The 55,814-nt window shown below is 35.4% G+C and overlaps 5 protein-coding genes across 5 annotated transcripts; 2 read left to right on the top strand and 3 right to left on the bottom strand.

The window, feature by feature from the left end:
• Window positions 1-10,151: 10,151 nt before the first annotated feature.
• LOC137723529 (transcription factor bHLH96-like) lies at window positions 10,152-11,753 on the bottom strand. Its single transcript, XM_068462732.1, has 3 exons — window positions 11,211-11,753; window positions 10,575-10,967; window positions 10,152-10,465 (listed from the first exon to the last, which is right to left on the bottom strand). The coding sequence occupies exons 1-3, from the start codon at window positions 11,676-11,678 to the stop codon at window positions 10,364-10,366; spliced, it is 963 nt and encodes a 320-aa protein (XP_068318833.1). The 5' UTR covers window positions 11,679-11,753; the 3' UTR covers window positions 10,152-10,363.
• A 20,446-nt stretch (window positions 11,754-32,199) lies between these two features.
• LOC137722361 (E3 ubiquitin-protein ligase ATL6-like) lies at window positions 32,200-34,244 on the top strand. Its single transcript, XM_068461346.1, has one exon. The coding sequence runs from the start codon at window positions 32,550-32,552 to the stop codon at window positions 33,666-33,668; it is 1,119 nt and encodes a 372-aa protein (XP_068317447.1). The 5' UTR covers window positions 32,200-32,549; the 3' UTR covers window positions 33,669-34,244.
• Window positions 34,245-35,907: 1,663 nt separating this feature from the next.
• LOC137722360 (DNA excision repair protein ERCC-1) lies at window positions 35,908-39,816 on the top strand. The gene is made up of 9 exons (XM_068461345.1): window positions 35,908-36,200; window positions 36,800-36,908; window positions 37,579-37,682; window positions 38,035-38,134; window positions 38,298-38,374; window positions 38,637-38,736; window positions 38,897-38,968; window positions 39,060-39,128; window positions 39,220-39,816. The coding sequence occupies exons 1-9, from the start codon at window positions 35,944-35,946 to the stop codon at window positions 39,523-39,525; spliced, it is 1,194 nt and encodes a 397-aa protein (XP_068317446.1). The 5' UTR covers window positions 35,908-35,943; the 3' UTR covers window positions 39,526-39,816.
• Window positions 39,817-40,387: 571 nt separating this feature from the next.
• Window positions 40,388-44,402, bottom strand: LOC137722358 (probable serine/threonine-protein kinase PBL7). The gene is made up of 6 exons (XM_068461342.1): window positions 43,815-44,402; window positions 43,157-43,404; window positions 41,660-42,042; window positions 41,072-41,204; window positions 40,889-40,978; window positions 40,388-40,776 (listed from the first exon to the last, which is right to left on the bottom strand). Exons 1-6 carry the CDS (start codon window positions 44,296-44,298, stop codon window positions 40,645-40,647), a joined length of 1,470 nt encoding a protein of 489 aa, XP_068317443.1. The 5' UTR covers window positions 44,299-44,402; the 3' UTR covers window positions 40,388-40,644.
• Window positions 44,403-45,416: 1,014 nt separating this feature from the next.
• Window positions 45,417-47,548, bottom strand: LOC137722359 (uncharacterized). The gene is made up of 4 exons (XM_068461343.1): window positions 47,411-47,548; window positions 46,786-46,998; window positions 46,287-46,386; window positions 45,417-45,836 (listed from the first exon to the last, which is right to left on the bottom strand). The coding sequence occupies exons 2-4, from the start codon at window positions 46,954-46,956 to the stop codon at window positions 45,580-45,582; spliced, it is 528 nt and encodes a 175-aa protein (XP_068317444.1). The 5' UTR covers window positions 46,957-46,998; window positions 47,411-47,548; the 3' UTR covers window positions 45,417-45,579.
• Window positions 47,549-55,814: the final 8,266 nt, after the last annotated feature.

Here is a 55,814-nt window from a genome sequence, read left to right as displayed (position 1 = left end):
TACCCTACCAAAAAAAAACGTTTACCAGACACACCAAGATCCCTCAATCAACCTAAAGAAGAAGATGGAGGGAGTATTAGTTGATGAAATTGAGAGAAAATGGAAGTGATGGATGCCGGATTGAAGAAAAATGAAGGGGGATAAGGTGCAGAGGTGGATTCTACAATTTTACTGCAGTTTCTGTCTCTGCAGCTAAAACCATATCATAAAGATGACATTTACACGAATCATTTTGCGCGACGAATATGGTGTTCATTGCACAAAGTATATTTGCGCAACTAAGGTATTTATTCGTCATGCAAGTCTAAATATTTTTTTATTTTTTTTCGCTTTCTTTATAATTAATTAATGTAAACAAGTTGCACGACGAATACTCTGTTGGTCACGCAATATGCATATTAAAAAAAAAAAAAATCATTTATTTTCCGTTTTCTTTTTAACTAATATAAAGTTTTATTTTAATTTAAATAAAAAACTCAAACCTAATTAAACATTACCAAAATATTTAATAAAATTAATTTATTAACCCAAATACATATTATAACTAATGTAAATATTAATAGTCATCCATATAACATAAATTTATTAATTAAAGTCATATACAATGTCCAAATAAATCTTATTTCATAAAAAAACAAAACAAATAAACTTCAATCCTCCTCCTCCAGGGCATTAGCATGGGCATCGGGAACTCCCCCACGCTCCGCATCCCGCTGCACATCGAACTTCCACTGCCGAAAATGCATCTTGAAAAGGTCATCCAGATACTTCCGCTGCTTCTCATTTGTTTCATCAAGATCCTAATGAGCCTATATTAATGCCTATAAAAATAAATTAGTAATTTAAAAAATCCTACTTCTTAACAAAAATAATTATACATTCTTAAATACAAACTTATCGATAACTCCCCTACTATGTACTTCTTCAACTTCTCAAACACCATTTTCCAAGACTTAAACTCGGTAGAACATTGGTTCCGCACCAAACCCCCAATATCAAGCCTAAGTTTGGCATACGCATCAGCCCTACTTTTGTCTTCAAAGTAGGGCACTCGCTTACGACAATACCTCTTTATTCACAACACACCTTTCCTCATTTATTTTTCCACCACAAAATTTTAAAAAGTAATAGACTATTATAAAAAATAATTTCAACCATATCAAATATAAGATAACTAATTCAACAATAAATTTCTTTTTAACCTTTCCCTTCCCGAGAGCCTTCTCCCTCGCAACTTTTCATTGAATTAGGAACCGAATAGGCCATTGCCCTTGAAGCAAAACCTTTAAAAACTAGGGTTCTAAAATTGTGTTTATATAGAACCCGTAACACTTTGCGCGACGAACCACTTGGTCACTTAGGTGACAAAATTTGTTTCGTCACGCAAACTGTTTTTTCTACTAGTGTTATGCCTTGCTCAATCTATTTAATCCTACAAACATTATTAATTTAAACATTTGAAGCGGGAGCTTCCTTTTGCTTACCTACTCTTGTACGTACTCTTGTTCTCGATATTGGATACATGGAACGCTTCAGAGCTTGCATCTCTCTACTATATATGTTCCTCAGGTTAGGTTGCGACTAACGCAGAATCTCGGTATATATTACTTAAACTTAATTTAGACAGTTAACAAAACTACATTAACTAAAATTCTGTTCTCCCTTTTGGTTAGAAAACAAGTTTGCAGAAACAAATTGAACTCTGATCTTACATTTGAGCTCTTATGATGTATCCAAATATGGTTACATTCGTTCATTTTGTGTAAGAGATGCTAAGTTGTTCGAAGCTTTCTTTTCGCTTATTGCTTTATAAATTGGATGGTGAATTTTATTAGTCTATATGACTTACTGACAAGGGATAGTAGCTGATGACGAACAATAATTCATCGTTTTTGTTTTCGCGTTTATTTTTCTTTTAGCTGGACAACTCTTTTTCTTTTTCTTTTTCACACGAGGAACATGTTTTTCTCCTTGACTGGTGTTTTCATTGCCTATTCTACTTTCTTCCTTGGTCGAATATTTTGTTTGGTGAAATTTCAATGAATTATTAGTGGGACCGGAAAAAGTATATGCTTAGGGTGTCTTGCTTATGCATTCTTCCCTTACCTTTATGTTACAAGTAGAATGTACATTAGGAAAACCTAACTTTCAAAGTTACATGTGTAATTCATAAGTAATTAGTATAACGACATAGGATTGTTAAAGTAACCGCGGAACCTAGTGCTTTTATAATTTAATTTTAAAAAAAAAATCATTTTCTTTTTATGTACTTTCTTTTGCCGATTTATTTAACCGATTTATTTAGTGTTTTTATTATTTTAAATTCTGAAATCAACATTTTTTTTTAAACTTTGTTTTAAGTAATTAATTAAGATTTGGTATTTACACAAATTATTCATTCAATTTCTATGAAGAACGACCTTACTTGAGCTGTTTATATAACAATTACCGTATTCTCTTACAATTATTTTTAAATATTTTTATCCATACTTTTGCAGCTTGTAAAAATCTTATTAAGAAATTGTCAATGGTTGACGATATAACAATCGAACATCAACACTATCAACAATTAAATTATTGACGGAATATTGAAAATTGAGCATTTTCATTAATGATCGAAAGTTTGAAACCTACAAAAGATGATGTTAATGCTGGATATTTTTAGACTCACAAAATGATGCAACTTAATTGAACATTGCTAAAAACTGAGCTAATTAATAATAGCATCTCACCTCTTTCAGTTGCTGAACACAAATCTACTTTAGATCCACTAGAATGTGGATCGCTAGACTAGGTCACATCTAACTCTGTCCGCAAACTGGAATATGAAAAAAGATCCACAATGCCATTATTGTATGGCCAATAGTAGGCTTCTATGGAAGCTTCAACCATATATGAAGTGGTTGTCGCTTTGGCTCTTTATTTACGGATCTCTTTGTTTAATCCAAAGATACATATTTATTTGCGAACACTATTTCATATTTATATTAGTAAATACGACATTGAATATGATACAACTTTAGTAGCAACCTTGGTATGCGTTTGGCCCAAATTTAGAATTTAACACGGTATGTTTAATTAGTTTATTTAGATTTTTTTTTTTTTTTGAACAAATGATTACAACAGTTTATAGCAACCCTGATATGTGTGTTTAATTATTTTTTTAGAATAATTTTTTTTTAACAAACAATATTATCTACACTAAAGAGGAAGGAGTTGGCTTAGCCTTATAATGGACTAGTAATAATGTGGTTCAAACTCGTATTTGGTAAGAATCGAATCTAAGACCTCTCACTTACAAGTAAAAAAGAATATCACTAAACCGTAGTACAAAATAGCAGTTTATTTAGAATTAGTATCACTATTATTTCGTTAAGGGATGTCTCCAATAAGTTTATTTGAAGGACACCTTTCGTGCTCATTTCGTAACTATTTTAACCATCCTAAGTTTATTATCTAATTTTATTATTCATTTTTATAATGCTATATCGTTTACTCCTTTATAATAATTATTATTTTTTTAGTAATTAATGGTTAGTAATGGTTGTGTCCATGAGATGGGTAATGTTAAGAAAATTAAATGTGTAGATAAAATTTGTAAATTAAATTATATGAACGTTGATTATTGGATTATTACTTAAATGTTGATTATTGTACTTATTATTTATTGGCAATACATAATTTGATAACAGGGGTAAAGGTTGGTCAGTGAGACGATGGGGGATAAGCTTCATCGTCGAGAGGGAAACAGCCCGGATCACCAGCTAAGGCCCCTGCTAAATGACCGCTCTGTGATAAAGGAGGTAGGGGTGCAGAGACAGCGAGGAGGTTTGCCTAACAAATTTAGTCTACATGGCAATATGAAACATTTGTGCCACCCCTACTGTAAAAGTGATGAGAGAAATTGGCCTTGCACATTGGTGAGTCCCAAGGTCCGGTCCATCTCGTTTGTGGTTGTTTTATGTAGACAAGGTGAGCTAGCCTCTTATTCTTTTTTAAAACCCTAAAGTCCTTCTCTTTGTACAAAAAGAAGAACAATACTTGGCTACTCAAAGAATGCATTGTAATTCGTACTCAAAATCGTTTGTTATTGATTCATAAAACTTCGTGTTTATGATCGGAACGTTCATATTATAACTCACTCTACAAAGAGCGCTTTTGCAAAATATCAATTAAAACGAATGTCGTTTAGTCATTCTAATTGTATAAAAACAAATATAAGAAACTTGTAAAAGCATTACGGACCGTCTATGTACTTGCTACACTAAACAACCTTACTTTTAGTTCATTTTTTTAGATAGATGATCTTTACAAGGTGGATTGTAATATGAATTGTTCTGATTATAAACACAAAGTTTTGTGATTCGAACGCAAAAAGTTTTGAGTAGGAGTTTCGTACTCATCGTTGAATAGCCAAATATTATTCTAAAAAGCAGGTCTCTTTCCAGACCCAACAAGGAATAGGTTTGTTTCTTAATTATATCTATCGATTTTGTTCAGTTTGGGTTCTCTTTGTTTTAGGTTACATTTGAGTTTTGATGTTTGCTTGTTGCTCCTCTTTGTGTTGTCCACTTTTGGATCAAGTCGTGATTGTGTTGGCTTTTCTTGTAGTTAGGGTGTTTTGCTTATGCTTGTTCAATCTACTTAATCCTACAAACATTATTAATTCAAACATTTGAAGCGGGAGCTTCCCTTTTGCTTACCGAGTCTTGTACGTACTCTTGTTCTCGACACGTTGGATACATGGAACTCTTCAGAGTTTGCATCTCTCTACTATGTTTCACAGGTTAGGTTGCGACTAAAGCAGAATCTAGGTATGGAATACTTAAACTTAATTTAGACAGCTAACAAAACTACGTTAACTAAAGCTCTGTTCTCCCTTTAGGTTAGAAAACAAGTTTGCAGTAACAAATTGATGTATCCGAATATGGCTACTTTTGTTCATTTTGTGTAAGAGATGCTAAGTTGTTCGACGCTTTCTTTTCGCTTATTGCTTTATAAATTGGATGGTGAATTTTATTCGTCTATATGACTTAGTGACAATGTTTTTTGTTTTTGATTTCCAGTGCTAGTCTTTACAAGGGATAGTAGCATGATGACGAACAATAATATTCATCGTTTTTGTTTTCAAGTCTATTTTTCTTTTAGCTGGTAAACTCTTTTGTATTTTTTTCCATGGGGAACATGTTTTTCTCCTTGACCGGTGTTTTCATTGTTTATTCTACTTTCTTCCTTGGTGGAATATTTTGTTTGGTGAAATTTCAATGAATTATTAGTTGGACCCGAAAAAGCATATGCTTAGGGAGTCCTGTTTATGCATTCTTCCGATATCTTTAGGGTTGGATTTTATTATATTACCACACCAAAATACAGAGGCAATTATGAATAGGCTTTCCATGATTTTTGGGTTGTTTATGCATCCATGTATTCCTCGTATGAGTTGAGTGAGTGATGAGTCTTGCTCTCTTATGGTCCTCATTTTGAGGGACTTGTCTATGAGGACAAATGCATATTAACAACAAGATTATAATCTATATCTAAATTTTCAGATTTTAAGATTCGGTTAACTTTGTGCACTTCTATACTATCTACGAATCGTGCACTTGCAGATAAATGTGATTAGAATTAATATTTTTTAGGTTGCCTTAATTTACACATCAATCATAAAAGTGCGTAGAAGGTGTTGAACGAGCTCGGATTTGGGTATGAAAAAACTTCCTCACATGTAGATAATTGTATATTGTTCTATAAGGAAAACAAAGAGTTGGATAAATGTTTTGTGTGCAGTGAGCCGAAATATAAAATAAAATCTCATAATAGACCGATGAAATTTCCACAAAAGTGACAAAGAACGAGACTTCCACAAAAACTGATGTGTTATCTTCTATTAAAGTGTAGATTGCAGTGATTTTACAAGTCCACACATACTGCAAGCCACATGAGATGGTATAAGAAATGACGGGTTAATGATGATATTATCGTTATGAGGCATCTTGTAAAAGGGGAGGCGTTGAAAAAATTCGATCGGATGTACTCCAGTTTTTGTAGTTGACCCACGCAACATCAAATTAAGGCTTGCTATCGACAGATTTACTCTGTTCGGGGTTCTAAACCAAACTGACAACACTTGATTGATCGTCATAGTTCCTTATAATTTGCTGCTTTGAAGGTGAATGAGAAAAGATTATATGATGATGACTCCACTAATTACCGAAGATTGAGGAAGGTTCATTTTGATGTTTATTTGCGCTATTTGTTAATGAATTAACGGATTTATGGAAAAATAGTGTCCATACATATGATAAGTTTCCAGGAAGATGTTCACCCTTTGGTTAGAAAACAAGTTTGCAGAAACAAGTTGAACTCGGATCTTATATTTGAACGCTTATGATGTATCCGAATATGGCTACTTGCATTCATTTTGTGTAAGAGATGCTAAGTTGTTCGAAGCTTTCTTTTCGCTTATTTCTTTATAAATTGGATGGTGAATTTTATTAATCTATATGACTTACTGACATATGGTTTTTGTTTTTGATTTCCAATCGTAGTCTTGACAAGGGAAATTAGCTTATGACAGACAATAATCTTCGTTTTTGTTTTCATGTCTATTTTTCTTTTAGCTGGACAAATCTTTTGTATCTTTTTACATGGGGAACGTGTTTTTCTCCTTGACTGGTGTTTTCATTGTCTATTTTACTTTCTTCCTTGGTGGAATATTTTGTTTCGTGAAATTTCAATGAATTATGAGGTCGACCCGAAAAAGTATATGCTTAGGGTGTATTGTTTATGCATTCTTCCCTTATCTTTATGCCACAAGTAGAACGTTGATTAGGAAAACCACCAAACCGCCGGAAAAAATGTCCAGGAACATCTTCAAATTCGTTGAGGGGTTTTTAGGTACTGGAACAACGCACTTATGCGTGACAGTGCCCTTTGTCTCTTTCTCGTCCGTCTGGGTTGTAGCCAGCCAAGTCCGATTCAAACCGAACTATGATTCCATCAAACACATCACCATGTGAAGAAAGTTGAGATTGTATCATAAAATCAATTGGTAATATGGAGAGTAGCTCAACCTCTTAGAAGGTCATGCAAGGCCCCGTCTCCCATCAATGTATGACTCATTCTCAGCACGTCTCTCACGTGTGGCGGATTTTGAAGCCTAACACGTGGACAACACAACAGGGTAATGTGTGGCCATTTGGCTTCACACTTGGGACAACCTGCTCTAACATTATAAAGAAAGTTGAGGTTCTACCATAAAACCAATTGACAATATGGGAAGTAGTTCAACCTCTTATAAGCTCATACAAGATCCCTCCTCCCATTAATGTGGTACTCATTCTCAACACCATGATTCCATCAAACACCATGAAGAAATAAAGCACCAGAGTTTGATGGCGGCCGCTTTTGGATTCACCCGGATTCGAAAGATTATGGAGAAGTTGATTTTTTTTTTTTTTTTTTTTTTTTTGAGTAATTTGTGGTTGTCAATTTTAAATGAAGGAAGCTGGAGAAAGAAGCTCATGGTTCAGAAGGGAATCGTGAAGAATGAAAAAGAAGTGCCTCTTCCCAACAACTAAAACTTTAATGTCGATCTTTCCATCTCAATATGATATTTGAATTTTAATGTGGATGTTTCTTAATTATGTCAGTAGTTGATGTCTGCAATGGCATGAATGATTTACTTCCTGCTAGATACTTGAGGATTTGGTTATTTGTCAAGTGTACAATGACAGAAAAAAGGATCAACATCCTTCTCTGAAATTTATGAACATGTTATTAATTATGTTAGAAATCTGCTGAGGAATTATTGCAAATTAATTGGACTTGGTAACTTTCTTGATCATAACTGATTACCTCATCCTTCCTCGTCACCTAAGCTAACCCAAGGCTTTAACTATCTTGTGTACTTGTTTAGGACTCACTTAGTTTATTTGAGTGACGTATATGCAAGAGTCATAGTTAGCTCATGTTACCACAAGATAATAATTTTTTAAAAACATTATATAAACTGCTCGCCTTAGTAACGGAAACCTAGCAATATTGCAAGACAAGTAATTTACCAAGCTTAACTAGCAAACATCAAACTCTCTCTCTCTCTCTCTCTCTCTCATGAAAACTACTAATACTAAACAATTCTAAAGCTTCCACCTCATGCTTGATTGTAAAAATGTCCATACCAACTCTAAACAACGCTCTCCAAGTGAGCCTGTGAACCACACGGTTTGCAAATTGCCTATACTTTTCTTTTTCGATCACATTAAATTAAACCATGCACCTATTCTAATCCTAATTCATAATTTCATTCTTCCTGATCACTTGAGCTAACCCAAACCTTAACTATTTTGTGTACTCTTTGGGACTCGTCACAATTCAATAGATGCAAGATTAATAGTTCTGAAACTGCATAAATGGTTTTATTTGTAAAGTACGAAAATATGGTTCTATCGGAGTCATCATTCGAATATGGCTCCTTTTCTTCATTTTTGCTTCCTGGGCTTGGTTAACAAAACCATTTGAACGATTATTTTTCGAGGGACATCAATTTTTTGGAAGGAGGGATTCTCTTGCAATTAAGATATAGATTTAGTGGTGTCATCAGTCCAATAGATACTTATCACGTCCTAAAAAATAAATCATTCATTTAATAGATATTTGTCATGTAGTGAATTAGCAAAAAGAAAGCATGTATCTTTTTGTCGTTTACTTCACTTTTCCCTCTACTCAAACAATATGAAGCAAATTGACCAAAAAAAGAAAGGTAACTACACATTTTTACTTCTCATATACCCTTCTCAATTTTTAACCATTGAATCGGATGATTGAACATCAATGGCCAAAAATTGACAAGGCTGTGTAAGAGATAAAAATAAGTGTGTGAATAGCACTATCCAAAAAGAAAACAATTGGTACACAAATTTTTTATAGGAAAAACTATGAAATCTTATTGAAATACAAAGAGACATATAGGACAATAACCCCACTAATAGGAGGTGTGGATGCAAATTTCGTCCAAGGTTGAGTGGACGAAACTCCACCTACAAAATAATAAATATCAATAGCCTAATTGACGAATTAGAGAAAAAGAGGAGGATATCTAACAAAGGGCTTATGATGCCTACGACAAAGAGATAGTTTGAGAGAAACTAATACAAAGAGAACTTTGAGTTAATAAGAGCATATCCAATGGGAATCCCTATTTAGAGACCCCCCCCCCCCCCACCACCATTTAGAGACTCAAAAGGAATATACTTATCCCCAAACGATTATTAATTCCAATAGGAGTGTCCTTATAGTATAGTCCTTAAATTTACAGAATAAAACATTAAAAACTCATTATTACTTTCGCAGCTGTCGATCTAAACAGTATAAAAAAAAAAACCAAAAAGTTATCGAGATCGTTGATTTTTTTTTTCTTCATAAACAAAAGAAAAATCAATGGGACCATGCATGTAGCTGCACAATAGCACAACAGCGAGGAATCTGCACGTGGGTGGGCCAAGTTTTCCACTCAAAATACCCCATTAGCACCGGCACTTTGCTCCCGATATTGTCCTTATATGTGGGGACTTGAATCATCTATATGGTATGTCTCTATACTTTAAGGACTCAACTTCTTTATTCCTCATTTATAGGGTTAATACAATGGTAAGGACAACTTTGAGGACTAACATTGGAGATGCCTTAAGTGGTGATTACCTATTTTCCTGTTGAACTTGACTATTTATATACCTGAACACTTGCAGGCAACTGGGAATGGAGGCCACAAACATACTATATTTTACTAGTGTGCTAAAGATCAGTCTCCACAAATAGCTCGCGAGTAGTCTAAAAACTCCCTGGTTGATAACTGCACAATAGGGCCGAAGACCCAAAAAATCAGCTTCCTAGCTTCTACGTGTCATTTTTCAATTAGATGTGATTAATTCATCCATCCACATAAGTTCCACAAATAAATAGCTAAATCAAACAATCTCACTGATTTGGAGAACAATGGGTTAAGTACGCAAGTTCGACACGAATCACCATTTTTCCAAGTTCTGTACACAATTTATTTTTAATTGTCAACATTCTTTAACAATTTATGACCTAAAAAGTTGCGAGGATTGATGTTCTAAAAATTTAAAAAGAAAAACAGACAAAAGAGAAAAGATGAAATGAGAGAGAAGGCTCACTCTTAGTCTATTATATCTAAAGAAAAGAGTTTTTAAACTGAAATTAAGTAAAACATTAACCGAATGACTTGGTAGCAGTCTACAACCAGAGAAGAAACACCCAAGTATGAGTCTGTCACATCATAGGGTATAATTAAATTTGGAAAGAAAAAAAAGGCAATTGATAATTAAAAGCGAGGTTTTGATGATCAGTTCAAATCCAGCATTGCTTCTTCTTGAATCCTAGCTAGCATCTCATGGACAGCTGTTGCAATTTCATCCACTGAAGTCAGCATGCACTCATCTTCAACCTGCTTAATTTTTAAAGATTCATCATAAAAACATATACAAATTCCTTCATCTTAATCTTCTATTTTTTTTTTTTTGCTAAATTAAATTTTGAATTGATTTTCCAATTACCTTGAGGCTCAGGGAATAGAGCACAATATCATCAGCGGTGACAACATTGAGATGGAGAACGGTGAGGTGCATATCATGCAACCCAGAAACAATTTTCAAGAGCTGCTTTGGGAGCCTTTTGGATCTTACTTTGAGGCTTGCATGGCTCTCCACCATTGTCACTTCTATGTCAGCTGCGATATTGCTCGACCTGCACTCGAGTAGCGGCAGCTCCGCCATGGTGGCCACCGTAGACTCATGATCACTAGTAGACCTTGTTGAGTACTGTGGGAAGGTAAAGAATTCGGAAAAAGGCGCACGATTATTTGGCTTTTGAACGCCAAGGAATTGCACTTCTTGCTCTAGCTCCTTCACAAAGTTAATCGCACCCCCAATAATTGATGCTTGATCACCCTAATAATACAACCAAAATGTCACATATTTTTGTCTGTCCAATATATTAAGTGGCGTGTAATAACTTTTTCAGTTTTTAGCTGAAAATAATTATCAAATAAATTTTCATTTTCAGAAATAATGAAGAAGAAAAAACAAAAAAAAAAAACGAAATTGTTATCAAACGATTTCTAACTTTATCCAAAAAAAACACAGTGAAATTAATTAACAAAGTAGTAGTAGGAATGTATATGTAATTAGTACCCTTTGGACGTACGACTCGGGCATTATAGATCGAAGAACGGAGAGATACTCATTCATCTGTTTTCTTCTGTTGCGCTCAACCGCAATGTGAGTCATTCTCTGGTTCTCAATCTCCTCCTCGTTCTTTTTACTCTTCGCACGACGTCGTTTCGCACGAGTACTGCTAGATACGTTGATTGTGTCCTCCAATGGTAGTTGAAATTCGGGTTGATCACCAGCAGGGTTTATAGTGCTGCCAACTGGATTTGGATTGGAGAGGTGCAATTCACTGAAGTGCGATACCATTGAAGGCGGTGAGGAATAAGTATCATAGTTAGGGTAATTCTGGTCTGTTTGGTAGCCGAGAAAATCAAGAGAGGCTTGCTGCTGATCATCGACATAGCTCAAATTTCCTCCTAACAAGTTGTAGAGGTCTTTGTTAGTGCAACTAAATGGATCTTGAGGGAAAACGACCGCTTCCAGAGCCATTTGCTCTGTGCCAGCTCTCTCTCTCTCTCTCTCTCTCTCTCTCTCTCTCTCTCTCTCTCTCTCTCTCTCTCTCTCTCTCTCTCTCTGTCTCTTGGTAGTTAGTACTTTGGCTTTTAAATGCAACTCGTGAGTTATTTAAGGTTGGGGAAACTGAGCTTTTAAAGGGCTTCATGATGAACCAAATCCACAAGAAATTTTTATGTGTGATGGGAATATAGTCACGTGATATTATTATTTTACATGTTATAATAGTGATGAAAAATATAATTAATATATCCTATTTTTAGAATACACTAACTAACAAAAAATACATGTGTTATAATTTACCTAAAATAACATCACATAACGATATTCTGAATACATCAAAAAAGTTACTCCAAATCCACAGCACACTACACGTGATATAAAGTTGAACTAATTATTGCAGGAGAGGGAACTTAACTTAGCATGCTAGCTGCACATCAAGTGATCTTGGTTAGAAGATACTTTATCCGTGTGTATATGCATTTAACAAAGACACATACAGTTCAGACATATATACACATGTCACGTAATGAATGGATTAAAAATGATATTTAATGTCAACAGTTGCTGATATGGAAGCATAAATATTACCATTAAAATCAACAGAATGATACACTCGTGAAAAATTGCAAATGATGACAAACATTATGGAATATGGATAATTTAATTATGAAATCAGAAAAATGATACTAAACGTCATCAATTCATAGCAGCTTGTGTTTAGCCAAATTGAATAAAATAGTGTACATGCTTTCTTTTATACATGTAAGTTCGAATATTCTTTGTTGTTATTTAAATTAATTTAGAATAAACCATCGTCTATTAATTTCATAATACTTTGTTACTAGTTCTTCTTTTGTTTTTAAATATGGAATTGAGTTCTGACATGTTGAAGATATAGGATAAGTGTACAAAGACAAAATGATTCTCCCACCACATACTACTACACATGCACTGTTTTACATTGTCTGTAATTCATGTATGTAACTAAGTAAACTTTGTTATTTTTGTGAAGATTCATATAAGTAACGTTATTTTCGTGACTAATTTTGAGATGAGAACTATAAGCATATAATCATACAAAACTAGGGACGGGGTAAATTAACATTCTCCTCCATTACCCGTGGAAGAAACAAACTACCGAACTAATTATGATGTTTTGCATTAGGTAATAAAGTGTGGGTTGCACGTGCTACTCTGCCAGCTAGCTTTATGGAAGCTTGAAGAACCTGTGAGCCTGTGACTGTGAGAGACCGAAAGGCATTGTCATTTGGCAATAATATGGTCGGATCGATGTAGTACAATCCAGTGAGAGAGAAGACGAAGCAAAAGGCTTATGATTAATACAGAGATTCTTACAAAGCTGAGACCACAAAAGCCTACGAACTTTGAGAGAGCCCTGCACATATGGCAGCAGCTGTCATGCATCCATAGACTTGTACAAAAGAATCAACGTGATCCAATACAAACAACCAATTGCTACATCACCACTCTACAATGTGACACAATCACTGTAATATGTGGAGCTCTCTCATTGTTTGTGGAATTATATGAAGTATGGGGTGCTGGGAAGCTTTTTGCTCACACATTTTAGCACTACTTTTTAGTTTTTCTGTTCATTTCGTAGTGTTGTAAGATAATCCAGACCGTTTAATCTTTAGTTCACCAATTATAGATAAACTCTTCAATCAACAGAATTAAAAATCGTATGATCGTTCAATTAATTTGTCAAAATTGTAATGTATAAACGAAAGAAAATAATAGTACGCACTTTTTTTCTCCTTATTGCACACTCTGTGTTATTAATTATGTCTCTACATTCTTTTTTTTATTTCTTTAGTCTATAAAACAAATAGGAACAAGAGTGTGCAGAGAGAGAAAAATAATTGTGTAGATATTACTTTTCTAATTAAAAAACCTGGTTCATTTATTTATTGGATAACTATTAGGTGATAACGATTTCAATTTTTTTTCACATGTATAATCTCTAAAAAGTGACCTAAAGAATAAACGTTTGTGATCGTACATCACAAAGCATTGCAAAATGAGAAGAATAACTAGGAAGCTAGAATAAGAAGTTTGCTAGCATTTTCCATGCATTCCCTGTCCCCCAAAGACCAGTGTATACTGGACAAGGATTGTCTGCCCTCCCATGTCTTTCCATGTCCTCTTGTTTGTGTGGTCATGATTAAATCACGTCAATATTTTATATTACTATTCATTTTTGTCTTATTATCTCTATAAAAAAAAATAATATAAAATATTGATGTGGCTTAACCGTGACCACACAAAATAGAAAGGCACGGGAGAGCATCAGAAATGAAAAGGCAGACAATCTTTGTCCGTGTATACTTGTAGGGCTTTCAAATTATGGGAGGAGATTCACTGCATAGCCCCTCGATTAAGATTTCTATCTTTTGATCATACACAGGAATCTACCAAATTTTAGGTTACTGTGTTCTAGCTATCTAGGTTCAACTTTATTGAAACTTTGATGAGAAATATTTTCTATCAAATATATTTCGGTCTCCTTTAATTTTTTTTTTTTTTTTTCAAACTTAAAGGCAAAAGGACATCCATCATGTGGTAACGTATCACGATCGAGTATTTGTGGTACCAGGACCAAGAAATGTTGGTGGAGCGCATAAAAGCTTTAGAACAAACAAAGTAAACATTTTGAGTTGATATTTTAGTAAGCTGTAATCCTAAAAGTATATATTTTATCACAATATAGGATTAGAATTTCCCATCATCCTAACTGACACCACTAAAACACCAAAATACACTTTTGAAATACAATTTATTATTAGACTATAAGTAGTTAAAATTGGTTGATTGTACATGGGTGTTTAACGGTTAATTAACTGGGTTTCTGGTGGCACTTGGCAACACAAATCTTCTTTATGGGTTATGTTACATCCCACATCACCTAATGGAGTGGATCCTGTAAGCCTTATATGTATATTCTCATCTGTACCTAGCACAAGGCCTTTTGGGAGCTCACTGACTTTGGGTTCTGTAGAAACTTCGAAGTTAAGCAAGTTCGCGCGAGAGCATTCCCAGGATAGGTGACCCACTGGAAAGTTCTCATGTGAGTTCCCAGAAATAAAACCGTGAGGGTGTGGTTGGGGCCCAAAGTGAACAATATCGTGCTACAGTGGAGTCGAGCCCAGGATGTGGTGGGGGCCCGGGCCGGGATGTGACAATTTGGTGTCAAAGCCAATCCCTGGCCGGATGTGTGCCGGCGAGTTTACGCGAGAGCAATCCCAGGATGGGTGACCCACTGGGAAGTTCTTGTGTGAATTCCCAGAAATAAAACAGTGAGGGCGTGGTCAAGGCCGAAAGTGGACAATATGTTGTTACAGTGAAGTCAAGCCTGGGATGTGACAATTTGGTATTAGAGCCAATCCCTGGCCGGATGTGTGCCGACGAGGATGTCGGGCCCCTAAGGGGGTTGGATTGTTACATCCCACATATCCTAGGGGAGTGGATCCTGTAAGCCTTATATGTATATTCTCATCTCTACCTAGTACGAGGCCTTTTGGGAGCTCACTGGCTTCGGGTTCCATAGGAACTCCGAAGTTAAGCGCGCGCAAGAGCAATCCCAAGATGAGTGACCCACTAGGAAGTTCTCGTGCGAGCTCCCAGAAAAAAAAATCGTGAGGGCGTGGTCGGGGCCCAAAGCGGATAATATCGTGCTACGGTGGAGTCGGGCCCAGGATGTGGTGGGGGCCTAGACCGGGATGTGACAAGTTAAGTACTATGAGGCACCCAATATGTTGTAGATTCCTAAAACCCACATAACATTAGTCTTGATCAAAATTAAGGGTGAGAACTTATGCTCTAGAAGACGAGTAATGTTTAAGTGTACTTGGCTTAAATTATAATTTTTCTTTACTTGACTTAAATTATAATACGTTAATTTTTTTATATATCACGGAAGTGAAACATATCTACAATATCATCTATCTATATTAAAAAAAAATGATAAAATAATAACATCACACGATAATATTCCAAACACACACAAAAATTTCTCGAAGAAAAAATACCTATTTTTTAACAAAAGGACATAAGCAGAATTAACTCACCATTTGATCATGTTTTTGGGTTAAAAATTGACTCCTACTTTCACCAACTGATCTAAACCATTAAATAAAGCCTTAGGTTAGACCCAACTGGCTCTCGCTTGGATGCATCTAATACAAAACAATTTTGGATTAACAACTCGTTTAGTAGGATTTGTCTTTGACCTTTTTATATATGATCTAGACTGCTAGCGTCTTTTTTGCAAATATTATTAACCAGTACACTCCATGGTTGAGTACTTAATCTATGGTGGGAAAAGCATACAAACAAGCATTACGTGGCCATATTACAGTAGAGATCCTTAGTTAAATAGACTGTTCGGTCATATCCAAACTATGCTGAAAGCATAGACTTGGTAATTGTTGTTTCATTTTTTTCTTTTTTTATACACAATGATATTTCACATTAACGGGGGGATATAATCTAAGTTAAATAATAAATTCATCAAACTGAACTCATTATTTATGGTAGTCAAACTTAAAACCCCTTATACATACGTGAACAGAAATATCACTAAATTATAGTACCACCGAAAACATTGTATATTAATTCCTTAATTAGGACAACAATTGGTATTATAACTTAACTCCTAATATAAGAAAACAAATACTATACTATGTGTAACACTATTTTTTAATTAATTAACATCTACGGCATCTAAATTAGTTCCACATTTTGTATATGCTATATTTGTCCTTATATATATACACATACACAAATAAAGACAAACAAATTTATGCTATTTCCCATTGCATGTATTGTCTCATTTGGTGCAGAAAACTCTATAATTTGTACGATCGTTCTGTACATATTACGAAATAGGTGAACAGACACAATTTGCTAGCCCCCACATTTTTTTTTTTTTTTTTTGATAAAAGGAATCAGCTAGTGGTTTCATCGCGACCCCACTCACAATGTGCTAGCCTCCACAATATTTTTTTTTATAAAAGGGGCCAGCTGGTGACTTCACCATGGCTCCACTCTTTCAAGGATTAGAAAGACTCACAACGGCATTTCAACTTACCTCTGACCACCATCATAGATTTACTAATGCTAGGAATCGAACCTAAGACGTGCCGTGTGGAATACGAGTCTGAAATTCGTCCCCAGCTATAAGCCGCTCTGTGGTGATTTCTAGCCCCCACAATATTGGACATTAGGTGATGCAATGGGGGAAAATTCAAAGGATTCATGATTTTGAGTAGGTAGATCATCGATCCTGCGAATACAATCCAAATTAAGCTGGTCTGCAGTTAGAGCTATAGCTAGTTCAATTAATCGATTAGGCATTAGGCCGGCCGGCCGGTTAATTGGTCCCATGAATATTAGGTCATCTGTAAAAGATGGCACCAGCCAACCAATATATGTTAGGATATTATTTTTATTAACGTGTTAAGTTTGATCCAGTCTCCCATATCGATTAACACTTTGATGAAGTCAAATATCGATGCTGAAACAAATAAATTAATCAACTAAACTTCAAAATTTCCTTGAATAAATTGATCGTTTCTGTCCTTTTCAAAATATTCAAAGTCTTCCAATATTGAGCTTGAAGGCAGATTTTCTCTTTGATATTAAGTTTTGGTGAAGTTTATAGTTCAAATGCATGCATGAATTTGTAATGCCGCGTTGTTTAGGGAGTCGGTGGATAATTAAAGTGATAGACCTAACCATATTTTCGTATAGGTTTGAAGAATGGAAGCAGACATGTCACATAACAAGAACGAGAGATGAAGGGGATTCAAAAACTAAGTATGTCTCTAGAATTATCAAAGAGACGGGTCAAGGGCCCACTTTCAACAATACCAATATTGTCTCCAACTTGGTAATTACCAAGTGCACAATCTGTCAGATGTTGAGTTTTATCACAAAAAATCTCGGTATTAGTTAGAATGAGGTTAAAATATTTAAACTCTTCTTTTCTCATAGATATTGTCGATGTAGGATATTTCAACATGCCCCCTCACGTGGGACCCGATTAATGGGTCATACGTGGGAGATCAACACATCGACAATCACGTGGAGCCAATGAGACTCACCCCTACACGCGGGGCCAAGGGACCCACCATCATCGTACGGGGCCAAGGAGATCCACCCATCAATTGACAATACATGTCCGCTCCTGACTCTAATACTATGTAAAATTGGCTAAAAGACTTAATTGCCAGAATAATTTCATTGATACTGCAGGAGTAGACTTTATACAAAAGATCCTACAAGTCAACTGTACAGTTAAGGAAGGAAAAATACAAATAATCAATTACAACAATGTAACGCCTAATCTAATTCCTTGAAGGTAGGGATTGTGATTGTGATCACGATTCTTTCAAACAAAATCAGATCATCTACCAATTATATGTCTTAATGAACGTAAGGAATTCAAGATTCAGTGTTAGCAAACACATGAAAAGGTTAAAAGTTGAATGGTACAGAATTCCCTATCCATTAAATATTTTTTAATAATTTCGAATTTTCTCTCTCTTCTTTTTATAATTGAATTAAAAATAAAAAATAAAAAAGATACCCATGTTTTAAAGAATGGAAGTTTTCTGTAAATAAACAGTGTTCAATTACATGGTGCTAGCAAATGTATGCCCAAAAATTTGTCTGTATCAGGTAGAGTAGTGGAAGGACACAGATGCCAAGGATATGGATTTTGTTTTTGCCGTAGGATGTGGAAACACTAAACCCCCTTTGGACTATTTAGGCTGTCCTTTGTTGATGATATTGACAAATACTCTGATAATTATTAAAAAAAAATTTACGGATATTAAATTTTTAGATCAATTGTGTAGATCACATGATATTACAGTTGATAGTTAAACTTTTTCTTTAAATAATTAAAAAGGAGTTCATCAACCATTGTCATATCATGTAGTTTACAAAAGATCGTTTAAAAATTTTGGTATCTCTAGCATCACCCAGTTATTAATTTATTGATGCTATGAAAATCCTAATTGTGTTTCACAGCTCAGAATCCTAATTAATTATGCTTAAGCAATTCTTTACTTAACTAAAAATTATCGTAAAAGAAAAAATTATCGTAAAGAATAATTAAGAGTACGACTGAAAGCCATATAATTCAACATAAGCAGAATAGTAGATCAAAAGTTTATCATTAACAAATTGTTAATTACTACATAGTTCTATGGCACTACTAACAGTTGATGGAGATAATATTGAACTTTATGTCATTTAGAGAGAGATTGATTGAGCTGGCATATGTTTCTTTAGATGGGCTGCCTCATGCTGCTATAAATCTGTGTCCCTTCATATATATGTAGACCTAGAGTAGTGATACATCTACCATTAATAACAAAATCGTATTGTTGGGTTTTATTGTTCTTAAGTATATACAAACAACCAAATAATTTATCTACCTTAACTAGCTAGTTGAAGGGACAATCCTAATGTTCTGACGGCTCTATGTATACCTACAAATGCTTTAGGGAAACAGATTGCAGAACTCTAAATTTTTCATAGATTCGAAAGAAAAAAACAGAGGGCGAGTTTTGGGGCAACCGAAATATTGCTCTTTTGTGACCGAAAGGTTACAAGTTTGAGTCGTGGAAACAACTTATTTGCAAAGTAAAGATAAAATTGCATATGAAAGACATTCCTCTCCCCTCGACTCTCGCAAAGTAGGAGTCTTGTTGACTTGAGGTCATCCTCTACTTACAAGAAAAAAACTACAAAATTGCCAAGAAAAGGTAAATGACATAAAAAAAATCTACTTCTTTCCGAAATGTAATTCATATAGAGTACAGGAGGTATATATATTCATAAAGATCTAACAAACAATTAAGAGAGCAATCTTAATTCTTAAACCCTAATAACAAATAAAAAATAATTATAATTCATATTCTTACTATAAAACTCTAATAATATATAAATGCACCAGGTGTTTTAGTTCAATGTAGGTTGAGTTGTGCTCATGGTTTTGCATGTTCTAAAATCACATATTAATTAACCTTATCTACATATATCTATTTTCCACTTGGATCGGCTGCATCCTGTCGCATAGGCTGCGACTCAAGCTATTAGTTAATTTCCATTTGATTACGACCTTATTAAGTATTAGCGACACATTTCGCTTCACCGGGGTATATAATTGTTTAGTTTTGTTCCTAGCTAGAATAGTCAACAGTCCATGTGGTACAGCTGCAGACTGCATAATTCTCCTCCACGGCCATGATTAGACTATGCATTGTATTTGCTCTTGCCGTTCCCAGAACAAACAAGGGTTGCTTTATCTTTACTTCATGCGGAAACACCAAAGGACTTCGAAAGATGGCTATTCGACGTCCGTACAATATACAGAGGAAAAATGAAAACACTATTTGCTTTTCATTTCTTATATTTTATCATGTGATTTCTCAATACCCCACCACACCCTGGGCGCTCTCTCTCTCTCTCTCTCTCTCTCTCTCTCTCTCGCGCACGAGTATGATAAATGCTTTATATATTCCCTCGATCTGACTCCAAACTCTGGGAGAATTGAGAAAGTTCTGTGATTAGATGATAAATGGGTTAATATTGTTCCACAAATTAATCATATAAAATTCGTACGTGTTAGTTTCAAAATGCTGGTAGTGTATGTTAACCTGAAAGTGTTCATACGATGAAAACACACAAACGCACTAATCTAGGTTTACGAGGTAATAGACATCTTTTTTAATCTCTCCCGATGCGCTAGTAAGACTCTTCGATTGGTTTTACTCGATAGCTAAGTTACAATACCGAATAAGGAGTATTCTTTGTGACATGTTTAGCACAGATATTAGGATACTTAAATAGATTAAATAACCCTAACGGGTTTACACCCATCACAAGTTCATTAAAAATCCTTATGCATCCATGTATACTTAATACAATCAGTTAAGCCCTTAACATACAGTTCTCACTAAACCATAAGCACAAGATATGGTTACTTATTTTACCATTTCCAAAGCAATCTAGGAGACCACAGTAAGCCTATAATATTTCTCCCAACAAATTAATACAGGATAGATTTTGTTTTCTTTTTCTTCTTAATCAATGATGTATCTAGATGACTGATAACTACATTTGTGCATATTGTGTTTTGTTGTGCATGCAGAAAAATTATTTTGTATTACCAGATTGTAGGATGGTCTCTTTTAGGAGATATTTTTCAATGTCGGCAAAACGATATGATACACAAGTGTTATAATACAAATAATTGAATATCTAAATAAAAATTTCAAACGTTTATATTTTGACACTTAATATACCATGTTGTCCTATTTTAATGCCAACTAAGCAACAAAATCCATAATTAAAGGCAGACGCTTTCTCCAGATCCATTGTAACAAACAGCGAAAATCGTTGTCGTCTAAAAGCTTTTATCAAATCTGTCGACCGCCCCATTCTTTCACCAACCTGTCCTACACTGAATACCTTTGCTTCATCAGTGTCATTATTTACAATTCTAACAAGAAAAAAGTGTACTCGCCGGCCCTCCAATCAAATCATTTCTTCTCAAGGCTTTGATTTCATCTCATCAAAGTGGCTAAAACCTTTTCACTTTTCTAAAGTGTATATATAATAGATTATCTACATGGGGATTCTTAATATTTATTGTTTAATTTACATTATATTTACACTTATGTCTATATGTAGCCAAGGACTTGTGGTTGGTGTACCAAATTATGAACTTCTCTCTGTTTTGTTTGATGGATAAAAATGAATTGGGAGAACTGTTGGCATCAACGATATCCATATCAACCTCCATGTGCACGTTTAGTCGATTGATAATCGTTGATTACTTGGTGTGGAACTCATGATAACCTACATTACCACAATCATAATTGAAGTTAGTCAGCTGAAAGTAATGGTGGCTGTGAACATCAACAACGAAAATTATACAATGTACTAATGTATTAGATGCACGGTGCAGCGAATGACTAGATTTGCAATGTTGTAATTAAAACAAATAAATTCCAATCCGGCCGTCCATTATATCAGTGTACTTGTATGGCGCATTCACTATATCAGTGTTATGTAGAAGGGACTCCAATATAATTACAAGAAATGGTAAGGCGATCATTTCAAAAGTGAGATTTTTCATGAATTATTTGACATCTCACAGTTTAACGTCAATTCTATGTTAATATTATAAAAATCACGAGGTAGAAGAAAATCCATAAAAAAAACTCCACTTTTGAGAGAATTCGCATCTGTCTATCATTATATACATTCATGATTGCTTAAAATGGACAAATATTTTGTTATGGCTCCTATGTAGAGCACTCCTTGGTGGGAAAAAGAAGAATTTTCTTAGGGGTGACTTTACAATGGCCCTAAACCCTAGAATATGGTAACACATATAACAATACATATAACAATGCATGCATGTAATGCATGCAAAAATTGTTACATGCATGCAAAAATTGCTTTTGAACGGTCATTACTTATGGACCGCAACTTTTACCCGATTAACGTTTACTACACTGTTCGAAATGACATAAAGAAATTTGTCCTCATCTATTTGGAAGAGCACCTCCACCTCCATGCATGGCTCCATCTTCATGGGCTATCGTAACCGTACACGTGGCAGATGATTATGTAACCTCAAGAACCGTCAAGTCACATTTTACGTAAGTTCCCCCTACAGAAGGGCAGCCATTCAGGAAACAGCGGCTGCAACAAATACCACTTTCTGTAAAAACAGCGGTTCCAGCTAGGATTCTTTCTAGACAAAACCAAAAATGGCCAAAGATTTCTGGGTACAGAAGATATACTCGAATCATACTAATATTTCATATTATAACATCCACGGCAAGCTGTTAGTTTCCATTATTATTATTTTTTTTTTCAAATCTCATCTGAATTGATAGTGAATAAAACTGATTCCGTTAGGTCCCCATATTTGTGAAGATGATGGACGTTGACATATAAATCTGATGGCGGGTAACGCAGAATCTATAGAAAGCAAAGTATATACAGATGCTGGCTTGTTTTAAGCTTTTCCCTTTCAATTTAATGACCCCATCGAGCAAGGGCATGAAATATCAAACAAGAAATTCCGGATACCAACATGGTAACAACCATATTATCTAAATTGTGTTCCCTTCAAATTAAACTGAAAATATGACTTTAGCCCTTAAACTTAATTTTTTTCACATAAAACCTAACATAAGTTTTTTACTCGAATAAAACTCATTGACTAAATTCCACATCAGCAAATTCATTAATTATATTTGACTTTACACATTTTAAAAAAAAATATTGATACCCAAAACACCCCGATTTGAATGTTTGATTTACACAATTAAGTCCATGCAAATTGTAAGGGAGAATTAATGATTCTACAAAAATACAAAAAAAATAAATTCATTGCCTAATATATAATAACAATAAAACATGCCTGATAATTGTAGTAATACATGTTTAGTTAAGTCAATAAAATTATATTTTACATACAAATGTAGGTAAATTATTTCACACACACACACACACACATATATATATATATATAACAACAACAAAAAAACGTGCTTTATATACAAAAAAAATCAAGCAAAAAAATTTACCTACATACATAATAAAGCAAACCCAATATATGAAAAATAATATACCTACACAAAAAAATGTTATTATTTTATTCAGTACTAGTTTACCTATTATTTGTACATATAATAATAAAATGTGCCCAATATATATGATGATACATACAAAATAAAATCCTACATAATGAAGAAATGTTATTTGATTCAAAATTAATTTACTTACAAAATAAAGCAATTGTATTTTATTTACGATTAATTTACCTATTATTTGTAAATATATCTTAAAATAATAAAATATGCCAAATATATGTAATAATACATGGAAAATAAATTACCTACAAAGTAAAAGAATGTTATTTGATTCAATATTAATTTACCTACAAAAACTATATTATTTGTTCATCATAAATTTAAATATAGATAGATTAATTAGTTTAATATGTTTGATCATATATGTAGTACTGCGCATGTGTGTGTATGTGTGTGTATATATCTGAACGATATATATAATACTACTATACGTTCATATAGGTAAACTCTATATGTGTGACATCCCACATCGCCTAGGGGAGCGATCCTTAAATGTATATTCCAATCCCTACCTAGCACGAGGCCTTTTGGGAGCTCACTGGCTTCGGGTTCCGTAGGAACTCCGAAGTTAAGCGAGAGGGGGGCTAGAGCAATCCCATGATGGGTGACCCACTGGGAAGTTGCTCGTGAGTTCCCAAAAACAAAACCGTGAGGGAATGGTAAGCCCAAAGCGGACAATATCGTGCTACGGTGGTGGAGCGGGCCCGGGAAGTGATCCGCCCCGGGCCGGAATGTGACAATATGTGTGTTCATATAGGTAAACTATATATGTACACACACATATATATATATATATATATTGAGCTTATGGTAGTAATATATACATTTGAACGTATATATGTGTGTGTTAGGGGTAATAATATGTGCAATAATTATATTTTAATTGTAATTAAGGTAAGTAATAACATTTATTGATTTTATTTTGAATATTGTGGTACAAATTGTAAATATTTTGTAATAATAGGTCAATTACTTCTATATTTGGCAGTCATTTTTACATTTGGGTTTTATTTGGATGTTTATAACTAGATGGGTTTTTGTCTAGGAAATAAGAGTTGTAAGGGTCTATATCTAAAGAACCCTAAATTAGATTTCTCCACAGAATACAAACGTTTGTCCAGTAAAAATGGTCAAGGTTTTGATTTCTTTAGAAGCTTTTGCCTATTGAATGTTGTTCGACAGGTTAAGGGTCCTTCATCGTCTAAAGTTTTCGCACCAAGGAAAAAATTTGGCATGTAATATGACATTCTTTGCAGGATGGACAATTCAAGGTTCGTCGCACAAAAGTATATTTTATGATTTATGATTTAGGGTATACATTTCATGGGGAAAGATATACTATTTCGTTGGGCAAAGGTGATGGACACTTAGTATATTCAATTCTTTCGATTATTTTTGCAATCTACAAAATTAATTTCAACAATCCAACCGTCAAACTTGTTTGTAGATACTCTGAGATCGCATACGTCTGCCAAAATCCCCAAAAATAAAATTTCTAGGATTATGTAACTAGATGAAATCTTTTGATGATTAGAAACGGAAAATCAATTTAACGATGATTTCAGCTCCAATTTGATGATTTTTTACTACAGTCCTTGACCTAGAAGAATACAATGAATGAACTTGATTACAAATTTAAAATATTCACACTAGTGTTTACCACAAATCTTATGTTCTACTTGATGGAAGTACATAATAAACTCTAAGTGTTTATTCAATTTATTGTTTTGATGGGTCTATGAATACACAATCTACGAAACTAATTTTAACGATCCAACTATCAAACTTGTCTGTAAATATTTGAGATTGCATACGCCAAAAACACCAACAAAAAAAAATTCAATGATTAGATAACAGGACGAAATCCTTCAATGGTTAAAAATAGAAAATCACGATTTAACGGTTATTCCAACTCTGATTTTGATGGTTTTTATAACTACATTCCTCAACCCTAAAAGAATACAATGAACGAATTCGATCATAACTTTAAAATATTTACACTAGTGGTTACCACAAAATCTTACGTTCTACTTAATGGAAGTATAGAATAAACTCTGTATTTATTGAATCTATTGTTTTGACAAGATACGCAATCTACGAAACTCATTTTAACAATCTAACCGTCAAACTTGTTTATATATATTCCGAGATTGCATACGCCAAAATCACCAAAAATAAACTTAGGCAAGGGGACGAAATCCTTAGACGGTTAGAAACAAAAAATCACGATTAACGGCGATTTTAGCTCTGATTCTGATGATTTTTTAAAAGACACTAATTAAGAGTAAAATCACATATTAAAGGAACCTGATTATCAAATTCGATGATCTTTTATCAGTTTGAAATTAAATAAAAAAAATAAGGAACAATAAATTTATAAGGTTTGCCCGACGAATAGGTGTAGGTCCTTGAGCAAAAGTACATATACTCGTCGGGTACCAGTATTATTTTTTGTCGAGCAAACGTACAAATGTTCCCCCCAAATTTTTCCAAAAAAACAAATTTCCCACCATGTTAAATGGGTTGCCCGACAAAATACTATAAAGTTCGTCTAGCAAACTTCATTTCCCACCAAAATTTTTCGTAAAAAACTAAACCAGGTTGACATGTTTAATTGACCTTTGTCTAACGAAATCTCCCAATTTGCCCAACGAAATATCCCAATTTGCCGAACGAAATTTTAGGGTTTCATACATGTCATATCTTTTAAATCTTTGCTCGACGAACCTCTCAAAGGTCTAATATGTTGTAACACTAAGAGTCTTCTTCTTCTTTCTTCTCGTGCCACACTGAACACTCTCTCTACTCTTTTTCTCACCCTCTCTCTCTCTTCTCTCTCTATGCCAGCATCCACCTAGGACTTCCACTGTCCTTCCTCTACCACGACGAATCTTCTCTCTCTTCTTCTGTCCTTTATCTGACAACTGTAAGTCATCTCTCTCTTAATTCTGATTTTGATATTTGTAAGAGAATTTGTAGAATTTGTGAAATTTATGTGAAATTAGAATTGCTGATATGGTTAGTATAATTATCAATCATTCATCATGATTAAGAACGATCTGTGATAATATTTACTTTGAACCTAAACAAAAATCCAGACAACATAGTATTAGGCCTAGACAGAGAGAGCCTAGAGAGAACATTTGGTAACATCCATGCCCATTATTCCATCCTCATCCTGCACTGCTAACACGTTGGCCCCAATCTGAAGTTGACATTGCCAACTTTAATTTTTTTTTCGGTTTCTTTGAAAATTGAAGGGCCACTCATAAATTTCAAAGCAAAATCCAAATTTGATTGTGAAAACTGAATAGACCGATTCACCATAAGGGGTTCCTTTTTTTTTCATTTTTTGGAGCCCGCCAAATGATCATGATGGCAACTTTTTTGACCAATTATATACTCTTTCATTACAAGGAAACAAGCTACCTTTCTAAGCTTAATTTAATTATGTATGAACAAATTAATCCCTTGTTGTCTCAGTATTATTACCAGAATAATGCAAATCATATTTTTGTAAATCATATGACGTAGTTGATGATTCAATTATTATTTAAATATCAAGTAATGTGCTTATTTCACTAAAATATTGAATCACGTGCAAAAGATGGTCTCAAATGTTGATATGTCTAACCTTGCCCATAGTTACCCTTAGTCATGTACTAATGTTGTTGTTCTGGAGACCTCATATATTATGTGGCATAAGATTTTAGGGTTTGAAAGGAGGCACACACTGTGACCTATCCCTACTAGAAAGACCACCTGTTTGTTTATGATTGGCCAAATGCTCCTATATACAAGTACCTATAGAATATGACATAACATCACCGCTTCGATGACCTGATTGCACTTTTCACAAAAATATCAATTCCCTTCTTCTCTTCATAGATCATTGGCACCGTCGCTCAATATAGAGAACGTTTTGGAGAAGGTAATGCACACATTTTGTACTCAAAAGGCTTAAACCAAAGATTGCATCCTTAGGCCTTTCTAATATCGTATACATCAAACACAAACTCAAAGGGTTTTCATACTTTGATTTTCACTCTCTCGTACAAAGAACCGAATAAAAGATTTGTTAGGATCAGTCATTGACGCTCGCTAGTCGCTAGCAATGTCCGATACAAAGAATCGAATAGGAAGTACGCTACGATCAGTCTTCTAAACTCACTAGCTAGCAAGGTCCCCCAACTGACTACAGTTCGAGTGTCAAATGTCCCATAGTTCCATGGAATCCACTTAACTCGACTGGGCTGCCGTCGTGCCGATGCATCCAGGCATCGGACAAGACTCTGCAATGAAAGCCCAAAGGATAGGGGCCGAGAAGTAATGAGACCCATAGAGACAGGATAAAAGCCCAACAAAATCTCTATCAATGCTTTGAGCCCCAAAACAGCCTAAACATAATTTAGATGATTAGAAACGGATGATATATATTAAACATGAATAGAATGTTACATCCCAAATTGGCATGTCAAGTTTTCTTCAAATCAAATACACATTTAGGGATGGGCAATGGTTATGGCAGGCGGGTAACCACAGTTATTTACCCATAATTGTTTATATTCATACTCGCATAACCGTTTACCAGTTGGGTAATTGCATAAACAGTTATACACATATCCATAACCGTTTATAATGGGTTAACCATACCCATAACTGTGTACCCATTTAACCATAAACATTTACCTGTTTCTGAACCCGTTTATCCATTTTTTACCCATTTACCCCCTTTTTCACCCGTCTACATTTTTTTTTTTAACAACTTGAAAATTACAAAAGAAAAGTTTGTCATAATTTTCGTTTTCTGACAATTAAACACCGTTATAGGTACATTTTAGTATGCATTTCCCTATTTTAATCATTTAAGTCCTCATACAATTCCAATAATTGAAATAATAGTTTACGAACAATATTTTTCTGCTAGACCCAAACAAGTCTTTAATTATAATCCATATGATTACAAAGTAAAGCTTCTAAAATAAAATAAAAAAAGTAGTCATTATCTTGAATACTAGATGATTCAAAGCTCCAAAATATTCTAAAACTAAACACTTTCGAACACTAATGCTTTAGCACGTTCAACCACAAAGTCTCGTTGACTCGTTGTCACCAAAGGAGGCCTACAAAATAAATATATAAATTGAATTAATATCCCATTTAGGAACACCGACACCAATTAGCATGAATCCAACATAGGTAATTGATCACAGAAGATTTGCATTGTACATTCAGTTATCAGGAAGGGAAAAAAAAAAAAAAAAAAAAAAAAAGGCAAACAAAAGCGGAGTACCAAATCAATTGAGTTAGTATTACCATTCAACAATATCCATAAACAGAAGGTTTACATTCCATGATTTTTCACACCCGTATGCATAAATTGAATTAGTATCACCAATAAACTCCAAAGTGTAAAACAAAAATAAAGATTAGTTTTTACCACATTCACATCAATATCATCATCGAATGAGGAATCTTCAACACGAGGAGTAGAGTTTGAATCTAGTTCAATAGTAAAAATTAAAATTAGGCTAAAATAGTAAATTTATGAACATATACATATTTTATATGAAATTTTACAATAAGTACCTCGCATCTGACTCCACAATTGTACATGAGCGGGGGACAGGGTGTTTGAGACTCTAAGTTTGGTGGAGAGATTGAAAATTTAGGGTTTTTATTTTCATTTTTTTTTAATTTTACATATATTAAATTAAATGGGTAAATAGATACCCGTTATAACCGTGGGTAATACTCATAACCGATGGATACCCGTTATAATCGCGGGTAATACCGATAATCGTCCATTTAAATTTCACGGATAAACGGTTATACCCATAAACATTTGTTCGTCTAAACAGTTACCCATAACCGTAACTGCGAACTTTAAATGGGCGAGTAACCACGGTTACCCAAACCCATGGGTATTTTGCCCATCCCTGTACAGATGTTTTCTGCTTACATATATATGCAATCGAATGCACAACCGAATCGCGCACATGCATGCGGAACCAATTAAAATCACTTGATATATATGGTGCAGTGATATTTTTCTCTTACTTGTAAGTGAGAGATTTTAAATTTAAATTTTGATAATTGTGAGTTTGCAACTAATTTATTCACCTGTTAGTATAAATATATCCACATGCGAAATCCGAAATGTCCCATTCATGTGACAAAAGGAAATGAAGAATTTAATCGAAATATTGGAAATTTGGAAGATAGGGTTTTACTTTTGGAGGAGATATTAGACTTGATATACGAATTTTGTTGGTCGATGACCTTGAATTAATCAAAGTGTGGTCCTATTAGATGGCCTTCGGGGATTAATTTAATTCAAAGTCAATTTCTTGCTCAAATAATTATACCTTCATAATATTCCTATGTCTCTATTGGAGAAAAAGAAGAAATTTCATGTCAAGGAACTGTAGATCACGTGGCACATAATTAAGCCTTAAATGTTAGAAAGGGATTATGTCCGAATCCCTTTCACCTAATCATCCTCATCAAATAATCAGGGCTCTTGAAATTTGATCCAACAACTAAATTTATTATAACTTTTAGAGTGGGTCATTGTTTGTAGTCGTTGGATCAAATTTCAAGGGTTCGAATTGTTTGATGAGAATGATTAAGTGGAAAGGATCTGGAGGATCCATTTCCTTAAATGTTTGGGGTTATCTAAAACTAGTGTATTTTTTGCTCACCACCCTATTTATAATTTTTATATTAATTTAAATTTTGAGATTTATATCTATACACTACACAAATTTCGAAATTCAAACTCATCAAACAGTGATAAATAGGATAATGAACATCACTATCACTTAAAGATGATGAGCAAAAATATTCATGTTATCTGCAGCCACGTAGTACAAATAATGCATTGTATAGTCAACTTAAGCTAATCACGTGGTTAGGGTTTAATAATCAATTACAGTTCTAGTAGTCCATGCACTAGCTAAAACTAAAAGCGTCACCTCTAACATCATGAGCATAATTACAGTCAAAGTTGTTCATTATTGATGGTTGCAACTTGCATAATCAAATTTTTTTCTAGAAGCTTATCAATATCAAATGAATTTTGCAGACTTAATTAATGTATGAGTCACATCCCTTTCACTTTCAGAATTACTCATTTTTGCTTGTCATTGGTGCTGTTGATATCCAAAACTATGGAGATTTTAAACTTCAATTAATCTTTACCCCTCCACCCCGAAATTCTAGGTTCGATCCACTCTCTCAATTAACACTTATGTAGTATGAAAAAATTTTGGCAGAACAAAACTATTATAGGCGAATTCTGAAGTGGCTAATCGTGACGCCTCACCCAGTACGCTTAAGACACAAAAACATCTTATATGGATCAATGCCCAGTAAGTCTATGATCTAACACCTCAACAAAACAAAAATGATGTAAAACCAATGCCCCTTTCAGTTTTAACCAGAAGAAAAATGTTCATTTACATGAAAGTCAAATTCAAAGCCCACGCTTTCCCTCCCCTTCCTAGTTCCCTTCCGACCACGCTACTTTTCAGTGGTTACCCATCCAATTTAATTTGGGTTGACCATTTTGCAAGCTAAACTAAAAGATCTAGAATCTAGATTCTTCTAGAAGCTTATATGGTACTTCGAACATTCCAACTCTTCGGTGCAGTACTTTCTGACAGCCGTCGGATTCCGTTTCCTTATTGATCGTAGTGTGATGTTGACCCATTTTTCTCGCGACTATGCTTTGGGCTGCTGAGACTAATGTTTGCTTTCTTGTGATTTGTTTGAACCACAAGTCTAACATTTTCTCTGTTTTTTTTTTTTTTGGTAATTAAGAGAGAATTAACAAAACAAAGGAATGAAAATAAAAAATAAAAAAACACTAGCAGAACCAAAGGAATTACGAACACGAGCCAAAGAAATACTTCAAAAAAACAGCACGCTAGCTTCAGAAAAGGAAATTCAATCCAGAAAGTATGTAAAAATTGAAGTATGCAAACAGTATGTTTTGGCGAATAGAGTATTTTTCTTCACTTACTACGTTATGCGTTTAAACTTTCTTTTAGGAGTATGATATCTACACATCCCATTTTTACTTCACACATACCTTTTTAATTTTTGGCCGTCGGATTTGATGAATTGAAGAAGATCAACAAACATAAATTATCAAGAGGTGTGTGAGAAGTAAAATAGGGTGTGTGGATAACACATCTTTTCTTTTATTCTTTTAGTGTAGATTAGATTACTAGGGTAAAAAATATCACTGGATATATAAAAAATTAAACCCAATTTTCAACTTTTTCTGATATATATATTTTTCATTGAGAAATACCATTCATTAGCCAATATACTACTAGGTCAAGTTTGTTGAATTAAAAACTTTGCCATTAAAAAAACATTTCGTAGAAATTTTAGAAAAATGAAAATCCTATTTTATAACGTTAAGAGTTATTGTTTTTTTATTCTGGTCAAATTAGGGACAATTCTATAGAACAAAGTTTGAGGTACAATCTGGTGCATTTTTGTCCTAGATAGATGTATTTTTGTTTACTATAAAATTAAGAACATTTTTTTTTGTAAAAAAATTGGAAATCTTTCTAATCGCTAATTGTTTTTATTTAATTAGTTGACATGGTCACTTAGTATATGTTTTAGTATTTTTCACTTGTGATAGGTCTTATATTTGATTCTTGTGAAAGACGAATTTGAATCACATTATTGTTAAGATTTAACTCGCTCTCTCATCTATAATCCACCATTGGATTCTGAAATAATTTCCAATAGTCAAACTTATTACCATATTCCTTTCTAATTCGGAAGGCCGAGCAACGCAAGTCGCCGCGGAACGCCACCCATGACCAGCCGCTGACATCACCGCAACCCCCTACCGTTCCATCGCGAGAAAAGCCAGAGAAAGTCCCGGGACTGCGGGTCCCACTCCCGTCCCCATGGCTTGATAGTCCTCGTTTCCCTTCTTCGTCTTCTGCTCTTGTATTCCTTCGTTCCACAAGACACCTTCCCCGACGTTACTTCTCCTCTCTCTCTCTCTGTCTCTCTCTCTCGTTTCATTTATAAACCTCCTCCCCCCTTCCTCTCTCACTCTCCTTCTATATCCTCCTTTTCCAGCAATCCTCCCCGATACCACAACAACATGGCTCCGCTCTTATCCTGCGCCGCCAAGCATGTGGTCCTCGCTCTCTTCCTCCTCTTCCTCCTCTCACCGGTTGGAGCCCAGCCCAGTCCGGACGGGTCCGACCCCTACCAGTACCAGCGGTTCAGCCCGCCGTTGGCCATCATCATCGCCGTACTGATCGCCGCCCTCTTCCTCATGGTTTTCTTCTCAGTCTACGTCCGCCGCTGCTCCGACACCTACCAAGCCGACAGCGTCCGCGCCGGCGCCTCCCACACCGGCCGATCCCGACGAGGCGCAGCCTCACGCGGTCTCGACACCGCCGTCCTCGACACCTTCCCCACGCTTGACTACGCCGAGATCAAGGGGCTTAAAATAGGGAAAGAGGCGCTCGAGTGCGCCGTCTGCTTAAACGAATTCGAGGACGACGAAATGCTGCGTTTGATCCCCAAATGCGACCACGTGTTCCACCCTGACTGCATCGACGTGTGGCTGATGTCGCACACCACGTGTCCCGTGTGCCGGGCCAACCTCGTTCCGCAGCCCGGCGACGCGGCACCACAACTCACTGACTTGGGATCCGAGCAGCAGGAGGGCGACGTCGAAGCTCAAAACGACGCCGTAGACGCGGAACGGGAGAGAGATGACCTGGGAATGCTAGCACAGCAAGAGCCTGAGGTGTTGAACATAAACCAGACGCTCAATCGGAACCGTACTCGTGGATCGAGATCGAGCAGGCTGCGGAGATTGTTCTCGCGCTCACACTCGACCGGACACTCTGCGGTCCAACCGGGAGAAGACACTGAGCGGTTCACCTTGAGGTTACCGGTTGAAGTCAGGAAACAGATTATGAACCGGAAGCTGAACCGGTCCACTAGCTTATTGGTCTTGCCCCGAGAAGGGAGTTCGAGGCGTGGGCCCCGAACCGGTGAGAGTAGCAGTATTAATAGAGTGAGGAGCTACAGAAGGCTCGAGCCGTTGGACCGGCAATTTAGATCGGACCGGTGGGTGTTCAACAAAACGCCACCATTTCTCACAAGGATGTCAAGTCGTTCGTCGCCGAAAGTGGCGGCAATTGACGGTGAGACACCGGCCGTGCCGGAAATGTCTAGGAGCAGTTCGGCTCGGCCTCCGGTTTAATTAGCTTTAGTTAGTTCGTATAAGTTTTTTTAATCTTTTCCCCTCCACTGCTTGGGTCAATTTGTTCAGTGTCTATAAATGTTTTTGTACCTTATTTATCAATTTTCTTGAACTTTAAATTTGAAAAGACCGGGTGTCATGTAGATGACAATGTTGACACTCATATTATATATAGTCAATGGAATGAGTTGGTCTTACAAATTAAAGGATCTTGCTTTATCGGGCGACTTTATGTATAATGTATTCCGAAAACGAGAATTTTAAAGAGTTTGTAACTCAGTTGGTAAGTATTATACCACATTCAATATAAAATCTCGATTTTAATTTTCATTCCTCTAATATTTTTTTAATTAAAAAAGGACTAAGGACAAATTGAAGAAAATATCAAATTAAAGAGGTTTTTGGGAGGGAAAAATACAAAAGGACCAAAATTAGTTAAAACTTGTATTCAGATATTTGAATTGAATATGATGACCCAAAATGAATGGGAGGGAAAAATACAAAAGGACTTCTTGTTGGACAAAAAGAATTCTTTGTTCTTCTAATGACTTGGTCATCGGCTACCATGCAAACTTTTCAAAAAACAAGAGCCACATATTTTTCGCTTGGTTGTGTCCACATTAAGATTTAGTAGTGTTTTTCTTCATTTGTAAGTGATCATAAACAGTGTTTACATAAGAATTTCATTATTTGTGCTTTCGATTAGCATGCAAGATAACATGATGATTATTGCATACTTAGACGAGGGGAGAGATTTTTTAATAGAACACGGATCGGTATACCATATGTTATATACAAGTAGTGAGAAGTTTTTTTTTAAGTATCCCTCCATTTGTTTGATATAAAGTTAATATGTTTGTGTTCCGAACACATTGAAAAATTTCTTAGCGAGGAAAAATGATTTTTTGCATAATATGTGATTTGGTACTTCAGAGTTTTGGAGTGTTCCCCTTTATAATTAATAGGGTGGAATTTTTTACCATTTTGTTTGGCATTCATCGCCCTTTTGGTGCTAATTGTTCGGCAGTTTATGGAAGCAACCGATTGCTTTTTGGGTCTCCTCATTCCTTTATCTTATCTTGTGACTTAGGGTACTAATTCCCGCCACTTTCCAATTTTAGAATATATAAACCTTTTTTTTTTTTGGGTGTCAAAGCATTTGAAAATTAAAACCCGACTGCTTAATTATAAGGAAAACTAACGGAAAGTTTAAAAAACTTTAGTTTTAATAAAAATGATAAATAAAAGTGTAGTGAATAGTACCACAAAAATGTGAAAATGTGATTTTTAGTTAAAAATGAATAGTACATGGAATGTTTCGTTAAAACTCTCTTAATTATATTGTTTGGAAATTACCAACACCCCTCTCCTTCTAGCACATATTGGTATTCCACTTTCTTTGGCATTTTCTTCTTTTGACTCTCAAGTGCCCTCAAAATTGAATCTAAATTAAATCTCAAAATGAATTGGTTTACCTTGTTGTCAAATTAATGAAACAATATTATTTGACACGTGAAATGGCATTCCCCTTGACCCCCGATGCTCTCTTATCTATTAGCCTAAGGGTCTTGCTAACTCGCTCGCCTTCGGCACCATCAACAATTATTATTGGCATCGAATTATTATTACTTTTTTATTCCCTTTTTATGCAGAAATAAGTGTCAAATTTGCTTATCAAGAGGATTGTCATACGTTTTGGTTAGAAAGCGATTTCTCCCAATTCAGATGATTTTGTTCCTCCTTGACCTCTACTTTTTTTGGAATTTATTTGTTGGCCGGTCTACATGTTGTAATTGATTAAAAAAAAATTCAAAATTTTTGAGAATCTTTGTCTGATCAAATTTTGCAGTATAGATGATGTAAGAATCACGATCACATATTTATGTTGGTGTAGTTTGTAATTACTCACTAGATTTTCTTTTGTTGAAAACTACTTATTGGATTAAACGTCATGACGTTGGAATTCAATTATTAATTCATGCTATCGCTAATCACCAAATAAATTACGTTTATTAGTATCACACTCACTTTTTCAGTTCACTGTAGAATCCCAGTTTGTTGACAAATAACGCGTTACAATTGCGGTTTGTGATCAACACGACAAGAATACGAGAAAAACTACATTTTGCTAAACCTAGGAGTTTTAAATTTGCAATGAAATGGGCTTTAATGGTCCACAACCCGTCATCACTTCAAGCCCAAGCCTGAAACCCAACACCACCTACGCAAAACCATCAGCGTACTCGAAGAAAGAGCAGAAGAAACAGAGGGAGACATGGAAGACGAAGACGGAGGGCAAAATACAGAGTCAGACCTGAACAAAAACAAGAAGAAAACAGTGATAAAAATACCATCTTTTCAAGAAGTACTCGAGAGCTCGCAGTCTAAATCCACCCCGCCTTCTCTCTTCACTCCTTCACATAGTTTTGCTCAAGCATTTGCATTCGTCAAGTCCTCTGAGTTCTACTCGCCGCCTCCTGCCTCCACCGCCGCCTCAAAACCGCCGCAGGCCTCAGACGCCACCAATTCGAGGTACCCTTTTCACCAATTTCAATGCAAACCTTTGTGTTTGTTTAGTGGAGAGTTTTTATTTGGATTTATGGTAGTTTCTGATTTAGGAAATGTAGGTTATTGTTTGTTTTGGTGGGAAATTTTTTATTCATTCTCGCACTTCTATTCTGATGGGCGTGTGAGAAGAAATAAAAGAGAAGGTTTTTCGAGGTTTGGGCTTCTGAAAAATTTGATCTTGCTGTAATTTGTAAACATTGACTTTCGTTACAACCCAACTTAGCATTTTCGAAATGTTAGGGTCATAAAATGCTGGAAACTAAGTTTAGAGAACTTTCTTGAGCTTTTGATTACTTAAAACTTTAATCTTTATGATGTTTGATTTTGCGATGATTTGTCAGCTTTCATTTTTCTTAGAACCCAAGTGAGCATTCGCTTTCGAAATCTTAGGTTGATAAAATGTTGGAAATCAAGTTCAGAGAGAAGTCCTCTTTGTTGTATAAGAACTCAGCAAGGACAGAGCTTCTAGTTGATTGAACTGTTAGGTGGTTTGTTAAGGTTTGTGTTTTCTTTTTCTGGTTATCCGAAGCTGAGATGCTTTCGTTCTTTGTTTTTTGGTTTAGGCAAACTGGCCAATCTGATGTTCCGTCTTCATCATCTGCACCTGCGAATGCAGTTGCATCATCTTCATCTGTTCAGCGTCGCAATGCAATTCTTGTGAGCCACAGACAGGTCTAGTACTCTTCATCCAATGGTACTTGGTGTGTTTTTCTTAGAGTTTTAGACAATGCATTGCATCTTTTCAAATTTAACTGTTTAAGATAATGGTACTTCTTCCTTACAATTTGAAAGTTGGCATACTTTGGCTGAACAGTGAAACATGAGTAGAACTAATGAATATCAGGTAACCATTGACCACATTTTTGAAATTTTAATGTGCCGATCTTAGTATCTTCAGTAATGGTGTGATTGACACTGGCAATTTTCGAACCTTATTACGTATACGATATATGTGATGTCCTTTTTTTGCAAGACTTCTTAAGATTCCCTTATTCATATGTTTATACATTTTGATGTCAGTGTGTACGAAATTTGTGACAGAAAAAAGGCTGTAACTGAACAAAAGGATAAGATGGGTTTTTTGTTTGTTTTGGGGTGTCAGTGTAGTGAATGATTAGCCAATTTGATGCAACCATTACTCAGTACTTAATTTTGAAAATTGGATCTGAAAGTCCATGTTTTACATTAGTAGCCTTACCATGATATGGGGTCTAGAATAGCTCCAAATATTATTGCCACAAGCAGAGTAAAGTTCATGATCAGCCTTTGCATCGTTTAGCAATTTTTCACTCCACAGTCCTATTATTGTGAACTGAGTGTAAAATTTAATTCCTCCTTACAGAAGGGAAACCCATTGCTGAAACATATTAGAAATGTGAGGTGGGAGTTTGCAGATATTGGTTGTGACTACTTACTTGGGCAAAGTTCATGCGCTCTCTATCTCAGGTTTGAACATTTGCACGTATGTCATACCAAGTTACATATATGTGAATCTATAGCCAGGATGCTGTGGTAAATATGATACAACTGTTATGTGAAAACTTACATAGTATGACAGTTTATCCAATATGATTTCTCATCTAGCTACCTTTGCTTTTATTTTCTCATGAAAAAATGGAATATCTAGATGGAAATTGACTAACAGTACACAGCAATGATATTGTAGTTGCCTTAACTTTAGAGCTTGAGGTGTTTTTGGACTCGAGTTGATGATGCCTAACTCATGCTAATTTTCATACGATGAAACGTATAAGTTGATTTAGATTTATATGATATGTATGTTGACCAATTGTTTTAGTCTTCGGTATCATCTGCTGCATCCAGACTACCTATATTTCCGTATCAGAGAATTGCAAAAGAACTTTAAGCTTCGTGTTGTCCTTTGCCATGTTGATGTGGTAAGCCATTGTGCCAATATTGTCTTTCATAGCTTTATCAGTAATTTTTTATTCGTTTTATCGTAGTTTATACTTTGACGTAACTCATTGGACGTACAGAGTGAGCAGTTCTTTTTCTGCCTTTATAATAGCAGACTTGCTCACTATTTCTATTGGTTTTCAGGAAGATGTAATCAAGCCTTTACTTGAAGTTACTAAAACTGCTCTGCTTCATGAATGCACATTATTATGCGGTTGGAGGTATAAATATTTTGTTTTGAACTGCAAGCCAAAAATGTAAACTTGGCAACGGTCTTTTTTTCCATGACTCTGATATTGGAAAGTTATATTTGATATTCTTCTCGTAAGCTTTTCAAGAACATGATTAACTATTTTAACGGGGATCAAGTATGGTTAAAAGGGTCTCTGTTTGTAAAGGTGTTTAACTTTAGCTTACTCCCGGTAGCTTAGTTTTTGTTAGTTTCTTTGACCCCAGATGTGCTTCTAACATGTTCTTTTATAGCTTGGAGGAATGTGGTCGATACTTGGAGACTATAAAAGTTTATGAAAACAAGCCTGCAGACATTATTCAAGGTCAAATGGATACAGACTATTTATCGCGGGTATTAGTACAGTTGAGGTCGACTAAGCAGTTATATTCTTCATGTAGAGAAATTAGGGTCTTATCAAATTATTTGCTTAATTTGCGATAATATCTGGTATGGATTGTATAATTTATGAAACTGTGAATTCATTGAACTGAACCTTGTCTATTTTGGGTAGCTAAATCACGCGTTAACGACAGTTCGACATGTTAACAAGACTGATGTTGTCACCCTTGGTACTACGTTTGGGGTATGCCTCCAGTTTTGCACTGAGAATTCGTTGGCAGATAGTGTGGTTTTTAGTTTTTAGTAATGTTGAAATATCATTCTCATGTTTGCAGTCTCTTTCTCATATCATGGATGTTTCCATGGAAGATCTAGCTCGTTGCCCTGGGATAGGAGAGCGTAAGGTATTCTCTGTCGACCTTTTTTCTTTTTAATGTTCAGACGAATATACGATGGGAGGCATAACAATTGTACCTTTTTTGCCTTGCTTATCAGGTGAAACGTTTGTATGATACATTTCATGAACCATTTAAGCGTGTGGTTGCCAGTCGCCCTACTGTTCCAGAAACCTCTGTCCCGAGCAATGCTGAACCTGGTTCAGTGGATGAAGATAAAGCAGCAGAGGAAACAGAAGATGAAAGCAAACGTGGAAAGAAGGAACGAAAATTGAGTGTTAAGTCGGCCTTGTCTGCTGCCTTTTCCAAATATGCTGATAAAGTTAATAGAAAGAGCATCAACTCACAAGGAGAGAAACAAGGAGAAACAAGTACTGCCATGGAAGCTGAATCTGAAAACGAATGAGTAGAAATTCAAGGTTAGGTTCACTGTAACTGTTGCATTCTTCGCAGCCGGTAGTTCATCGACAAAGTTTCGTTGCCCGAAATCTATCTGCTGATAGCACCATCTTAGGCTGATTTACGGTTCTAGAAATGTATTCGGGTTATTGTTAAGCCATTAAAGGACCATGTTTAATAAATTATTACAAATTTACACGCGAAACGCTCTTCTTGTACGTTCATCTTCGAAGTTAAGGGTTTGTTTGTAACTTTCTTAAATGATTGAGAGCTTGTTTGGTATCCTTCTTGGATCCAATTTTTTGTTTTTGACGACAAGTACTCAGTAATTTAGTAACATTCTTCATTTTTTTTAAACTACAAAGTATTTTTAAATGGAATACCAAGCAACTCCTAACTATATATATTTAAGAATACACTTGGTCATCGGTCAGTCGCAATCTAAAAACAACTCAATACCCAGATTGAATACACCACATCTCATCCACTAGAAAAAGAGAGGTTCAACATAAGGGTGGAAGTTGGAATGATGCTTCCGATATCAACATTAAAATTTTCGAATTCGAAAATTTCTGTGTAAGAATATTTTCAAAAAATTAGAACGAAAATTAGAATCCGCTTAGAGATTCTGAATTTCCAATTTGAAGTTTTTCGAAGTGTTCTGAATTTCTTCTGGTATAAGAAGTTTCAAAATATATTACAACATACAGTTATATAGTAAAAAGGATAAGCATATATTACAGCACAAATTAATTGGATTTATACATATGCATGCACGAAATATTAAGTTAATTAAAATACTAGCCGATCAAGAATGATGTGTACCCTTGTTTTCAGTAAAAAAAAAAAAAACAGAGTAATGTTGTTACAATCATCACTCAATTGTACCACAAGATAATGTCCGCCAACACAGGTAGGTCTTATCTCTATTGAAGAGATGATACAAATGATGGTACTACTAGGTGATAAGAGTAACATTTAAAAAATAAATAAAAAAGCTGCCAAAGCACTGGCTGATAAGATATCTGAACAGTTCACGTCATTTTGTAGTTTTCACATGAACCCTAATACAATTTTTTTACTTTTTATTTGGAGAAAACCCTAATACCTTGGACTTGGTATTTGGTTATGAAGACGAACGAGAGGAAGCACCATAAGAGGAGCTGTTAACCAGCGGAATTAGAGACGGTACCACGTCCGTCATAAAAGGCCGATATTCAGCTTCCGGCTGCACACACATTGCTGCAATAGCTGCTATCTATAAGAACAAAAATTATAAAAAGAAAACTTTGAGTTGGTTAAAACTCTAAGAATCCATAACTTTCTGTTGATGATTATATAATTAATTGGAACGTCCTAGCTAAGCTGACCTGAATTAGATCCCGCTTTGAGAACTGCCCCTGAAGAGCTGGATCAACCATTTCCAATACTTTCTCTCTGTTAGTTAACCTTGGAAGAGCCTGATTAATTACAGTACAAAAAATTTAAGTACATTTTAGTTTCATTTTGCATGCATGCATACTCATCTGTTAACAAATTTACAATTGACGTACCCATGAAACAAGGACATGCTCTCCAGGAGGCCGTTTTGTGTCTACCGGCACGCGCCCTGTTAAGAGCTCTAAAAGAACCACGCCGTAGCTGTATACATCTGATTTTGTAGTGAGCCTTCCAGTCGAGGCATACCTATATCATCAAGGGTCCAAAAACTTAATGAAAAATAAAAGATCGATCACTGTTATTAAGTTAAGAAACTAGTACTTACACAATGCACTTCTTGTACACAGGCATTTGAATTCTCTTTTAAGAAAATGATTTCCGCACACATTTTTTCTCTTTTTGCACATCTTTATTTATTTGTTTTATTTAATTCAACAATTTGGATTAACAAGTGTTGATAAAAAAAATAAAAAATAAAAAAATAAAAAAGGAATGTGCGAAAATTACTTTTATCTTTTGTTATATAGTCCGTTTTGCTCTACCCAAGTAACAGTACTGAAGATGATAAAAAATGACAGCTAAAATAATAGTGACAGTGTATATACACCCATGTGCATGCATGCTTCCATTGCAGTGCCTATATGTTTGTTAGTATCTGAATGGTCGTGAGGGGGCTCCATTACAGATGATGCAGCACTCACTCTGGTGCCAGATATCCGGTGGTCCCTAGCACACGCGTTGAAATCTGACCGTTGATCTTGTCAGAACCCATCTTGGCCAATCCGAAATCCGACACCTTGGCACGAAAGTTTTGATCTAGTAGAACATTGGTGCACTTGAAGTCACGGTGTATAACAGATGGGACTGCATGTTCATGGAGGAACTCAAGGGCCTTAGCACAATCAAGGGCTATCCTCAATCGGGTCCCCCAATCCAACGGCTGATGATTGTTTGTAGGATGGAGATGGCGTTGCAGAGTACCATGGGGCATGCATTCAAATATGAGGAGCCTATGGTGCTGGTCAGCACAATAGCCAAGTAGCTCCACCAAGTATTGAGAGTGCAACCGGCTTAGTAGATCCACCTACAATAAGGAGAACACAGGAAGATAAAAAGGCATTGGGGTTAGTCTAGTGGTCATTGAGGATAACAGTATGCTCAGAGTTCGAAATCCTTCAAACTTACTAAAAAGGCAAAAAAACAAACCCAGTTGTTGTTTTTAATTTTCTCCCAAATCCATGTGCAGGAATTGAATAAAACAGTTTAGAATGATTTTGAATCCTGAAATTTAGGGTCTAACTTTGTTTAAAAGATATAATGCACACATATTATAAAGAAAACTCCTATATCAAAACATTTGAAGGAAGCATAATGTTTGTGTGAGGGAGGGTTACTTAAGTCAACCCCTAAGATTTGCTTTCCCAAGTGTGTTTTATGTGTGTACGAGAGAGGGAGAGAGCCAAAAATCTTTAAGTGGAGGAGGAGCTGGGATATATATATGTATCCTTCTTGTCCATTGTTCCTAAATCACTTGTGCCAAAGATTTATTAATGGAAGAGTACTTGCTTGCTACAGGATATACTCATCTTGTTTTTGCATCTCATCACGTGATGGACATAAAGAAATGTCCATATTTCAGGCAAGTTCTCTTCCTTATTCATGGAAAAGGAGTTAAATGAAACGGAGATGCTAAAAATGTGTTGTGTTAAACTAATCATGCAATGGCAACCTATGTATGAAACTAAAAATTAAATGACATCGTGTTAGTGGTCGAGAGTTTTACAGTGGCGTTCTAAGTGGTAGATAAGTCCTCCTATTAATGTCACTTACTACGGTTTAGTGGTATTCCTCTTTACTTATAAGTGAAAAATCTTAAGTTCGATTCTCACCAAAAGCGAATTTGAACCATGTTAGCCCATTGTAAGACGAAGTTCACCCCCTAGTATACATAATACCATTTGTTAAAAAAAAACAAAAAAAAAAATCCTCCTGTTAATGTACTATGTACCTTCTAATGCACATGAGTTTGTGTTGACAAACAAATGAGCACGTCTAAAAATGACAAAATGACATTAATTTTCAAGTCAAATGTATTCAGAAAAGAAGTGGAATAAAAAACAAGACAGAAACGAAAATTAAGTAAAGAAATACATGGATCAAATCAGAACAAAAAAAAGCTAATAAATGAAGTCACTCACCTCAAACCTGAAGGCACGCTCCCCTTGCCTGCCTTCCCTGCGCAGCATCTTAATTGCTACCACTGTCCCATCTCTTAGGACCCCCTTATACACCACTCCAAACCCACCATGCCCTATCACATTTGCCTCGCTGAAATTATCAGTGGCTTCCTCAAGGTCTTTGTATGAGAACACTTGAACTCCTTTGTCTGCAGGTGCCCTCAATGACCTTCCAGAATTCCCTCCTTGGAGACAACCACCCTTCACATCTGCCCCAATTTCACACATACCAACATTAGAACTTGGACTTGCACTTGCTCAAAATCATCTGTTTAATAACAGAGTAGCTCCTACTACAGGAGTACAACTTCCTTACAACAGTATATTTAAATGTTACTGACACTGTCATGCATTTTAACATTCTCACATAACATAATGCGACTGGTTTGGGATATAGACACAATGACTTTTCTTAACACATGAGAAGAACTTGCTTACAACGGCAATGTCACTTTGGCATTGTCCTAAGCGAATTATGCCTTGCCTTGCGTTGCACATGGCATTGCATGATTGAATTGGGATATGGCAATGGTGGCATCTTGATGTATGTAGTTAAGTTTCTCTCCTGGTAGTTGGTACAAATAAAAATGAAATAAAAGATGGGGTGATGTTTAATTACCTGGGCTAGAATTGAAGTCCACTGCGGTTTGAGCAATGGACCTGCAACTTGTATTGATCAAGCCGGTGTTCTCTTTGTAAATATCGCCATTTGTTTTCTTCAACTTGACGAGCCGTCGAAGCATTAATATGATGAAGATTATAGCAAGAAGGGCCAAAACTGAGATGATGGAGATGATGATGATAAGAACAGTTTTTGAAGGAAAGTTTCCATGGTGGTGTTGGTGGTGGCTGTAGGGTTGGTGTTTATGAGTGTCGTTTTTTGCGGCGAGGTCAAGTGGCCCAGCGGATGCAGCAGCGGTGGTGTTAACTTCCATGAAAGCACAAAGCAATGCACGAGAGAGAGAGAGAGAGGAGGGGAGGGGGGGGGGGGGGGGGGGGTTGGGGGTGGGGGAAGAAGAGAAGAGGTGAGGTGTAAGTTTGCATATGGTGTAGAGGTGGGGGTTGAGTTTATTTCCCCTTTTAACTTTTAAGTAGGATGCCATCTCTCTTTCTCTCTCTTAAGTTTGGTCATTTCACATGATTCCTCTTTATCTCTCTCTCTCTCTCTATCTCTGCCTCGTGAATAGCTGGTTCTGTGTACTTGCTTCGTCTCTTCTTTTGTATTTTCTAAAGGAATTGTCTCTGTCTTTCAGAAAGTCTTGGAGGTTTTCGTATCGATTCTCCACTTAAAATCATTCAATATTTTCTTCATCGGTAAATGTAAGAATCAAATTTAACAATTAAAACACTCATAGTATTAGCACTCTAAAGCTCCAACAATTAGTTTATGTTCAAATGTATAAATATATACAACGATATTTCTGACCATTGAGATTTTAATCAAAGATCTAATAACAAAAAAAAAACCCACGTATCAAATATCACCGAACATATTGAAAAAGAGTAGTGCTATTCACACATTTTTTTTATCCCCTACAAACCCTTGTTACTTTTTACCCATTAATCTTCTTCAATTCATTCAATCTAACGGTCAAAAATTGAAATAGATGTGTAAGAGATAAAAATAAGTATGTGGATAGTATAACATTCATAAAAAATCCCCAACCATTATTACCTAATTATATAAAAATCCACCGCTTCCGAAAATTCCGTATTATCTGGATGCTTATATGACTTGCAGACATGTGGATAATGACCTTTTTCACCCGTTGTGAAATTGGCAAATGTGCCAACCTAATACAATTGCCACAAAAACAAATAAACAAACAGTAAAATAGCAGCTTCAAACCCAGAAGACAAGGAGAATAAGTTGAAACAAAATGCCCAGACACATTACATGCTACAGGTCCTTACAACTATGTTTTATAGGGTTAAAAAAGTAAGTTCATTATCATCTTTGAAGGACTTACCTGTTGTCGGGTACATATTCTGTGTCTGTCTCACCCTCACGCTGTAAGTCATAAAATAAGTCACGTGAGGAGGAGGAGAGGCATTGCGTGAGGGTGTCACAGAGACATGAGAAATATATCCCGTGACAGGTAAGTCCTTCGAGGATTATATGGAACGATCAGTTTCATACCAAGAGAGAAATAAATTGCTCTTTTTGTGTGAGAGTAACGTGTGGTCCTTTCATTTGGTACAAGTTAGCTGGTGCATAACATGTTAAAGAGTCTCAACTACGCAAATGAAATTAAGTCTTCCCAAACTGATACCCAAAAGTATTTGAGATCCTAGCCAACCGAACATGCTTCTCGATCGATAATATGCAAAAGACTATATCATCGATAGATTCAGTAAAAAAGTCGTAACGTTTTACAATTCCGTCATTCATCTGCAAAACCAAGGAACCTGTTGATAAGCTTGGCAACTGGTGTCGCATCACCTGGATGGTAAGGAACGAGGGAATCCAAATTCATATCTGCTACAACGTGATGAAGTGTCTGCGGGCGACCATAGTACAAATGCTTCCTGTCTGCTAGTTCTTCTGCCAACTCACTTTGATGGTTATCCATCAGATCTTCATTCACCACAACAATTAAGGGCTTACCAAGCCTCAATGTCTCAAATATGCTCCCTGACCCTGCGCCACAGTAAATTATATTCACATGAAACATCGTGGCCAAGAAAATATCCGAAGCATCAAAGTAAATAAATGGCTCACAATCAACTATAATTTTTACGCCTCGTCTGTACTTTTACATTATACAATTTTGACAAAAAATTCTTCAAAAATTGATGAATTCAAAAACTATCAAAAGCACTAAACTAAAATTACAAACTCTAGATGAGTGTCACATTTATGATAGGAAAAGAGATGAAACTAATACATAATAGTTACCGAGTCCTCATGAGGATCTCTTTCACATTTGCTTCCTTGCAATGTCTAAGATTCTAACATGACAAATTACCGCTGCAAGTCTTTTAGCTGAAACTACGTGCTTTTTAGAAATACATCAGAACACCTGCAAGTCCTTTATTAACCAAATGGTAAAAAATGCAGAAGGATAAGAAGACGCTATCAGAATAATACCTGCATGACTGATCACAAGAGATGCGGCTCTCAGGTGGTCTGCAATGCTTGAAGAAAAAGTGAAGTAGTCAACAGCAAGGGGCTCATCTCCTCCTTCAGCCTGCATCATAAAAAATGTTGACGGGGAAACAAAGAAAACGAAAAAAGCATGGATAGACTATGACCAACGCATATGTTCTAAATAACGAATAACGGTTATCTTGCTGAGTTTCCAATAGCTTATTAGAAGATTAATTTCTTCGTCTTCGGGAAAGTTCTAAATTCCTTGAAGCACAGACAAACTTTTAACCTCTATCCACATAGGAATTGAATATCAACACTACAACTTTCCATGCCTTTATTGAGGTGGAGCAACTTGAACCGAAATCTAAAATAGCAAACGGGACAATGCATTCTTCGAACATCCACTTTTCACCCCTTAAAGTTTGTTACTTTAAATTAGATTGTGAAGAACAACTACAAATCACATAATTCGTGCAACCCGAAAAATCAAAAATACCTTTGTTGGAATATAGGATCCACGCCCCATTTGAATTAGAAGCCGAGTATACCCTCTTTTCGACAACTCTTCTTTAACCTCATGTGTATCCACCGCTCTAACAAGAGCATCAAAACTAGTAGTTCCAACAGTTACAAAAACTGTCTTCACATTGACCTCAGAATCCCCCATCTAAAACCTCGTCAGTTTCCGAAAAGCATGAACTACTCAACCCTATAGCCAATCACAAGCAGCAAGAAGCACAATCACAATTAAAAAAACTGAGGAGCTAGGAATTGAAAAAATAAAACTATTTTCCGAAAACAAATTGGTCAGTACACGATAACCAAATACATTCGAAACGGAAATTCAAAAGACTAAAACTGATACCAGTCAGTCAATTCCGACAAAACCAACTTCAAATCATTCAACAAATTTAAATGCATTCCTTAATTTAGACACAAATTTATAAAATTGGCAAACCCAACAGTCAAAAACTTATTCGGAAGAGGAATTCAGACACGAAATAATAAACCCATCAAAAAGACGGATTACGCACTCACTTAATCACAAGAACCTGATTACGTTGATCAAATTAATCAAACATTTAAAGCCAAAGGAATTGACAGATTAATGAAAAGGGTACCGAAATTGACGGCAGGCTAGTGATCTGCTTCCTCAATTTCTCGTCTTCACCATGACTGCAAGCTTCGCCATGGCTGCTCAGACTGAGTTTGAGAGAGACAGAGGAGAAAGGTGCGCGCTTTGACGGAGAGAGTTAATCTTTTCTTATTTTCATGAAATGCCCTTGAAATTGTCACTTAATCTCACTTTAACCACCTAAAACTCAATTTGTTACAATTTGTTTCCTACTTTGTAAATCTTGAGTTATTTTATCTCATTCTCTTCTCGTCCATTCTAATGGGGTTGAATAGGACTTCGTATATATTTTGTGTGTGGCCTCTGCCACATCTCTCAAATTTTGACATCTGAACATTCATAGATTCACTTAATCCTACTTAAAATTGTTAATCCTCCAAATTCGAGTTATCTCCCAAATAATAGGAAAATATGTTAATTTGCTAAGATCAACCATTCAAGTTTCAGATTTGATTGCGTATTACAAATGAAGGTTTACCTTTAGTGTTTTATTTTATTTGTGACAAGCGATATTCTGACAACTCTCATCTGTATAGAGAAGGTTTCTCTCGCTATTTTTCTTTTTGAAGTCATTTCATTTTGACTTAGATCAGTTTTCCAAATCCTCTATTAATAAATAATTTAGTTTGGAGCCTCCTTCTACTTCTATTTTGCAGCATTGTTGAAACCTATTGAAGAAAAAAATGTAGTAGTTTTATTACTTGAATTATCTCATGGGAGATCATTCATACAAGTGGTGCGTGAAACGAATATTTCGCCTTTGCTATGTGACCAACACATAACTATGAATGAGATATCCATTTAACTTGACATGAATTTTTGTCTTGCCTCGTAGACTTCCTAATGTGTATTGTGTTTGTATTTGTTTATCCGTGTGAAGATTCAAGGTTCATAACAAAGGGAGAGAATATTTGAGACACAAGTTAGCATAAGAAGAAAAGAAGTGCTTGGGGAAGTCTAAATGTACGAGAGCAAAGGAGGGGAACATTGAAACCTTGGGAAATCGAATGTTGTGTTTGCAATTGGAGTTTCCTTGTGGCTCTCACCAATAGTTCTCTATGGTCATGTATTATATGGAGAAATTTTTTATTGTGACGGGAACATGGGTGATACACCACTTGTTTTTATATAAATGATGAGAAATTTTATTTTTTAAGTTATTAACTTTTTAACACACATATCCCACAAGTTGTATAGTGATACGTGGTGTATCACCTAATATCTCTATTATATGAAGAAAGTTGAGGTTCCACCATAAAACTACTTGGTAATATAGTGAGTAGCCCAACTTATTTATAAGCCCACATGGAGCGCGTATGGTCGTTTGGCTTCGTACGTGGGATAACTTGCTCTGATACCATAAAGAAAGTTGAGGTTCCACCATAAAACCAATTGCAATATGGGGAGTAACCCAACTTACTTATAAGCCCATGCAAGGTCTCTCCTCCCATCAATGTATGATTCATTCTCAATTTATATACCTACAACCTTATCATTTGTGGTTATCTTACATACTTTAACGTGATTAATTCCTACGTTTATTTACTTCGCATATAAGAATAAGAGGATTATACGGCCATAGCTTGGAAGCCCTGTATATATGCATCGATAACACTGTGAACACATGCGTAATGGCAAGACCTAGATCATCCATGTGGTCTCATCTTTGCATTGAAATCTTAATTCCTAGAAGCTCAACGTCTCTCTTTTCGTGGTCGTTTTCGGTTCGGTGTGGTATGCAAGAGTTGGCGGCAAGCTGTTCTTGATGGGGTTCTCGTCGACCTATAAATGATATGCCATGGTGCATGAAATATGCTTGGTTTGAGCATGAAGGAAAAATCATAAGCATACTGGAGCTCTCTGATATTTTAATGCCGAAACAAACTTACTCCGTCGGATAAATCATGAAGAATGGAGAGAATTGTTCGTTGATGCGAAAGTTGTGCTTCGAAAAGGGGTTGGTTGCTTTTCTCTTGATGATTGTGATGGTTTTGTTGTATCCCATTCTAATTCTCTAGATACATGTAAGGGTGGATAATTGGAACCAAAAACTGAAATCGAAATACAAACCAAATCAAACGGCATCAAATGATTTGTTTTTGCAATTTTAAAACGGTTTCAGTTTGAAACCTTAGGAAGGGTTTACAATTCTAATCTTTTTAAAGCAACAGTAGATGACATCATATACAATGTCCAATCAAGTCTGGAAGACGCGGGTGTAATATGGGCTTTGTTTCTTGTTTGGGGAATGTGGGCATTCTTGTGTCTGTTTGCCTTTTGGGTCATTTTATTTTGACCTAAATCAACTGGCCCAAACCCTCAACCAATAGATCATTAATTTGGAGCGTTTTTCTATTTCTATACATTGAAGAAAAAGAATTGAATTACTAAACTACACGGCATCGCGAGTTAGGAGCATCATAGGAGATATCTTTTGTATCCGTGATGCATAAGATGAGTGTCTCGCATTTTCTGTATCATGCAAGTAGCACGTGACAATGAACGTTTACAAGCTTTTGTTTCTCGCGGAGTAAACTAATGTGTATATATTGTGTTTTATTATGTGTGACTTCAAACTTCAATGGACAAAGGGAGGGAATATTTGAGACACAAGTTAGCAAAGGAAGGAAAAGGGGTGCTTTCCTTGGGGATGTTTAAATGTTTGGGATATGAGAACAAAGGAGGGGGACAAAAGTGAGGGTCTTCAGTCGTGATTTGAAGTCTAAAGTGAAAAAGCAATCGGAGTGTGTTTTGACCATACTTGGGGATTTAGAATTCACATCCTCTTCATATGTCGCAGTCAGACGGACCTAAAAACTTGAACCGTTCAAAAGAGGAGGAGAGAAACTTGAACCCTTAATTTGTATGAGGTGGGTTAGTGAGATGAGCTTAATAGAGTCCTCAAGAATTAAAATAAGTGGTCTGAATCTCTAAATCCATTGGCTTTGGACATAGAGATCCGAAAAGGATCTCGATTCGAGGAGTTGAATATTTTTTTGGAATTCTTCTTCTTTTCCATACATTCATTTTTCTGTGTTTTGTGCATCCAAATTTTTTCCAACATATCATATATACTAAAACTCAACCGGCTTGGTTAGTCTGGATGACCAGTGTGATGACCGTTTTGCCCCTCGGTTTATCCTTGCTTTCCTCCTTTGTGGCGCGCTTTGTACAGTGAGATTACGGTATTACAGTGAGATTATGACCAGTACGACGCCTGCTCTCCACTTTTCTTCTCACTTTTTCCCTTCTGTTTCAATTTTTGGCACAAGGTTACACCAGTATTAAACAACTACATGTCCTCCAAAGGTCAGCTTATTACCATATTTCATCAAGTTCGGTATAAATAAATCTTCATTTTTTACTACAGTTATACATGTGGACATGCCTCCACAAATACAGATTAGTTCTTGGTTAAATACTTTGTGTTCAGTAAAGTTGACATAGAAAATCTTCCCATTGTGTACCAAAATCCTCCGCACATGAAAACAAAAATTCTTACTCAAAAAACACATATTACAATACTGCTGTATCTGTTGTTTTTTTATTAAATTAATGCACTGTTTTCAATTTTATATCGAACACAAAAGAAAATGCTCTTACACAATGTGGTTACTTACATTTTTTAACTTATCTACCACATGTTAGTCTGAGTTATATAAACAGGAAAACAACAGTTCAATAGAAATATGATGCATATCATTTTGTTAACAATGGTGGTAGCTAAACAAGCAAACAGTTTGTTTCAATTAGTTAGTACATTTTATAAATCTCAATCAGAGTTGTTTCAGTGTATTCAATACATTTTTTAAGCACCTTTCCAGTTAGTTGTCCTAACTAATTATTCCAGCTTATTCACCATATAATACCAACAATTTAACAACCAATGATACTTCATTTAACATAGACTCCATTTGGAAAAAGCAAAATAAATCTTTTTCTCTGCTGAAAAACCAACAGATATAATGATGTAGATCACTTATATCAACAAATTACCATAGTTCACCCTAATGCTATACGAGTTTGGCTGCTCTTATGTTTCCTCATTATTCCATCGGTGATTTGTATTTTCAGTTATTAACCATTCTTGACTAATAAGTCTTTTTCAAGACCAATTATGTTTAGCTTCTTCTTTTTTTTTTTTTTTCAATCTTGTACTGTATGGTTTTCTACCATATAATTACAGTTATATCTGATTACAAGTTTCAATATACTTTTTTCAATGCATTAGGAAAAAAAATTATATCGTTGTTCACAATGGACATGATCGCTATTCACAATGGACATGTCCAGCTTGCAAAAATTACAAGGTATGCTACCACTCTCCATAATTTAGATATCTATAATGTGCATAAAATTTGTAACTTGAGCTTAAGAAGCTTCTGGTACACAGCCAAATCACTTATATAAACAAATTAACATCATTCATCCAAATCCTATACCAATTGATTCCTTTTTATTCTCTCAACCTTTTGTGTAATTTTATTTCTATTATTTTTTTTTTCGGTGACTTGCTGTAGAAGTTAGATGAGTTTTTCACATAACATGGATGATGAGTATGAGAAACTCATTCAGGGAATGAATCCACCAATGTAAGATCCCACATCGTCCAGGGGAGTGATCCTTATATATATATTTCCATTTTTACCTAGCACGAGGCCTTTTGGGAGCTCACTGGCTTCGGATTCCGTAGGAACTCCGAAGTTAAGCGAGTGGCGCACGAGAGCGCTCCCAGGATGGGTGACCCATTGGGAAGTTCTCGTGTGAGTTCCCAGAAACAAAACAGTGAGGATGTGCTGGGGGCCCAAAGCGGACAATATCGTGCTACAGTAGAGCCTAACCCTGGCCGCGTGTGTGCCGACGAGGACGTCGGGCCCCTAAGGGGGGTGGATTGTAAGATCCCACATTGCCCAGGGGAGTGATCCTTATATATATATTCTCATCTCTACCTAGCACGAGGCATTTTGAAAGCTCACTGGTTTCGGGTTCCGTAGGAACTCCGAAGTTAAGCGAGTAGCGCACGAGAGCACTCCCAAGATGGGTGACCTATTGGGAAGTTCTCGTATGAGTTCCCAGAAACAAAACCATGAGGGTGTGCTTGGGTTCCAAAGCGGATAATATCATGTTACGGTGGAGTCGGGCCCAAGAAGTGGTCCCGCCCAGGCCGGGATGTGACAACCAAGGTATATACAAAAATCATACATTGGGTTCATATAGAAGTTTGAATTTTCTTTTAGGATACAACTTTGATGCAATAATTTATATCATGGTTTGTAACATATCGTATAGATTTTGCCTGTAATTTGTTTTCATTGTTATTTATTTCCTTGCTGAACACGGTGAAGCGAATTCTCTTAATTTGCCTTCTTGCATTTAAATTTGCATGTCAGTTTATGGTAAATAATATTCAATTTTCATTGTCTTCAATTCTACTGAGTTGCAGTTTTATCATCTATTTATAAAACCCATTTAGACTTGTAATTCTTTTGTGTGGTAAAACTTAAACTAAAGCATTATGTATATCCAAGATTGAAGAAGAAGTTTAAGTTAAATTAGATGGACACCCAATACTAAGGGTGATATTGGCAGGGTTGTAACCATATCAGTAGTCGATTTTATAAATAAAGTGAAATACAAGACTAACCCAACATGTATCATAAAATAATGTTGCACTACTTTTTTCTCTCTCTCGGTACTCAAGATATCATTCCTCACTTGGCCAAAAACGATAGATTATCCCTCATGATGTGCTTTCCATGTTTGAATATTTTGTTCATTCAGTTTCAAGTGTTTTCTTTTTGTGTATAAGAATATCTTAGTAACTCACTGTTTTTTCTTTCTTCTAGGTGGTACAAAGTTCTATCTAGACAATCTTTTTAAACAAGTTACCTTTGTAAGGTATCAAAACTACAATTTTTCCATAGCAAATAAAATTCTTTCCTTCACTATGGTAATTTTGTTTAGATTAATTAATGTAACATTGATACTAACTCAAATTTATACATTGCTAGAAAGGCAATTTGTAATTCCGCAGCAACGTGCAGGCATTACTAGCTAGTTTATTAACAATAGAGTGACGAAAACGCCCTTCCAATTGCTTATGGTTGTTTTTTTTTTTTTTCTGGTTTTTGCACATTGAAATGGCATCTTTGGCCTCAGTTTCCACGTGTTTCTGGTCTATTTTTTTATCCCTTTCTTCCAGTTCATCTCTTTATCTCCCCATTTTCAACTTTTGCTTATTCTGGAACCTAGGGTAGGAAAACTAATTAAAAATATTTAAAAACTTTGAGTTTTAACGATAAAGATAAAATAAAAGGTAAAGTGAATAGTACCATGATTGACTTTTTAGTGTAAAAATATGATTTTTCGTTAAAATAAACAATACCGAGAACTTTTTGTTAAAGTCCCATTTTTCTCTCTCTTCCACGCAGCCATTGTTCTTGTTGCCCGTCGTTGTCAGCCGTTCTCGGGTTTTTCTTGCCGATTAACTACGGCGGCTTTTGTGCTTCACATCGCTCTTACCCATGGTCGGTTTCTTCCTGGAAAATTTTCCATCCTCTGCTTTTCCTTCTACTTATGGACTTTGTGATTTTCGCTCTAGTTGTTGATCTGGGTTAAATTTGAATCATTTTTTTGCCTATGCAATCTAAGGTTCTTTGGTGAGTTATTTGGTTTTCTTGCTTTTTTTTTTTTTTTTTTTTTGGTTTATGTGTGGTTCTCTGATGTGTTTTGATTTTTGATTTCAAGAAAATTTAAGGATACGATCAAACGTTTACTGGTGAGTTTTCTATTTATCTGATTGTGTGTGATTTAATTTTTTTCAAGCTTTTCTATGCGGCTTTGCAAGCTCTTTATCATCAAGGTATATAATTTTTTTTCTTTTCCCAGAATCTTTTGTTGGATGGAATCGTTTTTTGTTTTTTTTTATTCGGAGGGACTATGTTTTGTTTGCATATGAGTTTTTTGTGGTTTTTGTTTGCATATTTCTGTTTTGACTATTTGCAAATAGTTTTTCTCAATAAATAATGAAAAATGGGTCTCTGCTTTATGTGAAAAAGGGAAATGGTGTGTTGTGAGTGATTGAATAATATTTACATTGCAATTAATAAAGTTAGCATGAATTGTGGTCAAATCAATTGTAAATTATCCAAAGTGACAATATGATTGGTAACGCTCTGCCTACGGCAACCAGCAATCTTTAATGTTGTGAACATAACAATGTAATGTTTTTGGAATGAAAGCCTTGATTAAGAATGCCAAACTAATAAATTTATTGAAAAATTACAAGATCTAAAACATATGCAGATTTGAAAATGTGTAAAATTGTATACACAGCATGAGGATTGATGAGCATGGTTGGTTAAGAAAATTGGTTTTCTTATGTTAGTCGTTGGACAAAAGCTTGGTGGGACTGATGGAGAGTATAATTTTAAAGAGAGTATATGTATGGATTTAGGTGACAAAATAGATTGAATATGAAGGCAACAAATTGGTTGCTGACAGTACGATAGGGAGAGGTTTGCTTAGAGACCGAAATTTCAAAGATGGAGGTCGCCTTGTTTAAATATTTTTGAAAACAACAATTTTGTAAAATGATAAAAGAAAGAGATTTTCTTAACTGATCAAATTGTTTATCATGACTAGCTTTGCTTCCTTTGGGTTAATAAATGTTAGATGCATGTTTAACATGTTAATTACATAATTCTGTAAATGGTCATTTACCATAATAGTAGAAAGGAGTTGAACCCTTGCATGACGGCGTTGGTTCGAACATCATCGGTGTTTAATCTAACAAATTTATCGTTTGGCGAAAAAAACAAAAAATTACAGAATTCTCTTTATATTTTTCAAATTTATCAGGTTTAGGACTGTATTGGTTAAATCTAGTTAAGTTTTTGGAATTTTCTAATCAACAGTATTTTCATTCATTACAGGGTTTGGTGATTCTACTATTGAACTGCACAGAGTTGAGAAAGAAAAAAAAAAGACCATTTTGTTGCCAATCAATCTAAAGACATAATAGAAAAGGTATGAATAAATTTTTTTTGATGATATAATTTCGTTTCGATTTGTGATCTCTGATATACGATATGGATTAGTAATCTCAAAAAATTTAATTCGTGTTTATTGTTTGTTTTCTTATTTATTGGGTATCAATGAACTTGCCGTTGTTTCCGAACATCAAACATTCCAAATTGTATTTGTTTTGCAAATTAACCTCTGTATCGTGTGTAACCATGGTGATCAGTTATGGTGATTGAGTATCAATTTATTGGTGTTGTCCTTTTTGTTGATTGTTTGAGGTTTAGGGTTTAGGGTTATAAACGATAAATATTCCAAATCCTAAAAATGTAGTCTGGCTATGGGACCTTTTGATTTGATGAAATCAT

Source organism: Pyrus communis, chromosome 17 (assembly GCF_963583255.1).
Source record: "Pyrus communis chromosome 17, drPyrComm1.1, whole genome shotgun sequence".
Taxonomy (NCBI): Eukaryota; Viridiplantae; Streptophyta; class Magnoliopsida; order Rosales; family Rosaceae; genus Pyrus; species Pyrus communis.
Note: the sequence above shows the minus strand (reverse complement) of the source record. Positions and strands in the feature narration are given on the sequence as shown.

Excerpts from the sequence above, each read along its gene's own strand:
- LOC137722360 (XM_068461345.1), top strand. The coding sequence starts at position 35,944 with ATGGAAGACGAAGACGGAGGGCAAAATACAGAGTCAGACCTGAACAAA. Across the intron at positions 37,683-38,034 it reads TCATGCGCTCTCTATCTCAG|TCTTCGGTATCATCTGCTGC; the intron begins GTTTGAACATTT and ends CAATTGTTTTAG. Across the intron at positions 38,135-38,297 it reads TCCTTTGCCATGTTGATGTG|GAAGATGTAATCAAGCCTTT; the intron begins GTAAGCCATTGT and ends ATTGGTTTTCAG.
- LOC137723529 (XM_068462732.1), bottom strand. The coding sequence starts at position 11,678 with ATGGCTCTGGAAGCGGTCGTTTTCCCTCAAGATCCATTTAGTTGCACT. Across the intron at positions 10,968-11,210 it reads CCGAGTCGTACGTCCAAAGG|GGTGATCAAGCATCAATTAT; the intron begins GTACTAATTACA and ends TTGTATTATTAG. Across the intron at positions 10,466-10,574 it reads TCTATTCCCTGAGCCTCAAG|GTTGAAGATGAGTGCATGCT; the intron begins GTAATTGGAAAA and ends AAAATTAAGCAG.
- LOC137722361 (XM_068461346.1), top strand. The coding sequence starts at position 32,550 with ATGGCTCCGCTCTTATCCTGCGCCGCCAAGCATGTGGTCCTCGCTCTC.
- LOC137722359 (XM_068461343.1), bottom strand. The coding sequence starts at position 46,956 with ATGGGGGATTCTGAGGTCAATGTGAAGACAGTTTTTGTAACTGTTGGA. Across the intron at positions 46,387-46,785 it reads GATCCTATATTCCAACAAAG|GCTGAAGGAGGAGATGAGCC; the intron begins GTATTTTTGATT and ends TTTATGATGCAG. Across the intron at positions 45,837-46,286 it reads TCTTGTGATCAGTCATGCAG|GGTCAGGGAGCATATTTGAG; the intron begins GTATTATTCTGA and ends ACTGTGGCGCAG.
- LOC137722358 (XM_068461342.1), bottom strand. The coding sequence starts at position 44,298 with ATGGCATCCTACTTAAAAGTTAAAAGGGGAAATAAACTCAACCCCCAC. Across the intron at positions 43,405-43,814 it reads GGACTTCAATTCTAGCCCAG|ATGTGAAGGGTGGTTGTCTC; the intron begins GTAATTAAACAT and ends AAATTGGGGCAG. Across the intron at positions 42,043-43,156 it reads AGCGTGCCTTCAGGTTTGAG|GTGGATCTACTAAGCCGGTT; the intron begins GTGAGTGACTTC and ends TCCTTATTGTAG.